The sequence below is a fragment of the Gymnoscopelus microlampas genome (assembly GCF_963454915.1).
Source record: "Gymnoscopelus microlampas genome assembly, chromosome: 10".
Lineage (NCBI taxonomy): Eukaryota > Metazoa > Chordata > Actinopteri > Myctophiformes > Myctophidae > Gymnoscopelus > Gymnoscopelus microlampas.
The window spans coordinates 56563899-56635987 of record NC_139947.1 but is presented as its reverse complement, the minus strand read 5'-3'; the positions used below and the strand labels follow the sequence as shown (position 1 = coordinate 56635987).

The 72089-nt window shown below is 44.3% G+C and overlaps 1 protein-coding gene across 1 annotated transcript; it reads left to right on the top strand.

The window, feature by feature from the left end:
* Positions 1-12011: 12011 nt before the first annotated feature.
* LOC311054319 (protein mono-ADP-ribosyltransferase PARP14-like) lies at positions 12012-47748 on the top strand (the record flags this gene model as incomplete). The annotated part of the gene is made up of 23 exons (XM_084070192.1): positions 12012-12018; positions 12953-13059; positions 14171-14422; positions 14962-14996; positions 16197-16272; positions 18375-18401; positions 20845-20872; positions 21355-21411; positions 21583-21750; positions 21999-22124; positions 22397-22498; positions 22747-24928; positions 25267-25433; positions 29086-29235; positions 29862-29924; positions 30228-30413; positions 31034-31237; positions 42012-42130; positions 42264-42502; positions 43094-43365; positions 43671-43807; positions 45460-45634; positions 47318-47748. The coding sequence occupies 23 exons, from the start codon at positions 12012-12014 to the stop codon at positions 47599-47601; spliced, it is 5163 nt and encodes a 1720-aa protein (XP_083926318.1). The 3' UTR covers positions 47602-47748.
* Between the last annotated feature and the right edge of the window lie 24341 nt (positions 47749-72089).

The following is a 72089-nucleotide window of genomic DNA, read 5'->3' as shown; positions in this document are numbered from 1 at the left end:
ATACCCACCCCACGCACGCCCCAAATACCCACCCCACGCCCCAAATACCCACCCCACGCACGCCCCAAATACCCACCCCACGCACGCCCCAAATACCCACCCCACGCACGCCCCAAATACCCACCCCACGCACGCCCCAAATACCCAACCCACGCCCCAAATACCCACCCCACGCACGCCCCAAATACCCACCCCAAGCACGCCCCAAATACCCACCCCACGCACGCCCCAAATACCCACCCCACGCACGCCCCAAATACCCACCCCACGCCCCAAATACCCACCCCACGCACGCCCCAAATACCCACCCCACGCACGCCCCAAATACCCACCCCACGCACGCCCCAAATACCCACCCCACGCACGCCCCAAATACCCACCCCACGCCCCAAATACCCACCCCACGCACGCCCCAAATACCCACCCCACGCACGCCCCAAATACCCACCCCACGCACGCCCCAAATACCCACCCACGCACGCCCCAAATACCCACCCCACGCACGCCCCAAATACCCACCCCACGCACGCCCCAAATACCCACCCCACGCACGCCCCAAATACCCACCCCACGCCCCAAATACCCACCCCACGCACGCCCCAAATACCCACCCCACGCACGCCCCAAATACCCACCCCACGCCCCAAATACCCACCCCACGCACGCCCCAAATACCCACCCCACGCACGCCCCAAATACCCACCCCACGCACGCCCCAAATACCCACCCCACGCACGCCCCAAATACCCACCCCACGCCCCAAATACCCACCCCACGCACGCCCCAAATACCCACCCCACGCACGCCCCAAATACCCACCCCACGCACGCCCCAAATACCCACCCCACGCCCCAAATACCCACCCCACGCACGCCCCAAATACCCACCCCACGCACGCCCCAAATACCCACCCCACGCACGCCCCAAATACCCACCCCACGCACGCCCCAAATACCCACCCCACGCCCCAAATACCCACCCCACGCACGCCCCAAATACCCACCCCACGCACGCCCCAAATACCCACCCCACGCACGCCCCAAATACCCACCCCACGCACGCCCCAAATACCCACCCCACGCCCCAAATACCCACCCCACGCACGCCCCAAATACCCACCCCACGCACGCCCCAAATACCCACCCCACGCACGCCCCAAATACCCACCCCACGCCCCAAATACCCACACCACGCCCCAAATACCCACCCCACGCACGCCCCAAATACCCACCCCACGCACGCCCCAAATACCCACCCCACGCACGCCCCAAATACCCACCCCACGCACGCCCCAAATACCCACCCCACGCCCCAAATACCCACCCCACGCACGCCCCAAATACCCACCCCACGCACGCCCCAAATACCCACCCCACGCACGCCCCAAATACCCACCCCACGCCCCAAATACCCACCCCACGCACGCCCCAAATACCCACCCCACGCACGCCCCAAATACCCACCCCACGCACGCCCCAAATACCCACCCCACGCACGCCCTAAATACCCACCCCACGCACCAAATACCCACCCCACGCACGCCCCAAATACCCACCCCACGCACGCCCCAAATACCCACCCCACGCACCAAATACCCACCCCACGCACGCCCCAAATACCCACCCCACGCACGCCCCAAATACCCACCCCACGCACGCCCCAAATACCCACCCCACGCACGCCCCAAATACCCACCCCACGCCCCAAATACCCACCCCACGCACGCCCCAAATACCCACCCCACGCACGCCCCAAATACCCACCCCACGCACGCCCCAAATACCCACCCCACGCACGCCCCAAATACCCACCCCACGCACGCCCCAAATACCCACCCCACGCACGCCCCAAATACCCACCCCACGCACGCCCCAAATACCCGACCCACGCACGCCCCAAATACCCACCCCACGCACGCCCCAAATACCCACCCCACGCACGCCCCAAATACCCACCCCACGCCCCAAATACCCACCCCACGCACGCCCCAAATACCCACCCCACGCACGCCCCAAATACCCACCCCACGCACGCCCCAAATACCCACCCCACGCACGCCCCAAATACCCACCCCACGCCCCAAATACCCACCCCACGCACGCCCCAAATACCCACCCCACGCACGCCCCAAATACCCACCCCACGCACGCCCCAAATACCCACCCCACGCCCCAAATACCCACCCCACGCACGCCCCAAATACCCACCCCACGCACGCCCCAAATACCCACCCCACGCACGCCCCAAATACCCACCCCACGCCCCAAATACCCACCCCACGCACGCCCCAAATACCCACCCCACGCACGCCCCAAATACCCACCCCACGCCCCAAATACCCACCCCACGCACGCCCCAAATACCCACCCCACGCACGCCCCAAATACCCACCCCACGCACGCCCCAAATACCCACCCCACGCCCCAAATACCCACCCCACGCACGCCCCAAATACCCACCCCACGCACGCCCCAAATACCCACCCCACGCACGCCCCAAATACCCACCCCACGCCCCAAATACCCACCCCACGCACGCCCCAAATACCCACCCCACGCACGCCCCAAATACCCACCCCACGCACGCCCCAAATACCCACCCCACGCCCCAAATACCCACCCCACGCACGCCCCAAATACCCACCCCACGCACGCCCCAAATACCCACCCCACGCCCCAAATACCCACCCCACGCACGCCCCAAATACCCACCCCACGCACGCCCCAAATACCCACCCCACGCACGCCCCAAATACCCACCCCACGCACGCCCCAAATACCCACCCCACGCCCCAAATACCCACCCCACGCACGCCCCAAATACCCACCAGCATTTTTTCGTCACCAGCATTTTTCGTCACCAGCATTTTTTCGTCACCAGCATTTTTCATCATTTTTCGTCACCAGCATTTTTTCGTCACCAGCATTTTTCATCATTTTTCGTCATCAGCATTTTTTCGTCATTTTTCGTCACCAGCATCTTTCGTCATTTTTCGTCACCAGCATTTTTTCGTCACCAGCATTTTTCATCATTTTTCGTCACCAGCATTTTTTCGTCATTTTTCGTCACCAGCATCTTTCGTCATTTTTCGTCACCAGCATTTTTTCGTCACCAGCATTTTTCGTCACCAGCATTTTTTCGTCACCAGCATTTTTAGTCATTTTTCGTCACCAGCATTTTTTCGTCACCAGCATTTTTCGTCACCAGCATTTTTTCGTCACCAGCATTTTTCATCATTTTTCGTCACCAGCATTTTTTCGTCACCAGCGGTGTGTTCAGTTGAAATCGGTGACCTATTGAATTCTGTGACTGTACTGCGGCTGCGCGGTTGCCGAAAATAGCCGATCTACAAGCTCTCAACATCGGCTCTTTTCGGCGCGCGTCACCGTCGTACGGCTAAAATACAAACCAACCTTTGGTAGGTCACCCACCAGAGGGCGCTATTATCCACTTTTTAACACATTTTGATCACAATGCGACTTGTGGCAGCGGTGGCCTAGTGGTTAGAAGGGCGGCCTTGATACCGAAAGGTCCCTAGTTCGATTCCCCAATTCATCACATCGATCATGAATCACCGCTGAATAGCCCTTGAGCAAGGCTTCCATGCAGGGTCCGGCTGGAAACAAGTTTCGTACTTAGTCCGACACCCTGGGTAAACAACAAACTTTGCTTTGCTTTGAGGCTCAGAGTGTGGAGACAACGATGAACCACAGGAGGGCGACACTGAGCCGCTTTTTGATGAAAATAGCAGATCTACAAGCCCACAACGCGTCGCATCCGCGACGCGTTGTGGGCTTGTAGATCTGCTATTTTGGGTGCTCGACAACGTCATAAGTAAAGTAAACTAGCAGTGGTGGAAAAAGTATGAATTCATTTCATTTAAAGAAATACAAACCATGAATGAAAAAACGTCATTTTATTATATAAACTACAGCAGTGGTTCTCAAACGTTTTCATATCAAGGACCCCCAAATTGACTCTTAATAGCCCGCGGACAGTGTTGGGAAGTAACTAAAGTAATATGTAACTTAAAGTAATATTATTACCTTTTCCCAGTAACTAGTAACGTAACTAATTACTTTCACGTTTTGAGTAATAATATTACCTTTACTTTTTTTCAAAAAGTAACTTATTACTTTTTTTCACGAGCCTCGTGGTACTCTGGGTTTGAGTGTGTTTATTTGATCCTGTGTTGTTTTTGGTCCATTGATATAATGATAGACTGGTTGGGATTGAGTTGCTATGCAGGCTGCTTGCTGATCCGGTCTAGAGCGGATACGGAAACGTTGCGCACTTGTCTGTGTGAATTATTATCAGCTGCGGAAGGGCGGGCCGCCCTTAAACCGGAACAAACAGTGTTGCCATGTCTGCTTATTATAAGCGACTTGTTAACCGATGAAGATGCGCCGTAAGCTTGTAGGTCGGCTATTTTCAATATATATATATACTATAGGTCAGTGATTGTCAACCGCGGTAGATGGTACAGTAAGTGTACCGTGGATACTTGCTAGGTGTACCGTGGGCTTTGAAGAACGTGTGAAACCAGCCCCTCGAGAACAATGGCGCGTCCGTCGATCGATACGGCCGTCACCCGTTTCACACCCAGCCACGGCCGAGTCCTTTCAGTGCAGCGACCATCACCAGGAATGCAAATATGTTGCCACTGCAGCCTGTGTGTGTGACTGTGTGTGTGTGTGTGTGTGTGTGTGTGTGTGTGTGTGTGCACGCTCGTTGTGCGCGCACGCTCTTGACTTGTGCCTCGTTAAAAAAAAAAGAATCCAGCAAACAGCTGGATTCTTATAAAGTAGTCCATTGAAGTAGATAGGGACAATACTTATTGTCGAGGTAAGCACAACATTTTAGATCCATTTTAGAGAGTTTAAAACTATCAATTCCAGTGGAGTTTGATGCTAGCAGTTAGCGCATAGCAATGACATATGGTACTTTTTTGCCTTGAATATTCATGAAAGGCAGAGTGACATGGTTTGTTTTTTGCCTTGAAAACAATGAAAGGCATACAATGTTGCTATATTCAGTGTTTCTAAAAAGGACTCAAGTTTCAAACAAAGACATTTGTACTGACTTAAAAAGTGTTTTTTTCGTTCTAAAACAGTTTCACACTAAGACTATTGTGGCCAATCTTTCCTATATATATTTTTCAAAATCTTTCCTTTTTTTTCATCTTCTCCATTCATTGCACTGACCCAAGTTTATATATTTGTAGGCCAAAGACATTTTGTAATGTTCAAGGTTTCTTTATTACATCTTGTGTACATGAGAGTAAATATTATATATATATATATATATATATATATATATATATATATATATATATATATATATATATATATATATATATATATATATATATATATATATATATATATATACGCACCGTATATCTAGGTGTACCCTGGGATATTTTGGCTAAGCCAGGTGTACCTTGGCACCAAAAAGGTTGACAAACACTGCTATAGGTCACTGACTGTTTGACGTCTGTTTTCTGTCTGACGCAGATTGTGTCTCATGATGAGTCATTATCTGTTTGAGCCCAGGTGTTTGAATTTGAATATTTTATTAGGCAAAAAATACATTAAATACATTTAAAATAATTGAGGTCCTTAGTATTCAATTCATAGTCGTCAAATGGTTTTCATTTAGTCTGTAAGTTATGAATTCATACACTGTAAAAGTCTTAGTGTTAATATAATTCAAATGAGTGTACAATGAGGATTTTACAATGTAGGCTGCAGAAAAGAGAAAAAAAACAACTGCTAATGTTGAAAATGCAAAATCAGACTTTTGGGGAGAAAGGATGCAAATTACTGGGGGCGAGAAAAAAAAAGTAACTAAAGTAATAAGTAACTAGGTACTTTTGGCAGGGAGTAATAAGTAAAGTAACTACATTACTTTTTAAACAAGTAATATGTAATAAGTAACATATTACTATGTTTTAGTAACTATCCCAACACTGCCCGCGGACCCCCATTTCAAAAGATAAGCCAGGGACCCCCATAAGAGAAGATTTTCACGGCTCTCTAGCAGTGATTCTCAACCATTTTAATTTCAAGGACCCCCAGTTTGACATGCATTAGGGCTACGGACCCCCATTTAATGGCATTTCTAGCCCTGGGACCCCAATTTGTATTGTAAAATCAATGTTAATTTAACTCTGAGAGTGTACAAATGGAACCAAATGGACCCGTTAGGGTCCATTTGGTTCCATTTGTACACTGTCAGAGTTACAGACCCATAACGGTCCATTTGGTGCCTATCCATCATTTAGTTGGGGACCCCCTGGAACCCCCGCAAGTACCCCTGGGGGTCCCCGGACCCCACTTTGAGATCCAATGAACTACAGCATCTGGTTTAAAACATTTTAATAACTTTTATTAATCTGCTGTTTATTAAAATGTTGGATTCATGTTAAAATGTATTTTCAGTCATTTAACCACTTAAAGTTTAAGCGGTTAAGTGACTGAAAATAATTATAATATCAGGGGGAAAAGAGCAGACCAAGTACAGACTACCGACCTAACAGAAGTATTGAGGGTTTAAGGCTTAAACCCTTCTGTTAGGTCGGTAGTCTGTACTTGGTCCGCTCTTTTTTTTTTGCCGATTTTATTGTTATTGTAATAATAATTATTATAGTTTTAGGCACAAACAGCAAACAGTGTAAATTTATGAGGAATATTAATGTGATTCTGGTCATATATACATATATATAGAGATGTAGATGTAGATGTTACAGATGCTACAGATTATCATACATGTTTTAAGAGGTTTATCATACATACCATTCCATCTGTACTTTAATTTTATTTCTGTTATCTATAATTTTAAAAAGACATTGGTTGTGTTAGCAGAGTCTCTGTAGAAACAGGTCCCAGCATTTCACTGCTTGTACCTGTATTGAGTAAGTGACAAATAAATCCCTCTTGATTCTTGCTCAGATTAGTTCCAGAGTTCTCTTTGAAAATGTCACACATTTTGAAATGGCTCCACATCCATTACCTGATTGATATTAAGCTGGTACACATGTAATAGACATGCCACTAAAAGTATGTGCTTAAAAAGTTTATTTTCATTCATTATTAATATTCTTTATAATTGTGAATGTTAAAACTTATTGTGGGGTTCTGCTATAGTCACTTACAAAACGTATACACTATTGTAAAGGGATAGTTCACCCAAAAAACGACTTATTTTCTATCAATTACACACCCCATAAAGCCTTGAATTCATGTAGATTTTTTTATTTTTTGTTGCATTCCTAAGCCAATAATTTGATAACCGGCGTAAAGATGCTAATGGTAGGAGACGCCATTAGCTGCCGGCCTGCCGCCGGTCATCATATTATTGGCTTAGGAATGCGACAAAAACTAAATAAATCTCCATGAATTCAAGTCACCATGGGGTGTATAATCAAAAGAAAAAAAGTCATTTTGGGGGTGAACTATCCCTTTAATGTTAAATGACAGCGTTATTTACTGGAGTCAAATTGGGGTTGTGTTAAATATACTGCAGTTCTCGCATTAGTTTATATAGTAATACCTATCACCGTCATTTGACTTTGACTCTGAGTGAGCAAGACTGTTACTTGAGTCAGCGTTTAATAGCCTATACAGCCAGCAATTGTTTCTAATTATGACAAGCACAATAACACAAAATAATAGTGTAGAAGAGAGTTGCAGATTTTCATGGAACTTGGATGATCTCTAGGCTGCCCTATAAAAATGGCTCAAGGTCACAATCATGGTCACAGTCAATGTTACATCAGTCATATCTCAGGAATGGAGAGAGACACAGAACGAGATGTTGGTGTGTGCCTTTATTAATGGTCTTGAAATGTTATACTGATGTCAAACTGGGAAACTGAAGTAGAAGCAAGGCTTGTCCATAGCCATGTCTGTTTTGTGGGAGTATCCACACATATCTATCAATAACTGATCAACGCAACAGTACTGTATACACAGAAGATGCTTTAAAACTTCCTGATGATATTCTGTGGCACTTCCTGGGACTTGCATCCTCTTCCAAAAAGCCAATGAGTAGGTTTGATTTATTATGGAGTCATAAGGAGGTGACATCAATAGAACTTTTTAAAAGGTATTTTATTTAATTTGATACGTGAAGTCACATCAGTAGATTGGCTAATTTCAGCATGCAACCAAGTGTAAAATGTAGCATTACGACGCCATAAGGCCCGCCAAAATACATACAAAATCAACTGTAGATTTAGTCATCAACTGTAGATTTAGTCGACTAAAATCGTATTATATTTAGTCGACTAAAACTACACTAAAACAAACATTTCAGGTGAATAAAATATGACTAAAACTAAATTAAATGTTATTCAAAAGACTATGACTAAAACTAAACAAAGATTTGCTGTCAAAATTAACACTGCGTCACAGTGACATGACAACAACAGGTAACCTCAGTCTGTGATATTAATCTACATTTTTTTGTGTTAAATTGTGACTGTAGCCTGAATGATCAGCGGTCAATTGTAAGCAAGAACAGATTGTTATAATTGTAAGTAAGTAATAGTAAGTGCCACGGCAAATAGCTGTCTCATGTCCAGCATCCAATTTGTGGAGTCTATGCACTGAAAATGGCTGTTTTCTGACCCCTGACCTCACTGGGCGGCCCGCCGCTTTTCCAAATACACCTGTGCCGCTTAGCGGAGAGTGTGGCGTTGTAGAGGGGGTCTCCCTGAACGCGTGAGTATGTCACAAGTGTTGGCACACGTGTCCGTCTCCGGTCCAGTGTCCAATTTCTATAGGCTATGCACTCCTTTGAACAGCATTTATCCATTTAGATACATTTTTTATCTTTTAAAAAACGTTTTTGTTACACAGAAACATAATATGTGTTGTATAGCTTCGTTTAAATGCTTAATTTATAGTTTTAATGTGCAAATGAACCGTTTTTCAATGGTTTTCAATGGTTTCTTTTTACTCTAGAGGATACTCTTATTCTGAAGAGATCTTCAACCGGAAGTGTTATATTTCTGCTCACGGAACACAGCTGAGGAGAGCTCGAGCTGCCGGAGGAAAGTGTTTGTTGTTAAAGTTTAAAACGTGTAAAACAACGAGGTATGTTTATTTGAGGTGTGTTTGTCTTTGTGTTTATGAGTTTTACGTTTGTTGTACAACAACAAACGTTAGTTTGTCGTTGGCTAGTCGTACAAATATACATGTTTGTGTCGGTTTGCGTGTTGTGAGAGCTTGTTTACAGGTGGACGTTGGATGTTAGAATGCCGTTTAATAGAGATGTTAAATAAATGTGAGTAAAGGAAGAACCGGTGAGTTGTTTTGCCAGGAGGCAGTGATGGTGATGTGGAAGTAATGGTGGGATAAAGACATAGCCTTAGATCAAGACTATCGTAGATGTATTCTATCGATTTTGAGAGTTTCAGCGACCACCCTCCCCCCTAGTTTGGCCTGGAATATCACCAGTAAAGCCTGTATTTCTCTGAACATGTACAAATGCAAAATATAAGGTACTTTCCCGCTTGCCCCACATGTTAACTAGGTGTCTGGAGTGTTTGTTTAATGTATTAATCTATATTTTTCTATAAAGAAGTGTTTTAATCCCGTCTGTGGCCGAACGCCATTTCTTCCCCCTCGTTTACTTCCTGTTTATATTGAGTGTAATTCCGACTTTCACCGGATGCGCCCCGTCACTACCGCCCGTTGGGAACTTCCGAAAGAATCTTCCACAGACGGGATTAAAACACTTCTTTATTGATACATATGGACTAATACATTACACAAACACTCCGGACACCTAGTTAACATTCGGGGCAAGTGGGAAAGAACCGTACATTTGTATATAGAAAAGAAATACAGGCTTTACTGGTGACATTCCAGGGCACACTGGAATACTACCGTGAGTAGTATCCTAGCAACCTCACAGACAAGACCGCGACTCAACGGAGGGTTTGTGGGTTACGTGCGGGGTTACTATGGTTACGAGGACCCGTCGGTCTATGAGGGAAATGTTTGTGGGCGCGACCTAACTCACTGGAACTGTGTGTAACTAATGGGAACTCTGTATGACACTGAACTGTACCATATAACCTGAACTATTAATATAACTGAACTGTACCATATGAACTATTAATATAACTGAACTGTACCATATAACCTGAACTATTAATATAACTGAACTGTACCATATGAACTATTAATATAACTGAACTGTACCATATAACCTGAACTATTAATATAACTGAACTGTACCATATAACCTGAACTATTAATATAACTGAACTGTACCATATAACCTGAACTATTAATATAACTGAACTGTACCATATAACCTGAACTATTAATATAACTGAACTGTACCATATAACCTGAACTATTAATATAACTACGTTGAACAACAATCTCTGGTGTCTGAAGTGTATTGTGTGTTACAGTGTGTATTTATAGGGTGTGTAGAGAAGCCTTATGTAGTGGTTAGGCTACTATTATTATTGAGCATTTTGTCAGGTTAGCTACCTGGCTGGCACCCCAGACCATTTTGTATTTGGTCAAACCGTTACATAGAAACATGGCCCCCCAGGTGGGACTATAACACTGTAACATTGTGAGAAAAAGATAAAAGTCAGACTGGATAAAACACATAGGATAGTCTTGCTCTAAGGCTAATAAAGACACATGTAGAGAGTTTGATATTAAAGTAGACCCCATCACCCCATAATCAACGTCTGCTTGAATCCATTTCCTCCTCATTCATTATTTGATCACCTGGTTAGTGCTGATGCTGCTTACATCATGGTTAGATAATACTACTACTGTACTACTAATACAGGATAAATACTCCAGAAACACAATCAGAACAATGCTTATTGCCAAGTGTGTTTGTACATGTCAGGTATTTGTCTCCATGAGGTTGATGCATTGAAAAGAAGTTTACACAGACGGTAGTAGCATACAGTACATATACCATAATATAAATGAAATGATTGCACACATACATTTAATTTCATATTCAGTCCACATACATACACTTGGTGGAGGGGATTTGGGTGAAGGGGACCTTTTAATATTTGGAAAAACATTTAAATTATTTTTATGTAATGGCATGCCCACAGCACTGTAATATTGATGCTGCTATGTAACATGTTGCCATGTATAATATTATGTATTCTTCTATAGATAGCAGCTAATATTACACTACCATGTACTATGTTGCAGTGATGTATATAGTCTGTATACTTTTGTACTATACTATCAATGGTATGTGTGTAGCAGTGATGTGTATATAGTCTGTATTCTTCCATAGATATCACTGTATACCACTATATACATCTTACCACTGTATACATTTATACTATACTATCAATGCAGGTATGTGTGTAGCAGTGGCGTGTACAGTATATAGTCTGTATTCTTCCATAGATATCACTGTAATATTAAAGGTAGGGTAAAAGTGATATTTTTTGGTAAAAACAAAGAGCTTTATGTTAAAAGGTTGAAGCTCTATATTGTGATAGTAATCATTGCTATAGAGTGTTCAGTAACAGGGGTCTTTCCATCTCTTTAAAAAAAAAAAAATGGTATTCCGACCTGAAAATGCATTTTATGAACAAACACTCTGTCTATAGCAATGAGACTATAGACCTATTTAACATTGATTTTAGCCAAATAAAATCACTTACCCTACCTTTTAATACTGGTATGTATGCTGGGGTATTTCATCATGTCTCACACTGTAGGTGTGTGGAGTAAAGTCTCTTTAGCAACACAGAACACACTGGTTATTATAACCATTATTATGGTCAAGCAGTGATGAGAGGCTCTCTGCTGCCTCTTGTGGTCACCTTGTGCATTACAAATACAATTTAGGCATTTAGCAGACCCTCTGATCCAGAGTGACTTCCCAGAGTGTAAGATCAGAGTAAATGACATGAACCCTATAGTCAAACAAATAGCCGGCTAAATGGTCACATAAATAGAGCAAAGAAAACAAGGTAGTGCTTCAAAGAAACTAGGATGGCAGGTAAACGTCAATCCTCCTAGGATCTGTCTAAACAGCACAAAAACTAATCTCTGAATAACATGATGTGAACAAATAACCAGCATATCTCTGCATAGTTAGTATAAGTAGCATTTATTCCACATCTTAGAAGCCAGGAGGGAGAAGAGTCTCTAGGATGTGTGGCTGACATGTTATTTAATGAGATAGTTCACCACCAAAATGTCATTTCTTTTTTCCTATCTATTCTTATGGAGACTTGAGTTGAATGCATGGATATTTTTTTTGTTTTTGTCACATTCCTAAGCCAATAATTTGATGACCCGCTGCCTACCGGTCCGCTGGTCCTCAAATTATTGGCTTAGGAATGCGACAAAAACAAAAAAAATAGCCATGAATTTAAGTCTCCATGGGGTGACTAATCGATAGAAACAAAGTGTCTCTTTGGGTGAGCTGAGCTATCCCTTTAAAGCCACTCAACCTGCTCTAGTGGCCGTAGAAGACTGGCTGTACTGTGAAGCTCCCAGGTACAAAATGTCTGTTAACTGAACACTATGTAGAAGCCAGGATATTACTAACAAGTACTTGATATGCTCAACAAACCTCACCTGATTAAATAAAATGTCAGTATATCAGACGATAACAGTGTCGTTAGAATATAAAGAGGACCCTTTTGGTCAAGAACCTATTTGTTTGCATGTTAATTTAAATGTGGTGAGAGAGTAACTCCAATACTGCATTCGTTCACATCTTACCACATTATTACAACCTCATTTCACTAATGCTCAGCCTGAGTTGAATTAAATCACTGTGATAAACAGGCAATAAAGAGATGAAAACGGGTGAATCATGTTCATACCATAAGGTTCCAACTCTCAGAGTTAAACGAACACTGAGGATTTCACTGTGTAACCACATGTACTAACTGTAACAGTAATGTTGTGTGTTCTCTCTGCAGGCGAGACCCACTCCACCTCACCTCTAGACATGGCTGACAACATCCTGGATGCTGCCTGCCAGAGAGAATCACCACAGGCTGCCAAGGGGATGAAACTGGACACTAAGGTTGGGCGATATGCCAAAATATTCCCATCGGCCATCGCCGGCCCAAAAATCGCCGATTGACGATATATTTGTGCTAGAAAAGCAATAATGTGAGAACAGCTCCCCAGTCCTTTAAGCTCGAATTATACTTTGCCGTACAGCGGGTCGCGTGTCAAAAATAGCAGATCTACAAGCTCACAACGCGTCGCGGACATGACGCATTGTGAGCCTGTAGATCTGCTATTTTCGGCACGCGACCCTGTCGTACGACGGACTATACATTGGGCTGTAACACGTGCTGTGTCGGGTCAATGAAAAAAACGAGATGAGACGGCATGACTCTGTTTCTGCTGCCATGCACCAAGCTCACTCTCTCACTGACCAAACCTTTAGACAACAAAGAATTGTAAATCACTTCCATAGAGGATATTCTTTCAGGACTAAGCTTAGATCACAGGTTAGGAGATGAAGTGAAGTTGAAGCAGAGGAGCCTACCTCAGTTTGCAGCAATGATGTGGCGAAACACACCCATCCAGGTCAACTTTTTTATATTCGGACAAATAATAAATCGTGGTGCTGTGGGATAAATCACCCGTCCAGGCCGCCCTCCCCTGTAACTAAAGGGACTTGCAGTGCGTCGGGTCGCGCGTGAATTCACATTTCAAATGGTATTGATTGACTGCCTGGTGATATAAACATACAGTAAGCTGACACAAGTTTTAATATCCAGAATTGACAGCAGAAGTAAAGAATCAATTGCTTGATCTTGTGAGACCGGGGGACACACCTTAGTGCGTCATCAAGCTTGCAAATGCACAGAGAGGATTTGCAGAAACAGGAGCTTTAGTTTCAATTTCGTTTTTATATAAAAATATATATACAGCTGTCATCAAACGTACAGTAGCTGATAAACAGACAACTAGGAAAGCAAAACTATTCCCTATTTCCTCTGCTCTCCTCCACTTCATTCAGTAGCCCACCTACTGGGGAGGGGACTGGGTTTTGTAGCCTAGACTCGTCAGAAATAAGCGCAATAAACTATTGAAATGTTTTGAAATCTATCTCATACTCATAAGGACTATTTGGAATAAGACACTTGCAACACTGATTTACTTACTGATTTACTTTTTAGCCCAGGGGCGAAGAGTCGTACACCATCGTCCGGGGAGGCACAAAGAGAGGAAAGGAGCGCTTACTGGATAACCGTGGGTTTACCTACACAAAGCACAAAACGGTGACGACGCCAACGGAATACACCACGTGGCGTTGCACCGAACGTGCTTTCAAGTGCAACGTCACAGTGAAGCAGGTCGGGGATTGTTTTGTGCCTGTGGGCAGACTTCACCACAGCTGTCGCAGTGAAACGCCTGCCGTTGCCAATAAGGTAAATTAACTAGTGATTTTGTGTGTGTATAATGTGTAGACAAACCAAACTGACCAACTGATATTGCTAATATAATCGTCCGGTTGAGGGGGGTTGAGGGGGTGTCGCCCCCCGTGACGCCGGGCCTGTTCCTAGCTAGGAGACTTTATCATGATTTCTAATGTTGCGCTTGTCTTCAGAGTCTCTGATTTTTGTTTTTCTCTAAATGTTCACCAATTAGGAGAATATGCCCAGAATAGGGACGCTAGGGTTGATTGTGTGGTTGATAATGCTTAATGTCTCACTAGCATGTACACAGCATGCTGCTGATGTTTGACACCCTGTTGGATGAAAACTAACATTCTCTCTTCTCACCCTGGAAGCACATTGGAAGAGTTCTTGCACGGAAACTCTCACTTTATGATGCAGATTTGATTCTTTTCTCTCTCTCCCATCTTTTGTCCCAGCATTCTGTATCATTCCTTTCTTTCTCCGCTCTATTCTTCCCTCTGTGTTTTCCCTTCCATACACCCCTCTACCACCCTCACCCCCGCCCTCAGGCCGCTGGAGACCCAGCCTCACCACAGAGAAGCTGGTACGTCACTGTGTGTTTAAAACGCTGTAGAAACGGGGTCTGCTGCGAAGCGCTCGCGTGCAAATGTGTCACCCCAACGTGACATGTTCAAAACATCTGCACAGTTTCATATGGGTTCACTTATTGGCCCGGTTTTATTTTAGATGTGATATTTCATCCAAAATAATGATACTTCCTTGGATGTGATCGCTAAGAATGTTGCTGGTATTGAGTATTGATAGTGTTAGATAGTTATAGTAGGGTCATAATACAATGACATCAGTATTATGACGTCACTAGAATGGCATTATGCACTATGACGTCACTAAATGGCATTTCTCCATTGAAATTACCCCAAAAACGGGGGGAATAATAATAACTAGAAAAAGTGCTCCTCGGAGCACAAGTCTCCGCCAGCGGACTTGTGTTGGGAATGTTGGGAATGTTCTAATTCTTATGTTCTAATTCTTACAAAAAATAGAACATGTTACTGTGTCATAGTAACATGACACAAGTGTCCTATCCGTCTGTATAAGTGTCCTATCCGTCCTGTCTGTATAAGTGTCCTATCCGTCCTGTCTGTATAAGTGTCCTATCCGTCCTGTCTGTATAAGTGTCCTATCCGTCCTGTCTGTATAAGTGTCCTATCCGTCCTGTCTATGTAAGTGTCCTATCCGTCCTGTCTATGTAAGTGTCCTATCCGTCCTGTCTGTATAAGTGTCCTATCCGTCCTGTCTGTATAAGTGTCCTATCTGTCCTGTCTGTGTAAGTGTCCTATCCAATTGTTACAGTATCCGCCATTTCTCAACCATTTCGTGATTATTCCTGTCTTACCTCACTTTGAAAGAGGCACAGACTCCCCTCTTTCAAAGTGACACATGTATTTATAGGCCGCTATACGTTGTTATGAGATTGTGGAATGCCTGCAAAGAGAGAAAGGCGGACACCGACTATATCTTAGCTTCAGTTTATTTGCAGACAGAAAAAGGATTCACAGCACAGCCTGGTTTGCAGAGTAGAGTAAGGGCTGATCATGACCAGCCCAAGGAAGCTTAAGGCTCAATGGTTAAAGTTAGAGACTTTATACCAACCTAAAAGGTCAGTCATTAGATCAACTAACAGATTGGAAGACGGACAACAATATCACGAGCCCTTTAGACCGGTTTTGCAATACAGAAACCCTAACGCCACACTGTCTCTTCTCACTCTGTCTAACTACAGCTTGAAGAATGTTCCCCTTTTAGCCGGAGCAGCACTCTGTAACCTGACTCCTATCATGAGTTTGAGCGTGGTGCCTGTGAGGCAACAGGGGAGACAGAGAGAGAGATGGAGAGATAGAGAGAGGCCTTTATAAGGCCTTCATATAAAGTTCACATAAAGTGTTTACATGTTGTTGATCATGCATTAGTTCACAACAACGTCACTAGCCAATCAGATCACACTATTTCACCGTATTGTCACGTGTCAAGTGAGGCTTGACCAATGTTAGCTTGTTTCACGGAAAGTGAAAACAATGTCTCCTGGCGGAGACAATAATAAATAGTGAAGATAACAATAGTGTGATCGCTAAAGCGATCCCACAATTATTATTATATTATTAGAGGATTATTGCCAGACCTGAAAGGTATGGCCTACATGAGCCTTTGTCACCATTTTGTCCATACATGGTATGTACGGTTCAGTTTCTTTTTTAATGTATTCCTCTGCAACGAGCATGTTAATATAACAACACCAACAAGTAAAAAATCAAGTTAGTCATTTCATATCACATCACATTCTAATGTAAAGCAACACACCTGTCTGGTTGATAGGTACAGGCTGCCCTCTAGTGGCACAAAACTAAAACTACAACATAGTGATCAGTGAAAATAAAGGTTTATAAAGGTTTTACTCTATAAATCTATAAATATAGATTGAGGCGTTGTGAGCGTTTTGAAAACGTTTGCCTCTTTCTTATATTATTTGACAATTTGGCCAATTAATATTTGACCAGTTTTTATAGTTTGTTGATTATTTTTTATGCAGTGATGGTGCTTTTCTTTTCTCTATTAAAAAGGTCTTAAAAGTCCTTAAATTGTCACTTCACTGACATCTGGGGACCCCCACCCCCCTCCAAAAAAAATAAAAAATCAAGTGGGGACCCCCCTGGGGGTCCTGACCCACAGATTGAGAACCACTGAGCTAGGAAGCAGGGAGGGGCGGGGCTATTTAAGTACTCTGATTGTCACCCCTTCCCCCCCTCTCTCACAGACACATAGTCTGGTCACACAGTGGCCCTCATTTATCAACGCAGCGTATAAACCGGCGTATATTTTTCCATATATTCGGCCGTACACCAACGTCGAAGTCACATTTATCAACGCATCCTACACAGCTGATCCGAGCTTACACCTGGTCCCAGCGTTGATAAATGTCACGGCTGAAACGAGCGTCATTTAAATAACACGCCCTTAAAATATTCTCAAAACGCACCGATTTTACGACATGAAGACGAACCAGAATACGACCAAAGACATTAAAAGCCAATAAGAAACAGTCGCCCCCCCCCCCCCCCCCCCCCCCGCTGGCCTCGCCGCGCACGCCTCTCTCTCTCGCTCTCTTGCTCTCTCTCTCTCTCTCACACACACACACACACGCAAGCAAGCGCCCGCCCGACTTAGTCTTTCATGTCCGTGTCCGTAGCGTAGCGGTACATGAGACTCGGGCGGAATGCAGTGATTCCGTGCCGCCACGTTAATATTGGAGCGTCGGGTTTATATCCTTAACCCAGCCAGGTTGTGTAGCCTACATAACTCTCTATGACATAACTCCATAACATAGGACAAGCCACTGTAAGTTTGTGGACCTCACTGTCCATGAAAAGGTGGCCGCCGGCGCAAAAGCGCTCGTATATTTTTGAAAATAGCAGATCTACAAGCTCACAACGCGTTGCGATGCAACGCTGGCTTGTGAGCTTATATATCTGCTATTTGCAATACAGACAGATCTACAATCTTATCTGAATGACTGTTAAAGCAGTTTGTTTAAATTACTTTATAAAATAATATATTTTCACAGCGACCAGTCAGACAATGGTGCTCCGCAGCTCTAGGATGGAATAAACGGGTGCAGCCAACGTCAACAACTGGTCTCGACCAGACGTGAGATCTCAGCGTACCGTAGGATAAAGCCCACGTCAGGATATATTGATAAATGCCGAAAATTGCGGTGATTACGCCGTACGCTCATTATTTGGGCTGCACCACGTGGCCAGTGTGTTTCACCAGCCTGGTAAAAACACTGATAACTCAGCCTCCATGTAGAGTAATATTACATTATCAGTTGTTTATTTCACTATAAAGTGTTATTACTTCTAAACAAGCAGTTCTGTGTAACAATCATTTGTGTTTGCTGGTACAGGGAAACATTAGCTCCATCCACACCAAGGTGAGTTCTCTACAGGTGTGTTAGCTACTGAGCTTAGCTTATGAACTGCTCAGCATTAAGGAATTGATGCCATTGTGTTTAATTTCACTTTTATTTGAATTGGTAAAAAGCTAGGGTTGTGTAGTTAACGTGCCATGATGTAACTCCAAAGGTGGACAAGAAATCAAAAATAATCGCTCCAACACAGATACCCTGCAGCATCAGTGAGGGGAAAAGCTTTCTGTTGATGTAGCACTTTTTTTGTGTCAATCTAGGGGGGGACCATTCGGCAGCATGGCGGAATACCGTTCAAAGACAAGCCCTGCATTAGGGCTTATGCTGGCATAAATACTACATCATATACTGTATAAGCTACATTCCTACTACAGCTAATCATTTCTACAACACAGGCTGATTAAGACCAGTGGTTCTCAACCTTTTCAGGCCGTGACCCCCCAAAATGATCATAATTGAACTGGGGACCCCCCACCCCGACAGGCTCTTGGAATTATATATATTTTTTACTCTGTTCCACAGATAAATATTGTGAAAATAGCTGATCTACAAGCTTGTAGATCAGCTATTTGTTTTAAATAGTATAGGTTGTTTATTACTTGTGATGCAGTAATGGTCTTTTTTCTTTTCCTTCTTTTTTTTAAAGGGTTTTAAAAGTCCTTAAACTGTCACTTTACTGTCATCTGGGGACCCCCCAAAAAAGCATGTGGGGAGCCCCCTGGGGACACATGAGCACTTTAAACCTATATGCATCGCCTATTTGAAACTAGCCGATGCATCTTTGAGGTCCATTAGCTCTGGTCCATAGCGTTATAAGGAGTTGGAGAACTCCTTCTAACACTAGTATGGACCAGAGCTAAGGGGTCCATGACATGAAAATATTTGAGAACCACTGTTGGTTTAAATGAGAATTAAAACATGTGGAAGCAAGGCCAAATACGCAACTACACTTTAGAAACAGGCCCAAAAAAGCCCAATATTTACAAGCACTAAACAAAAAAGAAGCCCAAAGTCGCTTATAATAATCCGACATGGCAACGCTAATGATTTGCTGCGGTACAGCGGTGAAAAGTCGACCTACAAGCTCACAGTATGTTGTGAGCTTTTAGATCGGCGATTTCTAGCAACATCCACAGGCAATCAAATACATCAGAATGACTTATGGAATGCACCGCAGTCTGGTCTCACTCACCCTCAGAAAGTTGTGTTAGCCTATTAATGTAAATGAGACGATGGATTTTGAAAAGCTAACGCTAGCTTTTAGGCTAGCTGGCATTACTGTCGGAAGGCTCACCTCCTTACAATTAATAATCAGTCGGATAATTATCCATATTATCCTGTTTCAGAACCAAGGAGTTGGAGATCTCTCTCTCCCTCCATGTAGGTTTGACACAGCTGGACTGCACAGTGCGTGTTTGATGCACTGTTTACATTTAACATGATGATCGACGCACATAATAGTTATCGTGCTCGCTTTTAACTTATCTTATGCAAGCCAATTCTAGCGGTCTCGCCATTGTGGTTGAAACTTTATCTCCCTCTTTTTCGTCTCATACTGCTTTTCACTCTGGTGACTTATTTTTTCTGTATTTGTTTTTACCTGGTGTTTGACCGAATACTGGTGGTTTTAAAAACTTAAAACTGAAATATAGCTGCAAGCAGCAATAATACGGGGCCAGTGAATGCAGAAAGAGAAAAGAAAGAAGCAAAAATAAGTAATATGCACAATAAGCCATAGAAGCGTAGAAGACTGAACTTGAGAGAAAAAAAGACCATTTAATTAACAAATGAGCATTTTAAGTTCCTAATTTCATGATATAAATAAATATTTTGGGTCATAATTGATTTCATGTAAGGTTAAAAATGTAAAACATGATGTGATTAAACTTTCTGAACAAAGGTTCCCTGTCTGTCAGTAGCACTACACCAGACTAGCCTTGAAATATGACTGTCATGGAGCCTTGAGTTCCTGGTTTTTGATTTTTTTACATTGCCAACTCTCACATGTACATAAATGTTCAGGTTTCAAATATAAAGTGCTTACCCAAGTGCCACGGATGTTACAAGGCGATCCGTACCACGATATACCCGTATCTCCCGTATTGTTCAATAAAAAGCATTTTAATGCGATCGCCAGCCATTTTTTCCCTTTTTTTATTTTTTTGTTGTTATCAGTGCAAACACCTCCCAACCATTAGTGTCGCATAGTTGATCGATCGGATTAAAATGCTTTTTATTGAACAATACGGGAGATACGGGTACTTATCGTGGTACGGATCGCCTTGTAACATCCGTGGCACTTGAGTTTTATTTAAATTATTATTATTTATTTGAATGATTTGTTTTATTTAAATTCTAGAATATACAGTAGGGCCTATGTGTATGTCTTTTGAACAAACTAATAAACAGTGATGTCATTGTGTATGACTATGTCCCCCTTTCTCTCCAGACCCCTCCAAAAGTTGACAAAGTCGCAGGTAAGATCATAAAAAAATATTTGTTTTTGTTTCACATCTGAATATTTTAGGAATTTAAGTGATACAGACGGACTTAAACTAAGTACTGCAGTACGGGCACAAATGGGCGAGTGGTTAATGTGCATACCGTATACAGTTCTATCAATATAAATTAAGGCAGTTAAGACCCCAAAATAGTTTTTTGTTTTTTTAAGTTTACATTTCCAGTTTACAAGAAGAAGCAACCAATAGTGAGGAGGACAAGGGTCATCACCGTCTCCAGGCAGTTGCTTGTTCATTGCTTTGCCAAGTACCAGTCAGGAAGCGTGCCATTTCTAAGAACATTTTCACAGAACTAATCATTATTAAATATTAATAAGATTCCCTGTCATCATTCTGTATAATGGGTATGGCCAGATGATTTAACTAGGTAACTAACTTTAAAAAGGTACAAATACAGGATCTGAATTAACTAAACTGAGCTGAATATACGTATCTGTTAGATTTGGTGAACAATCCAGCTGATGCTGATGACGGATCTGGACTCAGAGGCTCTACAGGTGAGGAGAGCAGTACAAAATGAGCAGACTTTATGGCAGTCCTTCATATTGGGAGGGTATCAGGTTTCAGGATTGGATTTCAAACCAGTGGGTGGAGGTTTGCTAGCGTTCAAAGAATCAGCCAAGGGAAATTATTGATCATATTTTTTTCCCCCTTTACCTCTGAGTTAGAGTCTGCACATGGTGTTGCCATGGTTCTGGAGAACATCCCTGAGCACATGAACAGAGACCTGCTGTCCATGGTGGTGGAAACCGTCTCTGGGCTTGATGAGGGGAGCTTTAGTTTGGAGATCATCTGGGAGACAAAGAAAGCTGTGGTGACCCTCAACAATCCCACTGGTAGGAACAAACTTAGTCTACAGTATACCTGTTGCTTACATGAATGATACAAGCCACCTTGTAGCTACTCATTTGTCATGGAAGTACTGGGGTTGAATTAGTTCTCTCTGAAATGTCAGGATATCTAATCGTGTATAGTATAGTATGAGGAAGAAAAGGTAATAGCGTGAATAGATTTAGTGAAAGATTCGGCAGGAAACATGACGGTATGATGTCGGATGATACTGACCCAGTGACGTTTTCTTCAGCTGTGGACAGATTTCTGCAAGCTAGTCTGGGAAATGAGAAGTTCAAGAGGCATGGGCTGGCTGCACGGCAGCTGGAAGGAGTACAGACTGTCCGAGTGGAGAACCTCACACCGGTTGTGATTAAAGGTACACATCTCTATATTTCACATGTTTTATTTACCTGGTCATTATGCCACCTTAGGTCAACTTCTCCATCTTGGCAGCACGCAGTGGTTGAATGATCTATATTCTTAAGAGTTGTATTTATTTATTTGTTAGTTTGTTTGTGTTACTCCTGAATAAATGGATGGATTTACTCAGCCAGCATGTGAAGTGAAAGCAAAGAGTTGTGAGACGTTGAGTAGTTAATGATGTGAATGGTGTAAAATGTCCCTGAATTTGACAAATTCCTTTTGCAGAGATGTTGGAACTGTACTTTGAGAAGAGCTGGACTCTGCCAGTCAGCATCAGCATGATCCCTGAGGAAAAAGCAGCTGTTGCCACCTTCGATGATCCTAAAGGTGAAAAGGGGAAATAGTTACCAAACCATAATACTAAGTATATAACAAGCAACAGTTAAGTACACAATGAAGTGTGCACATTATGTATTTGATTTACATAAAATGATTTAGTAAAGGTTTAATGATTTGGTAATAGTTTTGTAACTATAAACTATTACATTAACAGATTAAATATTCAATACACTACGCCTGCTGTCACTTTCCTATACTAAATTGTCCTGGTACTTTTCCAATTACTTCCTTTCCAGTTGCAGAGACAATCTCCAATATTCAAGACCATATTATATGCAAGGTCCCTGTCAAGGTGTACCCCTTCTATGAGTCCCTGGGCACTGCCCTGTATGGCAAAGACAGACCAACATGGAAGATGCCTGAACCTTTCACAGAGAATGTCCACCCCCCTGTCTGGAAATTCCTCCTCATGAAGAAACAGCTAAACGCCATCAACCAACAAATGTGCCCTTACTTCTGCAATGTGGATTTAGAAAACCCTGAGGCAAAGCTCAGCCCTCTGCCAAGTCTATTGAAGCAAAAGGGTCTGACGGCAAGACAGGTGGATGAGTGGACAAACAATGCTTTGGAGGCCTTCAGAAAGCTCTTGAGCCAATACATTGCTTTTGACTTTACAGTGACTATCCCTGCTTGGAAGATGATGGAGAAAGATATCCGTTCAGTAGTGAAAGAAGACGCAGTGCTGGTGTTGGATGCACCAAAAGGGATGCTGACTGTGGCAGGGCGGGCAGAAGATGTGGATCGGATTCAAGGTCCTGTAGAGGATATCATTCTCAATGCTGTGCGACAGATAGAGAGGCAGCGAGACACTGTATCAGAGGCAATGGACATGTGCCCGGCCTACTACTATATCCTACAGCAGGAGGGGCTGCTAAAGGCGGTGTCAGATATTTCTCAGGAGTTGCACCTGTCCTATCAAGATCCCACCAAGACACTGACCATTTCGGGCCTTGAAGCAGAGGTCTCTAAAGTGAAGTGTTGGATCTTGGAGAGAAAGCTCAGAATGTGTAAGAAACCCCTGGATGATGTGGACCCATGTCTCCTAGACTTCCTCAAGTCAGTTGATGCCATGGAAATGTCGCAGGACTTATTCACATCTCAGGGAATCAGTGCCATTTACAGCACAGATAAAAGCAGGGTTCTTCTCACAGGAAGTTCTGAGAATGCTCTGGTCGATGCGGAGCGGAAGATGAGGAATGCATTTTCAATGCAGTCTCTGCTTGTGCAGGATGAGAAGGTAGTAAGGATGCCTGAGTGGATGAAGTTGAATACACAGCTGATGGAAACCTACAACACCTCAAAGACGAAAACGGTGCTTATAAATCTCAACCCAGAGAGAAGAGGCACAATAACAGTGTCCGGCTTCCTCAACCCGGTCGCCGGCAGCTTGGAGAAATTTATTGTAAATTACTCACAAGTTGAAGAAACCATCCGCGTCAAGTCCAATGCTGTGGTCCAGTTCATTCTGAAGAGGAAAAAAACAGAATGGACCAGTTTTGCTACGACAAATGAAGTGAGAGTCCATTTTGATCCCAGCCGGCCAAGAATCAAGCTTTCTGGTGCGCGTCTCCATGTCCAGAAATCCAAGGCCTCCCTACAAAGTTTGGTGGCAGCTCTCTGCACTGATGCACACACAGTGGACAAGCCTGGGGCTAAGAAGTACTTCCTGTCTCAAGAGAAAAAGTTCCTTACGTATATCGTTGACTGCGTGGTGGTGCTTCAGCAGGACAAGGAAGAGGAGTATGATGAAGATGAAGACGGCTATGAGGAAGAAGGCGGGGTGGGAGGATCGATCTACTGTGAAGTTAAGACGGCCTCGGGAGTCCTGGTCTCGGTCTCGAGGACTGATATCTGTAGCTTCAGGGTGGATGCTGTAGTCAATGCTGCCAACGAGGAATTGAAGCACATCAGAGGTGTAGCTCTGGCGCTGCTCATGGCCGCTGGGCCACAACTCCAGAAACTCTGCGATGACTACATTGCCACGAATGGACGTCTGGGACCTGGGGATGCCATTGTGACAGATTCAGGCAACCTGCCATGCAAGTATGTTGTTCATGCTGTCGGCCCTCGGTTCTCTGATTCAGACAGGAAGACGGCAGTGTCACGGCTAAACCTGGCCATTCAGGAGAGCCTGAGGCAGGCGGCGGTGAACAACTGCTCTACTATTGCCGTGCCGGTAGTGAGTTCTGGGGTATTCGGCTTCCCTCTTGAGCTTTGTGCTGAAACCATTGCTCAGGCTGTACGGGAATACTGCAATACTGAGAAAGCTCCCGGTTTGCTGACTGAGATCCACCTGACGGACAATAATGACCAGGCTGTGAGGGCTCTTGCCAAGGCTGTTAACAAGAAGTTCATAGACCTCCAGCCAAAGATGACTCTACCACGACAGGGAGGCAGCAGACATGCTGGATATTCAAGGTATAAATAAAGTGAATTAATTTACAATCATTTGGATAGTCTTGTGTAGAAGACATGTATACTACCAGGTTGTTTCTTTGCTTTGGTCTTGAACAAAGTTTAGAGGCTGCAAAAAAAAAATTAAAGGCTGAACCATGTATCCTCAAAATAATACTATATTAATGGTGGGGAAAATTAATAAATGTTTATTTATTTTATGTTTAACAGTTCTTTCATTCATATGTTTATTTCTTTTAATCGTAGGTTACAAAAAAAATCCAAGTAAATGCTATGCTACTACAGTTCTGCAGCACATTTAATCTCCAATTTTCTTGTTATTTTTCAATTTCTTCTCCCAGTGCGCATCAGGGACGAGGACAGTGGGGAGCCAGAGGACAATCAGGGTCCAGGAATCTGACAGCCAGCGGACACTGGGGCAGGGGGAGAGGACAAGGAGGATCTGGAGGGAAAGAGGGCCAACAGGGACCCAGAGGAGCTCCTAGCCCCAGAGGACACCTTCGGTCTGGTGGGGAAGACAGAGGGTAAGGGAAAAGGCTTGTCCTATACTTAGTGTTATAATTGCGCTACTGCTATGAGTAATATGCATGGTAATAAATACAGTAGTAGTATTAGATTAACTAGTAAGTACTTGTCTCGTTTCCTGGCAGCATCCCCTCTACACCAAATTTGCTCTGAAATTAGCCAATCTACAAGCTCACAACACGTCACAATAGGTTGTGACTTATAGATTTGCTATTCATGGCGAATCTTACTCTATTTTTGTCAAATGTTCGCCTATTATGACTTTCCCAGAATAGGTTGCCTAGTGTTTAAGTGGTTTACTTCTCCAATGTGTTGACATCATTGTTCAGTTCTTTTGTGATTTGTCACAGGTATAGGAGACTGGACCATGAAAGAGACCTTGAAACCACACACACACAAGAAGGGCTGAAGATTTGTCTCAGAAAGGGAAACATCCAGGAGCAGGATGTAAGGACATACAGTGTGCATATTTCATCCTAGAATATATCCTGTGCACCGGACTCTTTTCTCAACTGACATTTGTGCCTACCTAACCCTAACCCTTGTGTTGTGGAAATTCTATAAGTGTGAGGTGTAGTCAAATAAGTAAATTCCACAGAACGGGTACAAAATGTGATGATTCAAAGTTAGTTTATTGGGAGCTCTTAAGAGAACAGAACACATCATACAATCACTCAGATTGTCAAATCCTGTTCAAATCTGTTTACCTTGTTATATAGTAATTAACATACCGGCGTAATTTACAGCAAATGGGAGTATTATTCGCTTTACCTTCTGGCTATCATTTGGCAAGCATTCTAATAAACCTCCTTGTTAGCTGAATATGGTGCTCAACCTACACAACCTACCACAACTGTGGTTGTCATATGCTGCAAAATATAAAGGTAAATTATACTTAATGAATGTTTTCTATCACACTCGGTTCCCAGACTGATGTCATTGTCAACACCATCTCTGAAAACCTAAACCTGGACTCAGGAGCTGTTTCCAAAGCGATTCTGGAGACAGCCGGCCCGAGACTCCAGTCTGCGGTCAAACAAGAAGCCGGTTACGGTGATATCATTGTAACAGCTGGATTTAACCTGAAGTGTCAAAAGGTCTTCCATATCATCTGCCCCCTCTGGGACAACAGGGCCGGGCAGGCAGAGGAGGTGAATGGTGTAGTTATAGAAAGAAGGTCTGGGGAACAATTCATTGTTTAACCTAATCCCAGATGAAGTCAAACTTTATTTGTCCCTAATGATAAATTGTTGGCGCAATGCCTCAAGCACGAAAAAATACAACATATGGTATTTTTCTGTATAAAAGGAACACAAGAGACATACAGTATAACCTGCGACCTCAAGGGAAATATTTTGTTATAATGACAATATTCTACCCACTCTTTCCTGTACAGTCCAGTAAACTTGAAATACTTTTGAAGAAAAAAGAACTGACCTTGCTTTCCTCAGTTGCTTACATCACCCATTTTCCCACTTTTCTCTTTTGATTAGATTACATATGAATGTTACTGATAACATTCATAATATTATGATAAGTTTCTGATATTTGTTTTCATAAACCTGCGCATGTGCGAATATTGTCATTTTACAACTTCAATCAATAATGTTGATGCTGTCGTTCTGTTCCAGAAATTAAAATCCATCATCAGATATTGCCTGGAAGAGGCAGAGAAGCTCAGAATGGCGTCAGTGTCTTTCCCAGCGATTGGCACTGATAACATGGGTTTCCCTAAATCTCTGGTGGCCAGACCCCTGCTGGAGGAGGTTCACATCTACAGCCAGAGGAGAACACCCCAGTATCTGAGGGAGGTGGCCGTGGTACTGCACCCTAGTGACACCCTAGCGACTGTGGAAGTGAGTTCCTACATTTCATCTCAATTCAGTTAGTTCATCTTTAAGTCTAGTTTATGCTTTGTCAATATTTTCTTAGTCTCGCGTAGCCAGACCCCACAGAAAATGAAAAACAGCGACCTCTGCTGTTTGTGATTTAATCTGTGTGGTCTGGAGGGAGGCAAATGGGAAGCCAGTGCGCAGGGAAACCCCGGTTTCATGTCTGCCTTCAGCGCATCACTTCCGGTTGGTGCGACTACGTTTTCATTCCCACTAACAATATTTCTACACGGAACACTAACACCACTTCTCCCAGAGAACATGGATGGTTTTGGTTATAAGCCCACTTGTTTCTATGATGAAAGAGTAATTTAAAATGTGAATATCTTTCCGTAGTTTTGTCCGCTCCGAGGACGCTATTGTTAAATTAGTTTCGGCTAGTTTCGAGGGGGGAAGGGTGGATGGACACGTGAATCCCGCCCACTACATTTGATTGGGTAAAGCGCGGCCTACTTCCTGATCTGAAGGCACGCCCACTTGTAGCCAATGCGCACACGTTATGACGAACCTCTCCGACAGATTCCACCGCAGGGCAGAATCTGTTCTTGAGAGATTAATATTTTCTTGACACTTAACCCATTAAGACCTGAAGCCAATTCTACAAATGCCTTCTAGATCAGTAGTTCTCACACTTTCAAGATTTTTAAATTCAAAATGGCAGATGTACAAGCTCGCAGCGCGGCACAAAGTGACGCGCTGTGAGCTTGTATATCTGAAATCCTTTGAATAGCCAATGCTAAAATCTAAAATGACACAGATGCTTTCCCGGTTTTAACGGGTTTAGCCTTTAGTTCAACTCGAGTGTTTGTGTATAGCCCTTAATCACTGTTAAAGTCTCAACAGGCTTCACTGGCCCAAATTTAACAAAGGAAACAAAATTACACACTGCCATTCATTCAAACTGATTCAACTCAACGCAGATCAGTTTCATTCATCGATTCATCGTTTAAATCATCGATTTGATAAAAATGGATTCTAATAATTTGACTGTGCATTCATATTGCACAAGTATACACTGGACTAAAAACATGCAGAGCTATGGAGACTCTACAGTACGTACTGTATCATACAATGAGACGGACCCACACTAAGGTCTGTCTGTCTTATTTACAGTATGCTATCTAAAAGTAGAAATAACCATCCTCTTAGCATTGCCACCTTTCCAGAACTTGTCAGTTTTTATTATTGTCCCGTTCTTGTTTGTCAGAGTTATACCAGAGAGTTCAAAGGTCAGAAGCCGGGAAATCATCAGGGAGCACGTGCTTTTGACCCATCATCACCCTCTAAATCTACTGTACAATCCCAGCAGACCACTGGTAAGATTTTCCACCCTGAAAACATTTATTTTCTTTCTTTATTGATGGGGAAAGTTAGGGTTTAGCACATTTTGGACCTACATAGGACAGGTATGTGCCTAGAGGTGGAGGTCTAAACCACTCAGCTAATACTATCTACACATTGCGTTTGACCTCCATTCACTGCATCACTGTAAGGTTTTCTTTGCATGTATGCATTTACTTTACTGGAACAATCGTAGTCTCTTTGACACCAGTTGTTGATGGAAAATAATTGCTACTCAATCAGTTTCTTCTTCTCAGCTGGTCAGGAGAATTGAACCTGGACCCTTATTTACCAAGCCTGACTCTCTTCTCTTGTCCCGTAACACTTTTGTCTGTGTGTGTGTGTGTGTGTGTGTGTGTGTGTGTGTGCGTGTGCGTGTGCGTGTGTGTGCGTGTGCGCCAGCATCCTTCAGCCAGGTGTCATCCCCCTCTCTCGGTGTGTACCAGATGAAGATGGGTCAGCTAAACTTAGAAGTCTCATCTGGAGACATCACTAAGGACAACAGTGATGTTATTATCAACTCCTCCAATAAGGACTTTAACCTCAAAATGGGTGACTATGACCTTTAATCATTAAACTCTTTGGTGAGAGTTAGGGGGGTCACTATACAGACTTCTACTCTAGTCAATATACCGTTGTTGTCTTGATTCATGGCGATTATCAACAAATAAGGAATAGAGGAAAGAGAGCTTGTGTTGCACAATATTAGTTGCTTGTTTCTGTCAGGGTGTGAGACAGAAGTGTAGGTGAAAACGCTGAAACGACGAGGGTATTTAAATTCAAGGGTATTTAATAAGAAATAAACAGGATACACAAGGAAGCAAACTGGAAAACTTAACTATTATGGGAAACACTAAACTAATGACATGTAGATACAGATCTGGAACAGACAAACTCACAGATGACAAAAAGTAATAAACTGGCAATGAACACACTCAAACACAGGGCTTAGATAGACACAGGACTAGACACGGGTGAACTCAAAGACAAATTAATACAGGGGGATTGGCTGGGGTACAACAGGACGCTGGTGGAGAACACTTATCAAAGGGTAGGTGAGACAAGACAGGCAACAGCTACAAGGAGAACAGGAAACACTGGGACGATACCACTAAATAAGGTACAAGGAGACAGATCCTGACAGTTCAAAAGGTCAATATTGTGTCATTTTGATCTAGGTGTTTCCAAGGCCATTTTAGACAGCGCTGGATTTCAAGTGGAGTTGGAATGCTCAACGCTTGGTATGTTTTCATTTGATGATTTTTAATTTTTATAATGTGAACCATAGAAGGGCTGCAGATTATCAGTAAATGAGGGCAAATAATTAAAAAGACACTGCTCTTGATGGACAAACTATAGACGTACATGTTTCAGCCACTGGAAATGCCATTGTAAAATTATACAATATATCTATCTATCTATCTACAGTAAATCCATATAGATGCAGTATATAGATGTGTTTATCTATCAATGATGTAGTATTTCTTCTGAAAATAGCTTCTGTTTATCATTGTGTTTGCCATTCACTTTCTGCCTTTCTGCAGTTAGTTCTCCTAGTCACCAGTCATCATCCATGATACTGACATCAGCCGGATCTCTCCCTAGTCGACACATTCTCCATATCATAGGGCAGAATGATCCTGCCAGGGTCAAAGATGTGGTCTGCCATGTGCTGAAGTACTGTGAAGAACAGAAATTCACCTCCGTCGCCTTCCCTGCCCTTGGAACAGGTCTGTTTACTGCTCTACACTATGCCACGTTGAGGTGACATCATTATCACATTATGCATTCCAATTCCAATTATATAATACAGTATAACATACCCAGCCTTTATTTGACCTTGGTAAGGGGGGTGATAAAAGGAGAGGGTGATTAGCTTGTGCTTATTGGTCAACTGCTGTATAACCCCAAGGGCTGGTAAGGCAGCTGACCAATCAATGCAAGCTAAAGCCATATCTGGCCTAGGGGTTATACAGCACTTTAAGATTAAATTCTATCATAATGTGCAGATTTCATGAATGAGGTTGCATATGTGAGCATTGCTGCTCCATTCATTAACGCTCTCCACATCTTGTTTAGTGGCGGTTTGTGGCCTCATACAGTATGTAGCAGTTGGTGACAGTCATTTTGTGAGTCAAGTTGGCCACAGCCAACCTTGAAAGCAGTGGGGGAATGACGTGCCCATGGCTTTTCAACATGCGTGCCTACTAGATTCACCAATCTTCTAGCAAGGTCCCTGATTGTCTCTCTGTGTGTTCATTGTTCAAAATGTGTTCAGTGTGTCAGATCTGCCTGTTCATCAGTCATCCATATTTGTTAGTCTGTCCATTCACCTGTGTGTCTTTATCAGGTCAGGGAGGTGCCAGTCCCACAGCTGTGGCAGATGCCATGATAGATGCTGTGGTGGAGTTTGTGAGGAAGAAGCACCAGTGTTGTGTCCACACTGTGAAGATCCTGGTTTTCCAGACAGCCATGATGAAGGAATTCCACAACAGCATGAGGAGGAGAGAAGGTCAGGATGTAGCGGAGAAGAACGTCTTGACCAAGATCGTGGGTATGTCACACAAGATGGGTTATTATTGCGAGGCTCTATAGGAGACTAGCTGTCTATTAAGTCACTTTCACAGTTGCACTGTGTAAGCAAACCCCGGCTGATCAAGGATGAATTCTCAAACTGATGATATTGAAAGTTTATTCCATAACACCGTAAGAACTGCATAGGTGGGAAAACAACAGAAAACAAAACATACATTACAATATGGCTGTAATATACTGTAACAAATGCAAATAATATACAACATCAAATTGACAACGAGCCTGTGAGATGCAGAACCTCAGCATAATTGTTTTTAACAAAAAGACAATCTCTTTTAGAGTGCAAACAAGAGAAATAGCAAAAATGAATAAATCTTAATCACAATAAAATGTATTATCCTTTTAAACCATCAATAAAGAAAAGTTACTGTACTGTACTTGTATTCTGTATTTTAGCAAACATGAAATGTGCGTTTTACTCCATGAATTCTGCATTGTAGTTGTGGATTACTGAACTAAATCCACGGTAATTATTTAATTATTTATTCACGCCACTGAGGCCTCCCAAACAGTCCAAGAACAGATCGGCAAAACGACACTCACAGTCACTAATAACTTGGTGAAAATATGCAAAGAATACAACGTAACATCAAAAGTAAACAACACAATGCAGCCTGTAACAAACATACCTTATGCCCTCAGCCAGGTGCTTAAAACAAATAAAACGTTTCGGTTTGAACGCTGAAGAGTTCTTTGTTATTGTTTTCATTCATTCATTGACGTGCCTTCTGCAAAGACGCGCGATCTCAAAACAGTACTACTTCCCACTTCCTTCCCGTTTAGGGCATTTTCAAAATAAAGGCTTTACAAAGACACTAATAAAAAACGAACTCAAAAAGAATTCTTTCAAGCAAACAAAGTAAAGTGTCAGCAAAGGCAAGAATAATAAAACATTACAAGACCAAAATAAGCAGTTAGAGGACCCAAAATAAGTGCATAATATTAAACTTAGGCAAATGTCCACAGCAATGTAAAGTTAATGTCCATAGGCTTGTGTTGTTTAGGTGACCATAGCGCCATCTCCTGGCCAGGAGGTGCATCTGGTGGGCTTTTCTTATGGAAAATAATGCTTAATTCTAGTAACAATTTGTTATACAAGGCAGTGCTTAAATGGTTAGTTACACTCCCACCAAATCAAGAGTGAATTGCAGGACTCTTAAGTAATGCAGAAAACGAAGGATTTCTCACTGGAAATAACATTTAAGCAAGAAATGGGCCATAAATCACACATATGCTCATGCATGAAACAAACAAAGAATGAAAGGATACACTTTGCAGCAACCAGGCATTCAATCGGTCTCTAGCAGCAGGACTAGCTTTTGGACTGGTCGCTCAACTTTGGAAAACTTGTGAAGACGTTCCCCTTTCTTGCCAAGATTCTTGTCTCCAAGACAGATTTTAACTTTCCTCACAAGTCCATCTTGGTCAGTAGTGGCTTCTGAAACTCTACCCAGTCTCCACTCGTTCCTGTGCACATCTTCTCCTTTCATCATTACAATATCTCCAACTTGCAGATTTCTTCTTGGCGTGTGCCAACGTTGTCTGAGAGAGATGTTGGCAAGGTATTCCTTTCGCCATCGGCTCCAGAACTGTTCTACCAGGTGTTGTACATGTCGCCACCTTTTCTTTCCATATATGTCTTCTCTGACAAATTCACCTGGGGGAGGCAAGGCATTGACAGACTTCATGGTCAAGAGATGATTAGGGGTGAGAGGCTCGAGACTATGAGGATCACTGAGGTTGTTAACAGTCAGTGGACGACTGTTGACAATTGCCATAGCTTCATAGAAGAAAGTCCGCAGTGAAGCATCGTTTAGCCTTGCAGAGGAGAGGTTGAGTGTGGACCTTAAAATGCTTCTCACTGTCCTAATCTGTCTCTCCCACACTCCTCCAACATGACTAGAATAAGGTGCGTTCATGCTGAAGTCGCATTGCTTGTCGGCAAGGAATGTAGCTAGCCTGTCAGCATCAACTTCCTTAAGAGCTGCTTTGAGCTCGTTTTTGGCTCCGACAAAGTTGCTTCCTTGGTCACATTTGATCTGACGTACGGCACCACGTATGGCAATGAAACATCGAAGGCCATTTATTAGGGCATCTGTAGACATGTCGTCCAGCATTTCAACGTGAACGGCACGGGAGCTGAAGCAAGTGAAGAGAAGACCGTATCTCTTGTGCTCCTTTCTTCCTTGAGTTGTGAAAAATGGGCCAAAGCAGTCCATACCACAGAAAGTAAAGGGAGGTGAGGGTTCCACACGTTCAGGGGGAAGATCAGCCATCTTTTGCTCTTCCAGTGGCCTCCGGTGCCGTCTGCAGGTGATGCATTGATGAATGAAGGATGCTACTGCCCGGTTGATTCCTGGAATCCAGTAGCCGTTGGACCTGATTTCATTGATGGTAAGACCTTTTCCTTGATGTTTAATTTTTTCGTGGTAATGAGCAATCAACAGATTTGTAATGTGGTGATCTTTGGGGATGATTGCCGGGTGCTTGATGAAGTTGGGAAGAGAGGAGTGACACAGTCTCCTTCCCACCCTGAGGACACCCTCTCTGTCAAGGCAAGCGTCAAGAGAGTACAAAGGGTCATGAGATGGTAGGGGACTGTCTTTATTTAGCAGTTTCAACTCTTCTGGGTAGACGTTTTTCTGCAGGTCTTTGATTATATAGTGTTCTGCTTCTTCTCGTTCCGTTACAGTGGAGAGATAGTTCGATTTGTTCCCTTTGATGCGTCGCAGAATGCGTGCGACAGCTCTAGTAGCCCGTGACCAGGAAGAGAATTTTGACAATCGATCAACAAGACTAAATTGTTCTGTGGCTTTTGTGCTGAGTATCAGAACACTTCTGACTTCTGGATCTCCTATCGTCAAGTCTGGAGTTTCATCTGTTGGCAGCTTCATTTCTTTGTCCCATAAGAACTTAGGTCCAGTAAACCAGATAGATGACAGAAGCTCATTTGGGGTCAAGCCTCTGGAAGCATGGTCAGCAGGATTCTCACTTGTTGGGACGTACCTCCATTGTTGAGATGCTGAGCTGAGCTGAATCTTCTGAACACGATTTGCCACAAAGGTGTGGAATCGTCTAACTTCATTCTTTATGTATCCTAAGACCACTTTGGAATCAGTCCAGAAGAACTCCTCAGTGACATTAGATCCAAACTCCTCCTTGAGCATGTTGCTCATTTTTGCAGAAACAACGGCAGCCGTTAATTCCAATCTTGGAATAGATGTTAACTTGATTGGTGAGACTCTGGATTTTCCTACAACAAGAGAACAGTGAACATCTCCTCTTTCATTTAGGAGTCTCACATATGAGCACTGACCATAGCCTTTCGTGCTTGCGTCCGAGAAATGATGCAGCTCCGTCCTTGAGACCTTTCCAAATCCAACAGGTGAGTAGGTGCGGGCTATGGTAACATTCTGCAAGTTAGCTAGATCACTTCTCCACAGTTCCCATTTTTGACGAAGCTCATCTGTGAGAGGTTCGTCCCAGCCTGTGCCACGTCTACATATCTCCTGAAGAATGATCTTGGCCTTGAGCAGCACTGGCGCTACAAACCCGAGAGGGTCATAAAGAGATGCCACTGTAGACAGAATGCCACGGCGAGTTACAGGCTGCTCCTTAAAGCTGACGTTAAACCTGAAGTGGTCGGACTCAAGATCCCATTGAATCCCGAGAGCTCTCTCCAGTGGTAGATCATCGAACGCGAGGTCCATATCCTTCACATTGATTGCACATTCAGACAGTGGTATACTCTTTAGAACATCTATGTCATTTGACACAAACTTGTGTAGCCGCAGACCACCCATAGCGCAGAGTTCACGTGCTTCTCTTGCCAGATGTACAGCATCTTCAGTGGTTTCGACACTTGTGACCCCGTCGTCTACATAGAAGTCCCTCATAATAAACCGTGAGCCTAGAGGGTAGATGTCACCATTCTCCTTAGCTAGATGCTTCAGCCCATAGTTCGCACACCCAGGAGAAGAGGCTGCACCGAACAGATGTACTCTCATGCGGAACTCGCAAGGTTGTGAGTTAAGGTCTCCTTGCTTCCACCAGAGGAAGCGCAGGTAGTTGCGATCGGCTTTAGACACATGAAATTGGTGAAACATTTTTTCAATGTCGCACATCAAGGCAACGGGGTTTTTTCGAAAGCGGATGAGAACTCCACTCAAGTTGTTCAGCATGTCAGGGCCAGAGAGGAGGTGATCATTCAAGCTGGTTCCCTTGTAACTGGCCGAACAATCAAACACTACACGGAGTTTATCTGGCTTCTTGGTGTGATACACTCCGTGATGAGGTATATACCATTTTTCTCCTTCCCTACCTTCATCGTGCACTTCCTCTGCATCCCCTTTCTCGATCACCTCTTCCATAAACCTCACATAGCGTTCCTTATACGTTTCATCTTTTAGCAGCTTCCTTTTAAGATGACTGAGCCTTACGATAGCAAGATGCTTATTGTCAGGCAGGTGAGGTCTCTCTTTGAAGGGAAGAGGCATCTCATAATGCCCATGGTTGTTCTTCCTTATGCCTCCTTGTAGTTTGTTCAAGAAGACGATGTCCTCCTGGGACACCGTTTTTCTATCTTCGCCAGAGTCTTTGAAATCAGACTCCAATACCTGAATGACATCAGCTGGAGTTACAGGGGGGAGCTCCTTAATGTTTACCCGGTGACAAATGGTGTTGACACTTGGTGATTCATGGCTCGGTGCTAAGCAACCCACAATGCTCCATCCTAGGTCTGTGTGAACAGCATAGGGTTCATCTTCTCCCCCGAGAATCACTTGTTTTGGTGCTAGTGCCCTTGGACAGCTGTAGCCTATCAGGAGGCCAACCTCACAATCCTGCAGAGGTGGAATTTCATCCACGATTGTAGACAGATGCTTCCAGTGTCTAGCCGTCTGACGGTTAGGAATGTGAGTGCGGTTTACTGGGATGCAGTCCTTAGTATAGGCAGGGGGAAGATTGATGACAACGTTGGAGTTGTAGCCTCTTACTCTGAGACCTGAGACTCTTTCACTCATTATGACAACGTCCTTACCAAGCATGGTAGTCAGCTTCAGTCTGACAGGACATGAGTCGGCTTGAAGATCGTTGCTCACATCCTGGTCGATAAAGACCGTATCACTCTGAGTGTCAAGTAATGCATAAACAAGTTTTTCAGTGCCTGGATTGCTCTGTGATGATACCCAGACTGGCACGATCATGGACGTATTTGCTGACGACTTTTCGTGCTCGACATTGAGGGACATAGCAGTAGCCTTTTTCTCGTTGGTGTTACCTTGGCTTGAGATTGGTGCAAGGTTAGTTTTCTTATAGTTGTCATCGTGCAGGTATGTAGGATGTTTTCCTTTGCAGGTGTTACAGGAGTGTCGGTGACGGCAGTCCTTTGAAATGTGGCCAGGTTTCATGCACCCATAACAGAGCTTATTTTCCTTCACGTACTGTCGTCTCTCATCCAATGGCCTGGTGACAAATTCAGTGCAGTCGTGAATCATGTGATTAGTGTCTTGACAAAACAGGCATGGTTTAGCACTTACTTTAGTCGACTCTCGCTCATTGTTCTCTGCAGATGCTTGTGTTTGAAGAACGTTGGCTTTTCCTGTTCTATTGTCTTTAGGATTCCGTTTCTCCCATGTGGGCTCTGAAGCACGAAGAGCACTGAAGGAAGTGATCGGGTTGCAGGCGATCTCTGCTTCCATCGACATGAAGCCTGCAAAGTGTTGAAAAGTTGGGAATTTTTGAGTTTCGTTCAAGGCCTGTGTTACTTGACGGTTCCACCGAGCTGCTGCCCAGTCAGGTAACTTATGCACAAGTTTCTGGTTTTCCTCACAGTCGTTCAATATGTCAAGGCCTTCCACATGAGGCATAGCTTCCTGACATGCATTCAAGAAATCAGTGAAGCCTCTTAAACTTTCAGCATCCTTTGGTTGTATCTTCGGCCATTGTGCAAGCCTTTCTCTGAATGCCCTCTGTATGATAAATGGTTGACCATAACGTTTGTTCAGCTTGTTCCATGCATCCTTATAAGCTTCATCATCGCTTCTAAAGAAGATGCCGTCTAGAGTCTTTCGAGCTGGACCGCCAACATACCTTTTCAAATAGTGCAACTTATCAGCTGAAGAGATAGTCTTTCTGTCAATGAGTGATACAAATGAGGCCTTCCACTCAATGAAATTAATTGGATCACCATTGAATACAGATGGTTCAGGTATTGGGAGCCTGTTCAGGGCAATGCTATCTTGGAAAGCTTGAGCAAGGAAGGATATATCTGTATTTGAAGGTGGAGAGGCTGACATGACATCAGTAGGCTGTCGAATGGAGGAGGATGGATACACAGGTTGCTGTGTTGCTGCCATGAGGTTAGCAGGCTGTTGAATGGGAGATGAAGTTACATGCGATGCTGTCATGACACGTTGAATGGGGGCTGGAGACACAAGTGACGCTGTCATGACATGTTGAATAGGGAAATGAGACACATGTGGTGCTGTCGTAACATGTTGAATGGGGGATGGAGACACATGTGACGCTGTCATGACATGTTGAATGGGGGATGGAGACACATGTGATGCTGTAGTAACATGCTGAATAGGGGATGGAGACACATGTGATGCTGTAGTAGTAACATGCTGAATGGGGGATGCAGACACATGTGATGCTGTAGTAACATGCTGAATGGGGGATGGAGACACATGTGATGCTGTAGTAACATGTTGAATGGGGGATGGAGACACATGTGACGCTGTCATGACATGTTGAATGGGGGATGGAGACACATGTGACGCTGTCATGGCATGTTGAATGGGGAATGGAGACACATGTGACGCAGTAATGCTTGTCTGCTGCTGTTCTTGGGCGTTGGTAGGGCGAATAGTGGCCTCTTGTTCCATTTCTTGAGTGTAGGCCTGTAGTCTTGCTCTTGCTACTCTTATGTCCTTTTGTTCCTCTAGTCTTTTCAGCTCCCGCTTCTGTTGTGCTATACTTTCTGACATTTCATACTCTGCTTCCTTGCCTGCTAATTCAGCTAATGCGTCTGCCCGCTTAGCTGCAATAGTGCTTGAAGAAGACCTACTTGTATTTGTGCTGGACCTTGAAGACCGTCTGCTTGATGCTCGGCTGGACTTGTGTGTCGCAGATGAGGCTGTGGATCCATAGACAGAATGAGCATAGTCTGGCTCAAGTAGCTTACGAAGGCATTGTTTCACATTTTGACTGTCAAAGTCTTCATTGATGCATTTTATCCTCTCATTTATGATCTTCACAATGTCCTTTGTAGCTGCATCACAGACATCAATCTGGCCTCTTGTCTCATTTGATGGAATGATGTGATCTCGTATTTCTAGGTAGATACTTGTGACATCATCCCTTGCCTTAATAAGTATATCAACAAGTGCTGTAAGTTCACTCGCAGGAATGTCTGTTTTTAGCTGTTTTCTTGCTTTGCAAATCTGCACCTTCCATTGTTCGAATAACTGGATGATTCTTTTTTCCTTTTTCTGGGCCTCATCTTTGATAAATGCAGACATCTTCTCTGTGGGAATTCGTCGGCGGTCAGAGCGGCGAAGCCTTTCCTCTTCCGCTTCATCCTCATGAAGGGTCTCCTCTTCAATGAACGCTGGATTCCCTTGAAGACCAGTGTGTTGAAGCTCCTCCTCTTCCGTTACCTCACTATGAGGGGGCTCCATCCGTTGGTCTGGGTTTTCAGATGTTTCCATTTTATTTATAGGAGAACCGCAGTCTTCAGAGACGTTGTGGGATCGATGAGGTGAAACTCTACCGTCATCAGACATCGTGGGATGACGCTCTTGTTGCTGTCATTAGACAGGAAGGGTCAAGTTCTTACTGTAAGCAAACCCCGGCTGATCAAGGATGAATTCTCAAACTGATGATATTGAAAGTTTATTCCATAACACCGTAAGAACTGCATAGGTGGGAAAACAACAGAAAACAAAACATACATTACAATATGGCTGTAATATACTGTAACAAATGCAAATAATATACAACATCAAATTGACAACGAGCCTGTGAGATGCAGAACCTCAGCATAATTGTTTTTAACAAAAAGACAATCTCTTTTAGAGTGCAAACAAGAGAAATAGCAAAAATGAATAAATCTTAATCACAATAAAATGTATTATCCTTTTAAACCATCAATAAAGAAAAGTTACTGTACTGTACTTGTATTCTGTATTTTAGCAAACATGAAATGTGCGTTTTACTCCATGAATTCTGCATTGTAGTTGTGGATTACTGAACTAAATCCACGGTAATTATTTAATTATTTATTCACGCCACTGAGGCCTCCCAAACAGTCCAAGAACAGATCGGCAAAACGACACTCACAGTCACTAATAACTTGGTGAAAATATGCAAAGAATACAACGTAACATCAAAAGTAAACAACACAATGCAGCCTGTAACAAACATACCTTATGCCCTCAGCCAGGTGCTTAAAACAAATAAAACGTTTCGGTTTGAACGCTGAAGAGTTCTTTGTTATTGTTTTCATTCATTCATTGACGTGCCTTCTGCAAAGACGCGCGATCTCAAAACAGTACTACTTCCCACTTCCTTCCCGTTTAGGGCATTTTCAAAATAAAGGCTTTACAAAGACACTAATAAAAAACGAACTCAAAAAGAATTCTTTCAAGCAAACAAAGTAAAGTGTCAGCAAAGGCAAGAATAATAAAACATTACAAGACCAAAATAAGCAGTTAGAGGACCCAAAATAAGTGCATAATATTAAACTTAGGCAAATGTCCACAGCAATGTAAAGTTAATGTCCATAGGCTTGTGTTGTTTAGGTGACCATAGCGCCATCTCCTGGCCAGGAGGTGCATCTGGTGGGCTTTTCTTATGGAAAATAATGCTTAATTCTAGTAACAATTTGTTATACAAGGCAGTGCTTAAATGGTTAGTTACACACTGTATTATGTAACGCAACATTCCGGCTCAGTAGGATGGGACATGCAACAGACTTTATGCTGGCAGAACCCTTGACTTAAGTCCTCTGTATGTGTGAATGGACATGGTGATTGAATGTCCGGTGAATTTACATTTAGCGAGTGGACTTGTTGATGACGCTTCTATTTTCAAGGAGAGCAGAGCCTCCCCTCCTCCCGAGTGCATTTCGCCTTTCCGACGTTGACGAACCCTATACCTAACCCTAACCGCACGCGGAAGCCACTAGTCGGAGTGGTGAGATGTCGGAATGGAGAGTGAACACCCCTCCTCCCGAGGTGTTTGGAGAGAGAGGCAGTTAATTGAAAAACAGTTCATTCTGCTTTTTATTAGCGTTTGAGTTGGAAATATTCACCAATCCAACTTGCATGATCAACGGCTCATAATCGAAACAAAACACAAAAAACAACTCTTAATTAATAAGAAAGAAAAAAAAGCTACATCTGCACTTTGCATTTGATCCTTGCATCTCCCTCAGGCTGTGCCTTTGTTATATTTAAGTGGAAGTAGCTAATGTGTGTGTCTACTACCCAGACTCCGGCCCTCACCTTATCAAACAGGCTATTTACCTTCATGTGTGAACGCATCTGAAACGGACATTCTCCTGTTGCTTCATGTGTGAAAGGCCAACACCGGACAACCTGATTCCCTGGACATTTTCCAGTGTTCATACTGTATGAGAAAGGGGCTTTAGAGAAGTCTGTGTGCCTGTGTTTATTGAGCTAATCTTGCAAACCACTGGACTGATTGCCAACACAACAGTGCGGTTACATGGACAATATTTATTCATTCAGAATTAACTCATTTCAAACAGAGATTCATACCCAACTGTTTACATGGAACCTGAATAAAAGTATCCCTCGTGACCTAAAGCATTCATTTGGAATTTAACTTTTGACATGCGCAAAGTGGTTTCCGCCTACGCCCGGGCATGGACCAGGGGCCGCCCGGCTCCACTACCCGGGGCGGAGCTTCCCCTGGTGGGCATGGGGTGGAAGCAATAGCCCCCTTGTGCGTCCGTGGCGGAGGTTTGTCTGCCTTAGGCAGGCCGGGAAACAACGCACCGACTCCTGCCAGGCAGCATTGTATGCGGTGCGAGCCCGCGTTCGCTTGTTATCGCCGTTTTAATGCGAAAGTAGCAGATCTACAAATTCAGACCAGTTTATTTTTTTGTATTGGTACCAGACACGGTAAAACTTAGGCTAGCCTACTACTTGTCACATTTCTCATGTAGGCTACCTTAATTTTATTTAAACAAAAAACGTTTCATCTGACTGAATAGATTCTTTTGATTATAAGTTCCCGTTTCATGTCAAGGACAGGTAAAGATTGTTCCTCCATCACAGGATCAGATCCTCGGAGCGTCCGGGGCAAGCCTGGGCTTAACCATTACAATAAGCTTATTAAATGATGCTATAGAATATGAATCATTAATTGTATCCCGCAGGAGCGAGGGCTTCTCAGCACCAACCGTGACTTATGCAGTCTTTGAATTAAAGTTCTACTGCATACAATATTTTATATTAAACATAATACAAATTCGAGATTTGATAGGTAATTTTTGGCCAATTCTGACAGCACTACTAAGCGCGGACATGTGCAAAAGCACATCCAAACCCGAATGAAAATGAATTCGGGTCAGACTGGAATGGAATATTCTATTCCAATTGAGGTGTTTACATGAGCATTTCTATTCTGAATGAATTCATTAATTCCGAATAAAACCGTCCATGTAACCGCAGCCACTGTGTTCTGCTTAAATGTCTCTTCAGATAAGTTTACTTCATTCTTTATGGGATCCAATGAGGCACGTCCCACCAGCAACAACGTGACGTTGGAACGAGAGGAGTTTGAGCCTGCAGTATTTCACCTGTGTGCTGAAAGCTCCCAGGTAAAAACATAAAAATGCAGACCATTTAGCAACAGATTGTGGTGGTACTGGGCAGCTCCTGCTTGTGAGTGTGAAGCAGGACCTCAGTTGACCTCCCGTGATTTCATATGTATATCCTAACCCCCACCTGTAGGCTCTGAGTCTGGCTAAGAAGAAGATTGAGGAGCTGATAGTGGCTGAGCAGAACAAGAGAACCATCACTGACCCCTTTATAAGTCATCTCTCAAAGGGGGATATGGACCAGCTCCGTGCCCTGCAGAGGAAGTTGACCGTCAGTATCCATCTGAAGAGGGTGCAGGGCAAGGAAGAGGAGGCCTGCATTCACCTGGAGGGGCTTACCAGAGACGTCTTTTCAGCAGAGTCAGCTATAAAGTCAGACCAACGCTTACCTATTTAACCCCTTTAGCCCTATTTATTACTTTGCCTATTCAAAAATAGCTTATCTACAAGATCTGCTTTTGAAAACTCATGACAAATCATGAAAAAGCTTTTTAAAGTTTTTCAAAGAATGTGAACGCAAAAGTGACGCCAGGGTTAATGTGGTCGACTGACACTTGTCCACAGTCAGGGCCATAGACAGGGCCATTTGAGACATTCTTGACAGTTAGGTCCCAGTGTGCCCCCATCCTCACCCAACCCTGAGAAAGTCCTTCCTTTTCTCCCCTAATCAACGTGTCATCACTAAGAATGGACCATTTGGCTTAAACATCCAAAGCAATAGAGGACACTTTCAAAGTAATTCATTCTCAGGTCCTATGAACTGGTGTAAACACTGCTTACTGTTGTATGATCTGTGTAATATTATGCACATACTAAATTGTACTCCTATAAAATCGTCAAATCACACTGGGATTCCGCTTTTTTCAGAATGTATCTAGAATTTTAAGTTTTGTAAAAGAAAATAAGTATTTTCTTGTGAAATCTTTAAAAATGTTAAATTGAGTTTGTTGCCCATTTTGTCAGGGACCTGATCCTGAATGTAGAGAGGACAGAACATCGCAGACAGAAGGCTATCCTGACAAGTGAACTGGTTAAGTGGCAATACCAAGACCAGCAGACTGGGCCAACACCCTTCGACATATTTACCAACTACGACCTTGAGGAGGCACTAGGGAGCAACCAAAGCTTAAAAATAAAAATCAACAATCAAGACTATACTGCTGATGTGCAGCGCAGGAAAGCAACTGAAACCCAAGGACAGGGATGCATTGAATTAATCAGAAAAGAGAAGAAAGGTAAGCAAATATAATATTTAAATACATAATTTAAATTATGTAATGTTTAACCAGAGGACACACTTGTTTTCACACCCTGGGCTTAGAAGAGTGGTTACATTTGGGGGAAAAAAAAGAATAAACTACAACACACTGACCAATTATTAATTAATTAATTTGTAGGACACTTTTTTGTATCTAATTGTACATTCCTAACCCTAACCCTCAGAACGAGCTGTCCAGGACTTGAATAATATTCCAATTCTTGTTTAAGTTGTGAAACTAATTCCAAATACTTCTATAAACTATTGAACACATTTTTGCAGGTGAGATCGCTCTGCCTGCAAATTGGGAAAACTTGACAGGCTCACTACTTACTGTTCCTGTAAGACAGGGGTCCAAGGAATACAACGATGTGGAGAGAGAATGCACAAAGACTGGACTCAACCTGACAATCATCAGCGTATGTTCACACCTGACTAACGATCAGATCATATAAATTGTGTTATTATAATACCACACAAATGCAACACATTAAATGTTGTTATGCTGTGTTCACACTGGCAGCTACAAAAGATACTAAGCGACGGAGCATATCTGTAGCCGAGTCACTGTTGAAGTATTGATTTAACCTATTAAGACCTGAGTCCGATTCTACAAATGTCTTCTAAAAACAGTTTTCTTAAAAAAACGTATGTTGCTATATCAGTGGTTCCCAAACTTTTTCCTGTCAAGGACCCCCAACATTATATGTATTTGGCCGCTGTTCCAGGGACCCCCAGAAGCAAAGATTTGAGTAAAACAATTTTGCTTTAAAAAGATATTTATTCAAATATTTTTCTAAAACAGCAGATCTACAAGCTCACAGCGTGGCACGAAGTGACACACCATGAGCTGGTATATCTGCTATTTTTGAATAGCCAAAGTATAAAATAATAGTTAAAGTGGTTAAAATCTAAAATGACACAGATGCTTTGCTGGTCTTAACACATTTAGACTCATGTTTAGACTCAAAGATTCATGTTGCTATGTACTGTATATGTCACAGGGAAATTGGCCTTCCAGGGAAATTGAAAGAGGAGCGCTCGCTTTTAGGCGCGGGGCTTCGGCGCGAGGTGGGGCTTTTCGAGACAGGGTTTTTTACGCGAGGCTCGCGAGGAGGCGGAGGAGGCGCGAGCCGGGCTTTGATACAAGGCGGCGCGAGGAGGCGCGAGGCGGGGCGACCTGGCTTTTGTTGTTCCCCCCCACATAGCAACCAGGAAGCTACGCTAGGGGAACGCTGAACAAGCGTTCACACGCACACGTGATAATAGTTATTGTCCATGACGGAGGCGCGCCGACTCAGCAGAGCTTGGGTGCATTTCTCCTTTCCGACATGTCGCCTTTCCGACGTTGACGAACCCTATACCTAACCCTAACCGCACGCGGAAGCAACTAGTCGGAGTGGTGAGATGTCGGAATGGAGAGTGAACACCGCAGAGCTTGAGGCCGAGGGGGCCCGCACTCGCGCCTCCAGTGCCCGCGCAGACTGGCCGAAGGTCTGCTAGTCGAATCAGCGCCGTCCGAGTTGTGAACCGATAGGGGGAGAATAGATCTTTTCATGGGTTACAGTCTATGGTTACTATCCAGTGTCCACGACGACACACATGTGTGCGTGTGTGCGTGTGCATGTGTGCGCATGCACACACACACACACACACACAAGCGTGCGCACACATGCACACGCACACACGCATGTGCATGCATTGGCTTGCATTCATTGCCCTCTAGTGTTGGTTATACAGAATTGCCTGGGTGGGTGGTAAAAACAAGCGCTCCTTTTTCAATTTCCCTGGAATGCCAATTTCCCTGTAACATATACAATACAACAACAACTACACCAAAAGGGGTTCCCGGATTGAAAGGTATAGTTATGTATTGGTGTTCCAGGTCAAATGGGTATGGGTTAAAGCATGTGTCTGACGAGCGAAAAGAAAATAATGACACATTATGCTACAGTGATTATGAGCTCTTGGTCTATAAGATAGCCTGGGAATTGTATTTTCGTGATAGGTGCTTAATCCTGACCATATCATGTTATTTGTGTGTATGTAAACAAAACCATTGTGTTAACAGATTGAACGTGTCCAAAACGAGACACTGTGGCAGATCTACCAACTGATGAAGAAGAGGCTGGAGGAGAAGAACCAACATAAGAACAATGAGATGCTGCTCTTCCATGGAACCACCGCCAAATCCATTGATCTCATCAACTCTCAGGGCTTCAACCATAGCTACGCAGGGGCACATGGTAAACTTTGCTTTTGTCTTCACAGCAGGGCTGTTGCTTGTCCACTTCCCTTTTTGCCTTCAGCCACTAAACAGCAATATTGCCATTTGCCTATCAGGTTTATCCTACCCACATTGAATAGCGATTATTCTAGTAGGGAAACCAAACATCTACCACTAACCCAAAAGGGAATCCTTCCTCGCCAATGGAGATAACAGGCTTCTGGGCTACAGGCAGGGCCACTCTGCAACATTAGTGGGAGTGATAAATAGACCTAAATACATAGACACTAGACCTTAGGGTTGTATGTCACAGTTGCCACCATATTGTCAGGGGACACTTGACTATGAATTGGGCTTATGAACTGGGTTTTAACTGCATTGAAAATACTAGACCGGAGCCCGTTGGGAACAATGCAAGTTAGAAATGCATCCCCGCCCGGTTATGCAATACCTGTTGTACTAGTCAGTCTGTCTGTCTGTGTCCCTTTTATGCCCACATATGGAGTTCTGTGTCAGGCATGCCCAAATATGGAGTCTAGGCCAGTCTATTGATGACATCAGCGGTTCCGGACAACTGGATCTCCATATACAGTATGACTAAATGTGGGCATATCGTCTGTCGCCTATCTGAACGACTCGACGAAAAGGGTTAGGGTTTGAAAAGTGAACTAAATCACCGCCCATCCATTAACAAAACACTTAGATGAGGTGCTGGAGGCGAATAATACCAGGGTGAACAAAAAAAAGAAAGCTGCAGCTGACAGATTTGGACAGCGACGTCACGGGCCCTTAGAAGGTGGGGGCTTTCGGTGGATGCATGCACGCGCGCATTTTCGTTTTTTGGGCGGATTTTGTTATTTATTTTCCGTTTTTTGGTTACTTTATTTGGGTTTTAGGGTTAGGTTAGGGTTATGTTATTTAATTCTTATTATTATTATTTTTTTTGCAAAAAGTGGGGGGTATGAAATCACGGATCTGTGAGAGTGAGGGTGTTGTGTCGTACGCACAGTGAATGGCCGTGACGCCCCTGGATTTGGATGTGATGGCAGTGCCATCATAGCCTGGTAAACCCTCCCTCCGGAAATCTCATTTCCATTTGATTTCAGGAGTGAGTCTGGCCTGATCGCCCATTCTGCAATATTGGCTGTGGGCTGGAGTTGGGCGGGAGTAATACCGTTGACTGACAACCCCTTCAGCCAATGATCGTTTTCCCCCTTCAGCCAATCAGCAGACCTCCAGACTAATGTGACGCAACGGGACTTTTGAGACGGCCATGCCCAAAATAGGTTGCCTTATTCGGATACATGTGTGTCATGTGTGTCAATCACAGAACGATGTGCGACGACGCTGATAGGCTCGTCTGTTTGGCGTACACAGCCAATATTGCAGAATGGGCGATCATGCCAGACTCACTCCTGAAATCAAATGGAAATGAGATTTCCGGAGGGAGGGTTTACCAGGCTAGTGCCATCATGGCACATTAAAATATAATTGAATATATCATAATATAATTGATATAATTATATATAATTGATTTCTCATAATTGCTAGTTAATGGCTTTATATTTTTACTATACATAATTATTTATCCAGGTGCATTATAGAACAACGTGTAAATACACTTACTGTATGTTTTTATATTGATAATGATACAAAAAAGTCTACCATTGATTTATGCTAGGATACTCTGTTATTTCTTCAGGTGCATTGATTGGCAATGGCTCTTACTTCGCCGTGGACCCCGTGTACTCTGCACGTTACTATGCCAAGGCTGACACCAGTGGGATGCGTCGCATGTACCTAGCCAGGGTTCTGGTTGGAGACTTCACACAAGGAGCAAGTGGCATGATTGTACCTCCTCAAAAAGGCACTGGGAACACTGCAGACCTTTATGACAGTGTCACCAACAATCTAGCCAGTCCAACAATGTTTGTTGTTTTCGCTGATACACAAGCATACCCAGAGTATCTTATCACATTTAAATGAATCCCAGTGGTTGTTAGCGTACTTAGCAGTAGTGTTGGGTGGGGTAAGCAATTGATTGGTGGTGGAGAGGTAAGGTGCAAGTGTTTGATGTTCTAGGTCTGGCTCCTGTTTCAGACCTTACATTTGTATTATTATTTGAAGGAGAGTACACAGTCTAATCTATCTTGTATTTGTAAGATTTATACCGGGAGGACGTAGTGCCTCCGTCCTACTCCTCCTGTTCAACACCCCCCCTGTGACAGGTGTCCCCCCCCCCCCCTCCCCCCAGCCCATTGGAGTCGCTAACACAGCTTCCCTCTCCTGAACACGGACAGTGTGTTGGTATAGAACGTGATGGATTCAAACCCCCTAGACTTCACAGAGGTGGACTTTACCCCTAGACTTCACAGAGGTGGACTTTACCCCTGCCACAACCAAGTGCCTCTGAAGTTGCTTTTGTTTTTGTTGGCTGGGACGCAGTGATGTAACTGCAGTTAAGATTTATAAATAAAAATAATGTTAAGTGTTTTCTGTCATACATCAATCTATGATCTAACGTTACAGGCAGAATGGTGACCAGGCATACCTATATGTCCAAATAACTAATTTAGTAACTAAAGCACTCATTTAATTTGAGTGGAATAGAAACTACAGTATTTACCTCTGATGTTTAAATACTCAAGTTTATTAAAATACCTCAAACTAGTATTGAAGTAGTAGTTGAGATAATTTCCACCACAGGTGAACCTCAGGAACTCATAAATAGTCCAGATTAGCTCTAATCTTCCATCCTCCTATTGACATACAGGACTATATTTAAAGAGTTTGTTAAACCTTTGTATTTACACTTGATTTTGTATTTATGTCAACAACAAAGACAAACACTAATGTGACTACACTTTTCTACATAAAACCCACAAACTAGTTTTGTTGTGACCAACACATTGTAACTCCCAGTTACAGATGTCTGTCAACTGAACAGTGTGTAGTAGCCAGGATATTACTCAAAAAAATACTAATACAAAAAACTAGCATTTATTCCACAGCATGGAAGCCAGGAGGGAGAAACTTCTCTAGGATGTGTAGCTGACATGTTATTTAATGAGAGAGTTCACCCCCAAAATGACTTATTTTTCCTATCGATTAGTCACCTTATGGAGACTTGAGTTGAATTCATAGATATCGTTTTTGTTTTTGTCACATCCCTAAGCCACAAAGAGTCTCCTTTGTGTTTTCTACCGAAACCGCAGCCTACCGGTCCGCTGGTCTGGTATTGGTCCTGTATTGGTATAATTATTGCTCCTCTAGCAGAGAAAGCACTATTAACCATTCCAGAACCACGACTGGAGCGGTGTACAACACAGATAGGAGGTCCCCTTCACTCAGGGACCTTTTAAAACAAGCAACACACAGAAGTGTAGAAAACTGTATATTTACTTGTGGCGACGCGAGAACTACCTTTTCTGCGCCATGGTGAACTCAGAGCAAACTCGACCGTGTTAGCAGGCCCTTGGCCTCCGGGGAAATGGCGGCTAAATTTTGATCTAAGTCTGGTCACCATCCGTAAGCTCTTTAATAACCAGATCCACTATCACAATACCCAGTCCCCGACTTAAGACAAAACTGTGTATATGAGGATAACTGTGTTATAAGAAAGACAGGGGGCAGAGGGGCCCCCTACACTTACTGGCCAGCTTCTACAGAAAATGAACTTGACCTTCACTCAGTCAAAAGACACCATTGAAACAACCTATCCTACTCCTCTGACTAGAGAAATGCACTGAAACTCATGCGTTACACCAGTGGTTCTCAACCTTTTTACAACAAGTACCACCTCAGATTTTATCTGTCATTCCAAGTACCATTACCGCCAAACGTGCACGCGCGCGCAGCGCGCGTGCATGTTTGGCATCGAGCGCGCGCGAAGCGCGCGTGCGATATTTTGCGCGCGCGCAGCGCGCGCGATTTTTTGGGCGGTTATTAGCGGTTATTGATGCTTTTTGGGCGGGTTTAGGATGGATTTAGGGCAGTGGTTTTCAACCTTTATCATGCCAAGGACCCCTAAATTGATAAACATTCGGCCGTGGACCCCCATTTGAAAATGTTTTGTGCCAGGGACCCCCAGAAGCAAAGATATCAGTTAATTTTAGCTTTAAAAAAAAAAATATATTCAAAGATATGCAACACTTTTTCAAGGTTTTTCCAAAAATAGCAGATCTACAAGCTCATAGCGCGGTGCCTGCTATTTTTGAATAGCCAAAGCTAAGTGGTTAAAAATGATTGTGACGCTAACTCATGTCCAACTTGACCATACTGTACAATACCAAGTACATTTTCAAAAAGCCAAAGTTTAAATGGGGCTGAAGCGGTTTATGTATGTTTTGTCATAATAATTAAAATCCACAAAGTTACTAGTAGTAACTAAAGTTTTCAAATAATTGAGGTGGAGTAAAAGTATAATATTTGCCTCTGAGATGTATTGGAATAGAAATAAAAATATTGCAAATTGGAAATACTCCAGTCAAGTAAAATTACCTTAAAGTTATACTCAAGTACAGTATTTGAGTACATGTACTTAGTTACTTTCCACCACTGTCAGCATTAGATAAGATGAATTACTCACCTTCTGAAAAGATGAAAGAAAACACACTTTTGTTCCATAGCCCCACATTGTCTTGGTTTCAGAGATCATGGTTGTAAATATGAACTTTTGCCACAAAGTCTTTATATTCCATAATGTCCCATGACCCACGTCCGTGTTATTGACATTTTGACGATGCACGTTAGTCAAGTGGAGCTGTGTTCCGTGAGCAGAAAGCTGTCAAGTGGCCTCCAGAAAATAAATCTGGTTTCCTTTCAAAACGATGTGCATTTCAGAATAAGAGGTTTTTAAAACTCTATCCTTGTAATGTTACAATTCAACACACGTTTTATTTTGAAATCATACTACTGGAAGTAGAAGTACCCAGGTAGCCTAGTTGAAACTACTTAACTTCACGCGAAAGCAGCTGTTTATGCGGAACGGGGGAGAAAAAAAAAAGTCAGACAAACAGTGGGGGGAAATCACGGATCTGTGAGAGTGTCCCGTCGTCCCGTTTGACTTTTTCTTAACGGAACGGCGTTCCGCCACCGAATCTTTTACCGGAACGCCGTTCCGGACCGTGCCGGCCCACTTTCACCCCTGCCCTTCACCGTGTTTGTTTTGATCGTGGCTACCAGTACCGGCGCATTCAAAGTAACAGCCAGGAAATGCGCTGTTCCCACGCTGACAAAGTGTTCAACAAAACCTTTTTTAAATTAAATTTGAGTGATATTATGGTAATGTTATTTCCATTCAAAGTAGTATTTCGATAGTTTTATTATGTTTTCATATATATAATTTTTTTTTTTTTTTTTTTTTCATTTTCCCCACACTTTTTTCGTTTTTGGGAAGATTCTTCCGCGTACCACCAGGGGGGGGCTCAAGTACCACCGGTGGTACGCGTACCACAGGTTGAGAACCACTGCGTTACACCAACCCACCATCCCCATGGCCTGCTACCCAGACCTTCACTCACTCTTACGTACAGTCACACACAGGGATAATGAGTCAACACATGCAAACCATCTCACTCTTTAAGCCACCTTGCCAACTCTCAGCACATTGTCATAGCACACAGTCATTGCAATACACCTAAATGCTTACAATTCATTGCATACAAAACATTGCACTCCTAAAACATTTGCTCAATACATCACTCCGCCCAGCTTTGCATCAAACGTTGGCGTCAACTTTAGCATCAGTTACAAATCTCTACCTGTATGGGGTGTGTATAGAATGTGTAGGTATGTTGCCGTGGTGCAGGTTCAGTCAACTTACCAACAGGGGCTTCACGGTCTGTCTTGAAGAAAACCTAACCTAGGTCCGTTTGTTTTGCTAACTAAGAGAAAAGAAGGAGAGGCGGACTGGAAGGGACTTTTACACGCTTTTTATTTATTTACCAAATATAAGGCTTAATAAGGTTCCAGTAACAAAAAGGTTTAACTTAAAGTAGTAACTTCACAATAAGATCAACTCATGTCATGTTTGGATCAAAGTAAGCAAAGGAAATTTACAGAAGGCACATAATCAGAAAAATATCTGTTATACTTCTATCATTTCCACAAAATTGAAGTACATAAACTCAAAACCTGTAAAAATTTTGAAATATGCAAAGCTATTCTAAAATAAGATAAAGTGAAGGATCTATGTTAAAAGAATACTTTTAAATTTTAATTCATAACCCTTACTACAAAATTTGGATACCCAAATATTTAATACTACCTGCACAGCCAAGGACTGGCTATGTTGAAAAGCAGGATGTCCCCCCTTTAAGCACTAAAGTAATTCATCTCCCCTCCGTTCAGATTCTAAGTTTTTTATCTGTCCATAAGAGTACCGCATAAAGTTGTCCAGCAAGAGTCCAGCCCGCAAAGGTCCAGCAAGAGTGGGGTCCTCTGAACGGGCTACACCTTTATACCCAAAAACCCAGACATGTGCCAGACATTACTTCATGTGGAACCCTGTGATCCTCCTCTTCACCTGTCATACACTAATGTTTATTACCCATATAGGGTCACTCAAGAAACTTTTTAGCCAACGCATCAGAAATTGGATTATATGCCCACCCCTCCTCTCAGGGCTTTTTTTTAGCAAACACAGCAAAATTTGTGATTATCAATCAACTTCCTCGTCCTGCCTTGGAGACCCACAGATTAACTTGTCATGACTCACAAAGGGAAATGGTCAACCTTATCTCCTTTTAGAGGGTTGCATTGCATGCAACACCATAAAGCATGCCTGCATTGGAACCTATAGGTAGCTGAGACAATACCAACCTAACAGGAAACAGGGGCCTCTTGGCTCGCAGACAAATGTTCCAGTACATCTAACACATTACATGTGGTTAGTATCTTGTGCATACAGAAAAGAGAAAGTCAGCAAAAGCATATATGGTTGCCTGCAAACAATGTATGAACCTGTCAACCTATGCAGAAGTCATATAATTCTGCCTACTCAGGGGTAATAGCACAAATGCCCACAAATGCCCATTATATACGATTCCCCATACCCTGGACTTTTAATACCCTCTTGGGAGCCCAGGTGCTATTTTACTAAAACATTGCAGATCGACAAAGTTAAACCCAATGGTTCCACGATTATAAAGACTATAGACTTCAGCCCGGTGGAAACAATAGATTCACCAGCCTAAACTCCACAGTCCCCACAACCGCCAAAACACCCGATCTACAAGCCTATAAACCAAAAATAGTTATTACAGCAAAAACAGCCGATCTACAAGGTCAGAAACACAAAAGATATACTTTGGCGAAAAACAGCCGATCTACAAGGTCAAAAACACAAAAGATTTACCTCGCTCATCCAAATGAGTGAAAGAAGAAGACTGATTGTCAATGATTTACTTATCAATAAAAGATTAAACCATCTTTCCAAGAACAGTATACTTAACTCAGACAACTACATTGTCGGCAATTGCTTTAAGGATCTCTCCTATTTTTTCTTTTATCGATTTTTAGCATTTTATCTCGTTTGTTACTTTTTTATTCAGAGGTCAGTAAAACTTTCCCTCCTACCAGGGCCTCTTGCTTTTCCTATCTCTGTACAGTGTACAGCTCTTCCTACCACTCCACTATCAAACCTCCTCGAGTCCCCACCCCTGAATTTCACAGGAATTTATTTGGCTTAACGCCATCTTTACTGTTAATTGGCAGCAACGCCGACCTTTGACATGGATTGTCTAATTTTTTAAGACGTAGTCAACACCCTCTCTGGCAATTCATGTCAAATCCACCGTACATCAGTGATAGGTGCTCCCCCCGACGCTGGTATATCTCGAGGAGATTGCACCTGCCACTAATGCACAACACACCTACAGAGTTGCAGCGGTTTCAAGGCTCAAATGCATGATATTTGTGACCATTCGAAGTGTCATAGGCTCCCAATCAGAGGAGATAAACTCCTCGTGTGAATAACCCCGAAGGAATGTCCATCACCGTCCTCCTCGAATGAAAAGGAGAAGACGTCGATGGTCAAACCCCCGGAGCCCTCATGGCCGCAAATCCCCAAGAACGCAGGGATAACATGTACCACCTTTCGTCAAGGGCTCAGGTCCCAGTAAAGACCTTCGGAGAAACAGGAAGCACACCTTTTGGGAAAACAAGGTTGTAGCCTCAGGTTCTATGAAGGCACATCACTTTTACAGCCAGGAATAATTCCGTGACCCTTCTAGAACTGAAGCATTGATCACACCGCACCCCTGCGGATGCAGATTATAGTCATGCCCAAGACTGGTTGCATTTTAACGTCATACCCAGGACGGAAACACAACCTCATATAAACCCATATCAAAAAGAGGCTAAAGCCCCAGAAGCGATCCCCTCATGAATTTCTGAAGGGACTCAGAAGTTTCCCTGCAATACCCGTGTTAACATAACGGGACAATTACCTGGAAACTTTCAACCACCATCATAAAAATAGAACTCATACCCATGTCACGAACCAGTACTCCATATGCGGAGCCAAAATCACAAAACAAATAATAAAAATTCACCACCCTGTGAAAGAAAAAGGTTAGTATACCCGATGCACCCTCACCTGCAAAAGAAAAGTTATTAATACACACAAAATCATTACACTACAGAGGTTTTTTTTTTTTTTTTTTTTACAATAAAATTGTCTCTGTACTCCGAGTTCTTCAGGATTTTCCCCAAAAAGCGACGGAGAGTTCAACGCGCGCAAGTCATAGTCCTGTCCAGGCAAGCGAAAACCCCCAACCCCAAGTCATAGCCTCCATGTCTCTACGGGGTCTTTCCCCACACCATGTATTCAGCAACCACAGTGGGGTTTTCCGGGTGCCAGCATGAGACCCACGCCCATTTACCCTGGAGGTGCTTCATCACGAAATAGTCACACTGTGTCACCCCTCCCCACCTGGGGAGAAACTTTCTGGGTGTCCATTTTATCAATTTGCTCGTGGCCAGCAGACCTGGGGCCGCCTTTCTGCCCTCGCAGTCTCCGACCGTGCACTCTAGGGTCCCATATTCAGCTCTGCCGGCGTAAGGTGATCGCTCCAACGACCCCAGTCGCACAAACGCTAATGTCTCATTGTCACACGCATCCCATAACTTCTCCACAGGAACATAGTACTTGTTTTCATCGTAGAACTCCAACCAGGGCCCTATTTCCATCTGGGACCCTGATCGGACCCTGATCACCAGCAGATTGCGGTGTCCAGGGATCGACCCGTCTTGGACTCACCGGGCCCAAGGTAAAGGGCCTATACATGCTCCTATGGGGAGGAGACAGATTCATCCGAGAGCCGGATGCCGCTCGAGACTCAGCATCAAACCCTGGGGACACATAAGTCAAATTGGACCTGTCCACAGGAACACAGTCCCAATCATTGTCCTCAGGAGTCACTCTCTCAACATCAATGTAACTGCCATCGTCTTCCTCCCGAGTCACCTCCATTTCCCCATCTTCACTCCCGTTCCTACAACCCATATCCACATCCGCTGGACACTCCCCTTCACCCGTAACAGTAGTTTCCTCCAGATGAGGCCGCTTCCGCTCCGGTTCATCGCTGGCTTCCCTCCAGGTTGCACCCTCTCGTGTCCTGTCCTCGTTATTCGGGCAGTAAAACGGGGGCATTATCAGTCTGGCAAACGGAGCATAGCCGCTCAATGCTCTGTCATTCAGCTCGCCGCCTCTCCGTTTACTCGCCCTTTCCCAAGTTTGTCCATTACTTATCCCCCCTCCCAGATGTATAGGACGGTCATCAAACGTCACACAACCCCTACAATCACAGTCCCATGGTTTCGGGGAGTCAGGCCTAGGCCGGGAAATGTCAGTGGACTCAACAACGGGCAACGAGGAGGTAGGAGAAACAGTAGCGGGGGAGAGAAAGGGAGAACCGGGGAAGGAAGATCTTGTCTCTTTTGTCAGTTGGATTGTCTCTTTGAGTACAGCTTTGCTGCGAGCCTCCAGCTCGAGTAGCAACTCATACTCACTATAGGTGTGTCTGGGTGAGTAATTTGGAGAATAAGGATCGTAGCTCGGAGATGTAGGAGAGTACGATGGGGATTCGGCTGCCCCAGCCGAGGCACCCAGGGACACAAGCGAATAGGCTGCCGTCTCTGCGTCTTTGTCCACGCCCGGGGATAAAGTTCTGGAAGGAGTACAGACCCCCTCCCTCTCTATGTCCTCAACCCGAGAACCAGGATCGTAGGGTGATCTGGGAGAGTTCGACGATGTGGGAGTGAATGACGATCTAGGAGAACAGGATGCTGTAGCAGGAGGCGAAGCAGTTGGAGAACAGGATACAGGAGCAGGAGGTGAAGCAGTTGGAGAACAGGATACAGGAGCAGGAGGTGAAGCAGTTGGAGAACAGGACCGGCGTACTGTGCCTCTCTCTGCCGCTGGGATGATAGGATAGCTAGGAGCATACGACAGCACTCCTAACCTTGCAACGCCATCGGCAGTCGTTGGCCCTGGAGACGGGGTAGCCTCCTCCATCTGCTGCACAGGCTCCGGAAGATCACATATCCGCCCATGTTTTCTGACACACGGGGTGCACTCGAGCAGATGGCGCAGATCTGGAACCAAGGGACACACCGGGATCATGCTGCTTGGCTCCGCTCCGATCTGAGCCCCCAGGGGACTCGCCACTGGTTCCAGTCTCCGGAACGGTTCACCACTCCTTATCTGCATCACCTGTAAATTAGGGACAAACAGACTATTCTCCCCCATTAGTTCTCTTCCCTGCCGTGCAGAGACAGTGTGGAAGGTAGCCGAGCCAATCCGAACCAAGGTACTCATGAGACCAGGTCCCATCGCCCGGGAGTCCAGGAGTGCGGCGACCTCAGGTCCGGTAAGAACACGTTGGCCCGGTCCCACCTCAGGAAATGGTGAGAGGACAACCTCGAGTCCCCCTGTGACCCCGACCCCCTCTCTCGAAGGTCCCTGTTCATCTGGTCCCGGGCATCGAAGACGCCTTTCACCAATGATCAGAGGATTCCCGGCTAGGCGCCACATCTTCAACGTGATGACGCTCTTTTTCGGTGATGTTGACGGTCCCGAAGGTGTTCTAATCCATAGCAAAAACAAACAAAAGAATGGTGACGGGCAACAACAATCGAAGTATATACATTTTTAATATTGGGTGGTGAGAGATCCGTCAACAATCTAAACAGAAAATCTTTCACCCCCATCAAAGTATCAAAGAAGCAAAATTCTGGTCCGTGACATACGGGTTTCCCAAAATATATATATACATACACCTTTTTTTTTTTTTTTTTTTATCCCCAACCCCCATGTTTTCCCTACAACCTTCAGGTCAGCCCACTGACTCTGGTTGCCTACAATTAAGGCATGGTTGCATGAACATATGAGGGCGAGTTCCCCCCTCCCTAGGTTTGCGTCTAAAGTGCTGTCTGCCCTCGGTAAGCCAAATGTAGGCGCAGATCAGGTATAGACTAGGTCTGAGATAAGGGAACACGGCTTCAAATAACCTCAAAATTACTATACCAATAGTAAACCCTGTTAGGGACCTAACAAATTTCTTCATCGTACGCTGGGCCGCCCCATCCACTTCATTTACCACTATGGCCCACATTATGACCATAGCAAATGCCATAATCAGGCAATCGGACAGGGCCACTGCGATAACGTAGGATGAAGAGACGTAATGAAGTTTAAGTATTGAGCAAATCATACCCAGAAAACTACCCCCAGTTGTTAGTATCACAAAGGTGTAACTCCCTATATCCATACAGGCTAGGTAAATTGGCAATACCCAGCCTGATAGAGTTAACACCCCATGATACCCCTGGTACATATTTAAAAGAATATAAAAGGATCCCAGAATTAAGCCCCGGATCAAGGGATAACCCCGTTTCTGGGTCACCCATAGCAGCATTATAATGGAAGAGATGGATTGGCTAGCCACCATTTCCACCCATGGGTTGCAGGTGGTGAAATTCCCAACCGGTGCTTCCCCATAACTACTGATATTGGTTGCAGGTGTCTCCATCATATTCAATCAATTAATGTGATTAAAATGTTTATGAGATTCCTTCATCCACAATCAAACAACAGTAGTCCTATTTTTCACGACACTATCAATCCATATATTGGCTGGTCCATCGTACAAATAATATATTTTTGTACGATAAACTAGCTTTCATATGCTCACAGGCAACTCCTGCATATATACAAAAAGACGAAAAGTAAAATTAATAATTTTAAAAATGAGACGTTCATTTGGATCAGTCACCCCTCGGAGGGTGACTTTGACCCAAATCACGGTAACCGGAGTGTTATACACCCCCAATATCATGCAAAGTAGCGTTCCCCGGAATGACAAATCTCATTTCGATAGGGAAGGCCTGAGAAAAATTAAATAAGAATCAAACTACCTGTTCCGCGATTCCCTTCCTCTGAAAGGCCCAATGAAATTCCGAACTAGGACCCAACTGAGTATTTGGAGGCCGTCCACACTTTTATCTCCACTTCTTCATGGGTTGCGAGCCATAAAAGGCTAAGATGCGCCACTTCGTCAGGATAATGGCGCGACAGCACTACAAAAGCCGTCTCCTCTCGAGTAATCAAAAATTCCGAAAAATATTCGAAAAGGACCTCGTCCTCTATTATTTCCCGAGAGTAGTGGAGCCGTCTTTGTTTAGCCTCGGCTCGGGTATATGGACCCTGAAATCGCCAGATCGCCAAATCTGCAAGATGAGAAAACGCAGTTTCTTTATCCTGCATCCGACAGGCCTCGAGGTATAACTCGACAATTAACAAAATTGGGAACCACCCAAGCGATGAGCAAATAAGGCTGAACCAAATGTAAAAATAATTTGGGGCGATTCCGAGTATCACCAGATAGCTGCACAAGCAAACACTAAGAATTAACAGATCCTTAGACATTAGACTGCGAGCTGATATAGGAGAAGGTTCCTACGTGTAAGAGAGATCCGATATTGCTCGACTTCAACATGCAGAGTGAGCGCTGAAAGTACATACTGTACCCTATACCGGGTCTACTCGGAGGCACCACCTCCCCTTCTCCACAATGCATGCAGTTCGTCACGCCTTGTAGCAGCTCCACTTCTATTTCCTCTCCCAGCTCTCTGCGGGTTAGGTCTAGGTTTCAAACAAAACATACAAAGCTTCATCAAGGTAATGAGGAAATATTTTATGAGCTTAAAGCATAATATTAAACACACCTTTACAAAAATACAAATTCCTTTCAGAATCTTTCCTACCACATACCTTGCTAGAGGTAACAGGCCCAATCTATGTAGAACTCCTACTGCAGTGGCTACAAATACAATTATAATTACTGGGATCACATACTTTAGCCACCAGAAATATCCAGTGACCCTATTACTTACGTCAGCCACTGCATCCTCGCCCCAGGTTTTGACAGTGTTCCATATTCCACCCACGGCCCCTCCCAAAATTGAGTTTACCGGGGGCTTATATGGACGGTCATTGTTCTTGTCCAGCCCGTCTCCTTCTCCATCCGCCCCGTTTTCTGGTGGACCTCCCAGGAACCCCCTTTTACAGTTCTGAGTTTGAGAGTAATCTATCACACTCCTCAAGCTATATGGCCAGAACAATTTCATATGGTACCCTTCAAAATCAAATATCGGCTCGGGCAGTCCCCATGGGAGTCTTACGTCAAGACCGTGGATCCGAGGGTCTTTTTCTGTTAAGAATTTACCTAACTTGTGAGGTTTAACATGACACACTATCTCATGGATAAAACTTGTCCGTGAGATCCTAAATTCGGAAGGGGAGACCACCTGAAACTCCGTTCGAGCCTCGGGATATGCCGAGGAACATGTCTCTCCACTAACCTCTGTACAAAGTCTCCCCGATTTCGTTATCCAAGCATCATGTCTTTTGTGAAACTGGCTTTCAAATCTGGCATCAGGGTGTGAATTTACATTTTCCATATACTTGGGCACCCGGCCAAAATATGTGTGGGCCATTATCCACAAATGGTTACTATCATTTCTCGGGGGTGATCTATCAAATACCTCTTTTATCACTTGGTCAAAATTATAGCCAATAAAGATTTTATTTGACAGGTCGAATTTCCTAAGCCAGTTCATTTCTCTATTCGCCCTCCTGGCCCTCATTAGAGTGCCCCAGGAGTATGAATCTTTATCATAGCAGTATTGGAAATCATCAGCCTCCGAACAATATCTTCTATCATAGTAACCATACTTCACTCCTTCAGCTTTTCCTTTGGGGTGAGTCATGGTTGCTCTCAGTCCTAGAGCATAATAAATAAATCTTTTATAATTTTTTAAGAAAGTTTTGGCTAACACCGGTGGCGGTGCTAAACAACCCACGCACCCTCTAAGTTCCAAAGAGGGAGCCTGGTTTGAGTCATAAGTTCGGCTCAGTTTAACAAGATCATATACATGGCCCGTATGTAGAGAAGCCCACTGCTGTTTCAGGAATCGCTCTAGGACATATCCCGCACCATCGTTAAATGTATATGTAGCGAAGCACGGTTGTAATAGCAAGGTCTCGTTAGGCAGTAGCCCCATTGCATATAATCTGTCCAATTTAGTAGGGTGGCTTGGTGTTACTTCCCTCCACAGCAGGTTAATATGATTAGAACCACAATCAGTTACGTCATGTTTGTCCAAATTTTCATTTTTATACTCATTTTTCACAAAACAATAGGGTCTCAATTCTTGCCAGGGCCTCCAGGTATCCCCGTATCGCTCAGCAAATTGTGCCCGTAATCTCTCGTATTGATGGCTCAATTTTAATTTATGTTCAATCTCTTTTGCTCTTTTAAGATGGGCCTCCAATAGTGTTTTATTAACACACTTCAAGAAATTATTCATCGCTAAATTACCTTCTACCAATAGCCATTCTTTATTAGCCATATTACCATAATTGGGGACCAACATGTAATATACTTTTACCTTACCAATTGTCACATTTTGCAACCAATCTAATCCATAGGGATAACTGATTAATTTGTAACTACCTCAAGAGCCTGTAGGCCCCAGGGAAAAAATCTCAAACTGCTCGCATTTCGGGTAGTTATTCTCCCGAATAAGCGGTACAACATATCTGATAAAGTTCTGGATTGGCGGTCTGAGGTAGGTGAAAACGACCTTTTTCGCCTCTTGGTTTTATTAAAGAGTTTTACTTTGGACATATTGCCATGGGTACTAATTCCCGGCGAAATGGGCTCTATACTGTCCCAGACGGTGGTGTCTACAACCATGGGATTTGTATTCTCAATCCTCGGAAAGATCTTATCCCACAGGGAGGACGCATGCACCCCGCCTGAAGGTGGCATGGCCAAAGTTGAGTATCGTTGGGAGACGCCAGTTGCATTTTTCAACTTATTAATTTCAACTGCATCCAATATACGCACTGATCTTAACGGGTCCAATTTTATCATCAATGTCACATTTTGGAAGGTGAGGAATGTACAATTTCTAAAACGCTTGATGGGCCGTGTGACTACTGTAGAGTCCGCGGACCGATAAGCGGTCCAATTAGCTATAATTTCAGCACACACATAAGTATCGGGCTTCGGCGGGTACCATTTGTATGCAGAAAAGAGATGTGTCTGATTTAGATAGGTCCTGGGCGAGGACAACACCACGGCGGGCTCTGTGGTCACTAAACCAGGCATTATTCTAGCAAGGGCAACAGTATACCAAGACGTGTTACAATGGGTACTGTTTAGCAAGTGGTCCAGGTGGGAGCTGATTTCTGCCATCATCCTCTCCTCTGGTCCCATAGATACATTAGGCCAGACTCCCTGGTCTAAAAAGGCGGAAGTATTGAAAGGATCAACTTCCAGCCCTCTCTCGGACATTTCTTCTATCATTTGTCTCCTATACTCGGGTTCATTTTTATCTAGGCAGTTGGTAACAGGGTTGCACTCTTTAAAAGTACTAGTGCAAGGTAAAGGGAGAATAGTTCTGTATTCGTTAAGTGGGAAAGCCAATTTTGTTTCTACCATAGTTTGCCACACTTCCCATTCTCTCACCGAAAATTGAGTGTTCTGTGCATACAGCATGATCACTGAAAATATGATTAAAGCACAGGTTAGCAAATATACCATACAAAGGATGAATGATTTGGTTAGTTTATACTTTTGTTTCTTTCTTGTTTCCACAGCCTTTTGTTCTAGGGCGGATTCATTAAATCTGACAGGTAGAGTCCCCGCAGACAAGGTTGGGTCCGACATCCTGATCCTCCCCTTCTTTAAGCCCCTGTGGAGGGAAAGAAGAGGAGGGTGAGGAGTGCCTTGGACCCCCTTTCCAGCCCACCCATCTGTTACTCATTACTTATGCTCGTCCCCTTTCTCCCCAGAAGCCTCCACCTGTTTTTGGAGGCAGTCTTCACGGTCCCAGACTTTTCTGGTTCAGTTGGGATAATCTTATTATACACCGACACTGACGCCGTTACCACTCGGGAACAGGCATCTCTCAAGAGGGTGAGCCTAACGGTAAGGTGGAACACAGCCTGTGGGCTGGCCTGGGGGCCAGAAAGTGAGGCGGGTAGAGTTATCTCTTTAACTTGACAATCTTGTACCACCGCCCTCCGGGTCGAAAATGGGGTCACCCAATCTATCTCCTTACCCTGCGGTCGCCTACCCAGCAGCTTTAACGTCTGCGTCTCGAAGGGGCCACCCAGCAATTGTAGCAGAATATCCTGGAATTCAATTTCCTGTGAGGACTTTGGGTCCATTTGGGGGAACAATTTGTTCCGTGCTGGGTCGGGGTGTAGCACTATGGTAGTTTCGCCTTCGACCCCCACTACACAACTAGCCCGATTGGGACCCGGCGGACAAATAGGGAACTGTTTCATAATCATTTTCTGCAATGGGGAATGAGTGTGACTTAAGTCAGGTGTGGACGTCGCCATTCCCAAAGTGGTTGGTTCCCCGCGGAACCTGAACCACTTTGTAGCTCTAGATTTCCTTCGGTAACCTAATTTCACTGTGTCAGGAGGATGCATGTCCCCTTCACCACTCAGCAGCGACAAGCCAGTCGCTATACCAAGCTTGGTGGTGTCTGCGCATGGGAGAATCCCATCCACCGAGGCTGCACATTCACATTTGCCTTTGAAACCCACAGGGTGGTCATACCTGGCAAGTAACATTCTTAGACTATAATTGAGCACACAATGACTGCAGAACATTAGCCTGCAATAGGGAGCCCCTTCCCGAGCGAACACCCCAGGAGCCCCTGCGGAGGATGAGCAAAACCCTTCCGTTAGATTCGGACGCTTGTCCGCCATCCCCCGCCATATGCACCCATCCACCCGAACGTCGCAGGCAGCGCACGCTCCCGGTTCATACCTACGCCATCGTAATTTATTTATTTTCTCCCAGGACTCCAAAAGGGAGCCCTGCCGAGCACATTTGATGTTCTTCAGGCCTTCGCCTACCCATATTTTGTCCCCTGCGCAGTTGAGAACCCACACGGCTTTTGAGGTATGTATGTAGATATCACAGGGGTCAACAGGTGCGATAGGTGTCTCAGGGTAAGGGGAGTCCATATTCAGATTATTTTCCTAATTTGTCTAGGGTGAGTCGGACCAAATTCTGATAGGTGGACCACGTTACCTTCCTGAAATAGAACTTCGTCTAGTCCTTCAAGCCTGGTCTTCAAATTCCCTTTATCGGGATGGACCTTTCTCCTGGTCACCCACACTCGATCTCCTGGGGAGAAAGTGGGGGGTTCGTCAGTGAGGTCCCTTTTGCGTTTCGTCTTGCCTTTTAGTTTTGGCTCTTTTAAAAATGAATTTAAACGTGTCAGCTGCAAGGGCTCGTCCCAGGTATTGGGAGCGTTCTTAATGATCCATTCCTTGGCCGCTCTGACCGCCCTCTCTGCTACACCATTTGTGTGAGACGCATAGGGGGTAGACCAAACCTGCTGCACTGAACAATCTGTTAAGACTTCATTTACCCATTTATTCTTGAAATGAGTGGCATTATCCATTCTCATAGATTTGGTCTTTGGCCATCGGCACAAGTGTTCCCCAATATGTGCAGCCACTATTCTGCCATTGGCCGCCCGTAATGGATATACATTTTTATAACTAGAGCCATTGCCAGCTATAATGAGGAAATACCTGTTCCCTAAGCCCGTCCTTCGTGGAAAAGGACCGGCAACATCCGTGCTAAAATGAACCTCAGGGATGTCACACACAATGCGTAACTGCTCGGGCGTGGCCTTTTTGAACCCGTCCACCATCGCACACTGCTGGCACCTAGATCTCACTTGTGTTGTATGCGTCCTAAGTGTAGGTATCTGAACCTGATTTTCCGCTAAAAACCTGCGGATCTTATCATGTCCAACATGACCTAAACCTTCGTGCACCTTGGTTACCACTAGATAGGCTTGATCTATCGGTACCTTGGTGAGTGCATCAGCCCCCGTCCACTCTGGGGGAAACACCAAAGAGAGTTTGCCCAGACAGGGCCTAGCTTGAGCTAACCTGTCCACCTCTCTATTACCATCATGGTCAAAATCTCTAGTCTCAGTGTGACTTCTAACGTGGACCCACTCTATATACATGGATCCACATTTCTCCGCGATTAGCCCCCACAAGTGCGCGTGGGCTATTGGTTCACCTTTCACATTGGTGAATTCTCGCTGCTTCCAGTACTCTAATTCCTGTATGCCAGCCTTATAACAATAATCACTATCCGTCACTATTCTGAGACTTGAGAGATTCCTCTTCTTTGCAACAATCAGGCCTTCCAATATGGCCGTAACCTCCGCTTGTTGTGCGGTTCCCGGGCAATGTCCTCTCCTTTTTACAATAACATTGCCCTTGTCATCTTTCATTATACAAGCCCACACGGCTTATCACCACCTTGCAGACTGCCATCGGTGAATAAAGTTATCCCAGGTTTAGGCGGCTTCTTATCTACAGTGCCATGGCCTTTCTTAGGTTTTTTATTTACATGTCCCTCTACTTGGAACTCAACCAAGGGGTCGCAAATCATGGACTGCCATTTTCCCCATCGGGACATCATGGCTTTTGCCCCCTCTGTCGTCTGCTTTGTAGCCTCTTTTATAGAGTGAAAAGTAAAATATTAACTTCTGTTCGCCCGCTACCTCTCTCATTGCAGGCCAAAACTTAAATGCTAGACAAAGGTACTTTTCCTCATCTGCATACTTTATCTCGGTAGATGACCAAGTTTTTGAAAGGAAAAGACAAGGCTCTCCTGAGTTCAAATTTCGTGCCTCTACACCACCCCCTCTCTCCCCCATCTCTAGATGGGCTTCTAGGGGCAATTCCATCATTCGTTTCTCCAAATACCGAGATTTGGTTATTACATGATTTTTCATTTCTTGATAAAGATGCTTATCCTCTTCCGTTAAGCGGAAATTTGAGGGGGCATCTTTCCTTCTGAGTTTACCTTTTAATTTATGTAAGGGTGCAGCTACCTCGCTCATTCTCGGGATATGATTGCTCACATATTCACAAGTTCCCAGAAAACGTTCTAAGTCTCTAGCGGTTGTGGGTTCGGGAAAATCTTCAATTTTCTTTTTATATGCATCAGTAACTTCTTTGCCTCTAGGGGATATTTTAAACCCAAGATAAGTCAATTCTTCTCTGCCTATTTCACACTTCTTCAGGCCTATTTTAAAGCCTGCCTTAGCCAATCTAGACAGCACCTCTTTCAAACACTCTAAATGGTCATCAGGATCGTCGTGAGTGAAATAAACGTCATCTATATAGACCTCCACGGGGAGGTCAACTAAAGTGTTTACAACAGCTGTTTGGAAAACATTCGGGCTCGATTTTAAACCTTGTGGAAGTCTTTTCCAGCAGTAAGATTGAGTACCCCACGTAAAGCATGTTTTTAATTGGGATTGCTCATCTATCGGAATTGACCAAAATCCATTACTGAGATCCAGGCTGGTTTTATACCGTTTCTGAGGGATAGTTCTCATGGTTCTAGAGGGATTTATTAGACTCCGTGCATCTGTACATGTTCTTTTGTTTAATTCAATTAAATTATGTACTAATCTATGCGTCCCATCTGGTTTAGGAACCAATAAAATCGGCAAATTCGATGGCGGGTCATTTACCTTCCTAATGATGTCCAATTCTTCCAATTAATCTATTGTTATGTCCATTTCTTTCTTAACATGCGGCTTAATAGCATATTGGCTTTGTCTGGGTGGCATACCACCTCTGATGGAATGAGTGAATGCAGGAGCATATCCCACATCATTCTTGAATCGGGCATATGACATATTACTTCTTAAAATGGCTTCCAATTTTTGTGTATCAGGAAGGTCGGTTTTTTGAAGTTGATCTTCAATTTGGTCATCAACATTAACCTCTTTGAGGTAGGCTATTTTTTGGCATAGATGCAAGTCTTTTATGGCAATTAATTTATCGGGTCCACAAATCCCTGTTAGACCCGCATTTTCAATTTCCTGCAATATCCTAGTACTTCCATCTGCTAATTCTACTAGGATTTTCTTTCCTGTCTCCGTTCCCTGTGAATGTACAGTTTTATCAGCTCCGGTGTCTAGTCTATACATTTCTCCATTAAAATTTGCGTACAAGTTTCCTTCACTTTCCCAAGTAAATTCTTTAAGCAACTCTATGATTGGGCGGCTTGGTCTGTTTGAGGGGGGGGTGGTGGCCTGTACTTCTGTTCCCACTCCCTCTGTTTTACCCAGAGTGCTTGTCTCTCTGCCATAGTCATATTGTTGTAGGTCTCCGGCTCTACCCAAGGCCTCTTGGGCGCGTTGGGGTCCGGCTGGGACCGGGGTTCACTGTGATTCTGCCCCCCAGTCGAGTAAGGCCTCCTGGGGCCTCGTCTCTGATTCTGGGGGCGATCTTGAGACGAGTCTGGGTCCTGCCTGGGCCCCGGCGTACTCGTCCGCGGGCCACCCCTGTTGTCCTGACTTTGTGGCTCTTGCGACGACCGCTTGTTCTGGTCTCGCGTCTGAGAGCCGGATGAGTTCGCTGGCCCAGGGGGCCGCTCCTCGTTTTTTGGAGGTGGACTTTGGGGCTCCTTAGCTTGATTACGCCTTTTGAGAGCTCGGTAGGCATCATAATGTCCTACCTCATAATCTTTTTCTGTCCGAGTGAAAGATCTCCACCTGAGAGCTAGGTTTAGTCCCTGGGGAAGATCTTTGATAAGTCGTTCCATGTACATGGGGTCCTCTGTCAACCTTTCAAGTTCCATCCTAGCTAAGGCTAAGGAAGTCTGTCCCTCTGAGACGGCCTCAGCTAACTTCTCGACCTTTTGATCTAACGTGCTCTGACCAGGGTCTAGCCTGGTGGACGAGAGGATGGCCCATGGAGTGGTACCGGTGGGTATGTTGCATCCACGTTGTAGGTTGAAAAACCCAATGCAAGCTGGGCTTGACAAGATTTCAGTGGAGACACCTTTGTCTCTACACCTTGTAAAGTATTCAATATCAGTTTCAGATCCCTCACGGTTTGGAACCAAATATTTCAACTCCCGTGAGGCGGCCGCTCCTATTAGGGGGTTTGGAGCAGGAACCGGGGTGCTTGGCAACAGAATTGAACTGGTCTCACCCCAGATACCGGATGGTAGTTGATGCCTACCCCCCTGTACTGGAAAAGCCAGCGTAGGGTATTCACTGGGGTTTTCCACAGCCCGGGCAGTACCCCGTATGGGATGAGCCAGGGAAGGATATTCCCCCGTAGGAATTTCGATTGGCCGAGCAGTACCATGTTCCTGCGTTGGGTTTGAAATGTTCAAGTTCCGGAAAGTATGACTGGACTCGATCGGGACCTCCCTACTCGCGGGCACAGCTGACCTATCTTCCGGAACATAATCGATGAAGGATCGATCGTTCCTGGGCTCTCGTTGAACCACGGGCCCTCCCATGTTTTGAGGCGCCCGGTTCTGAGGCACCCACCTTGTGTGGTAGGCTTCCACATCCCTGTCCCGTGCGATGTTTCCTTCTCTGAAGGCATCATAGCCAGATGCTAGATAGGATTGCTTCCAAGAAGAAGGGAGCCGAGGTTGGCCAAGAACTTGAGTTGCTGTTGGAGCAGCCGCGGTAACGCGAGCTGTCTCGTGAGTCACACCGTACCAGGGAGTTAAGGATTCTTGGGGATCGGCCCCTTGATAATCCTGATTTATTTCTCTGCCAAAATCAACTAGTGGGTTGAAAGGATAGCCTTCGGCGCTAAACCAAGTGGGATCTCTCGCAGGGGGGCGGCGGGGGTCATACTGTCGTCTAAGAATTGGCTGAGCCCGCGCATTTCTCCCCCGTACGATAGGAGCCAAGTTGGGAGCAAAGGTAACTGAAGGCCCATGCCCCCCTGGAACGTACTCAGGGCTGTGTTCTCGGCGCCGGGGGGTGGAGGTTTCAGTACCTGGCGAGACCGCCTGAGACCGTGGACCGGAGGGTCCAGGGGTTCGTGGTCTTTCTCGGAGGCCATGAGTCTCTGGTGTGCGTGACCTCTCCCGATCGTTATGGAACCCGGGTGAGGGGGGTCCCATTCTGAGGTCCTGAGGCTCACGAAGGTGAGTTCTCTCTGCACCTCCCGGGGACTCCTGCGTAGGTTGACGTGATCTTATTATGGGAGAGTTTTGGGAGTGTGACCCTTCTATGGCGTCGAAAGGTCCAGGGGTGTCTGTTCCGACAGATCGCTCTCTGGGGACAAGATCCCTAATAGGACTAGGATGTGGGGTTTGGTTCCCAACATGGCGTCCCAAACCTCTCCCTCTCTGGGAAAGCTCCACATATGTCCCTTCACTTTCTGAATCCTCATTGAGAGATCTCAGCCAATCTGCATGGCCCTCAACGATCCTCTCTTTAAGATAGGCCTTTAACGCAGGAGTATCCACTAGGATTCTCATCAAAGGCTGGCAATTTTCAAATGGTAGAGCCAGCCCCAAGCCATCCATCAACCTTCGGGCACTCATGCCTTGGTAGTTTTTCCCTTGTGTTCGGCACCTTATGGTCATTACTGGGGTCATCTCTTCCTCGGCCCATCCCAGTACAACCTCAATTAATTCTCTCCAGGTGTCGGCCAAGACCTCGGGGTGAGGGGGGTTGTTTCGGCCATATCTCGTGTCTGACAGGACCCCATGTCCAACGGAGGTATATAGCTGGCCAGCTAACTCTCCGGGGTAAAGGTCTGCGACCTCTCCTGTCCTAAGAAATCGATCTTGACTTGGGCCAAGACTGTCATTCCGTGAGGCCATGGCTTGGGCCCTGACCCGTCTAGCATGGGCTCTCCCTAACAGTCTCCTCACTTCTGCCTCGTGGTCCTCATTCTCAACCAGGTTTGGAAGATGTAAGGTCAAGAGGGGACCCTGACCGTACAGTGGATTAACCTGGTCAGGGGCTTTTACTTCAACCAATAATCTGGTTCCCCCAAGAGTTAAGACATCTTCACCCACACGGGTTGGAGCAAGGTCGCCCCTTATGGTCAAAGCAGATAAGCCTAAGCTTCCCTGTCCGTGGGCCTGAGAATGCTGATCGATTGGATCAGGGCTCGAAGCAGGCTGCCTAATGATTGCCAACTGAGGACTGGCCTGTTGTGTGGCTCTTCTAGCAGGAACAGGCATTCCACCTGGGGCCCGCACCCATAAGTCATAAAAATGAGGCTCACGTACGGCCAACAATATGTTCAGGTGGCGCCCGTGTTCGGCCCAGGAATTCAGGAAGGCCTTCATAGAATCAGTCTGGGGATAGTTAAATATCCCACAGCCAAAAGGAGTCATCACTAGATTCTTGACATTGAGTCGCTGGCTTAGCTCAAAGGCCGTGATCATTGCTTTGTCATAAGCTTGCTCCAGGACCAATGTGGCATCCTCACCCTCAGTGTCTACTCGTGGGTGCAAGACGACGTGTATAATTGCGGTGATGTTTGGGTTGCGGCTCCGGGTGGTTACTACCACTTGGTTCCTCGCAAAAGGTTGCTGATTTTCATTTCGTAGTCGAGCTGATTCCGCCTGCATCTCGGTCCCAGCCATCAGGCTAAGAGCATATGCCACTCCGCCTCCATGGGCCAAATCATCATTGGCGGGATTCACGAACATGCATGGGCGTCCGGCCAGATTCGATATTTCGGCTTGGATAATGGCAAGCCTCCCTTCCCCTTGAGCATCAGCTGCTCTGATCTCCTTCTGGGGGAACGGGAGTAAAGGCTCAAAATCAGCCTGAAAACGATTAGGCTGTGACATATTTTGTTCTCTAAACGGAGACTCGGCCACTCCTGGATACGGAGGGGGTTGCCTACCGTCTATTCTATTTTCGTCAAAAGCAGGCACCTCCCTATAACGGGAGAAAGCCTGCTCCCACTCTCCCGAGCTCCTTGCTCCCTGTGGAGCAGTGGGAGAGGGCCGTAATAACTCTTCTTCTTGTATAGAGCCAAATTCGGTTTCTACCTCCTCGGACCCATCATAGGTTACCCCGTCAGCCATGTGCACGGCTCTTCCTATTCTATATATATATATATATAGGGTTTTCTATACACACATATAAATCTGTCTTAATACACGTACATTGTATATTTACGCACACATATACTCCATGCATTGATTTTCCTTATAAATACATGCCTTAGGTTTCCCCATCAACCATGTGCACGGTTCTTCCTAAATATATATGTGTATATATAGACAGAGGCGGTCTGCCCACATACACACATATATCTGCAAAAATAAAAAATCTTTTTGTCAGGATTTATGCCTTTCATGCAAACAGTATGCAATCGCCCTGTGGTCCCTAGATCTAATCTCGTTGAGTGATCAGTTCAACTCGATCGTCACCTTGTTCCAGATCACGGAGCGGATACAGTGGTGCAGGACGGGGGAGCTAGCCACAATTAAACTCTTAGGGCTATACTCACCAAGCTTTTATTTCAACAACCTAGGTATCTGACACACCTATGGGCAATAACACATTTATTTTCACTATTTCTACTCAAACGCAAAACCTCGTTTTGAGTATGATTTTCGGTCCAATTGGTCCAGTTTTAAACGCTACCAACTATGTTTTCCTCCCGTTTTAAACAGGCAATTTCCTCTCCAATAAGAGGAGTGGCTGGATTTTTATGGGAGTTCTACTAGCCTTAGTTGTTTGTAGGTACTGTTCCTGAAAATTGAACTGAGCAAAAGTTGCAGCATTTCTCAATTTAAGCCACTGTCATCTCCGCGGATGATTGTAAAATCACATAACAGTGTGCTACTCCTTTTGGCAAATTTCAATGTGTTACCTCAGCTTGAATTTCGCTGGTTACTCTTGACACTTCTTTCACTACTTCTTCCCATCTCAACGGGGGTTCGAAGTTTAACAGGATAAGCAGCCTATCTAATACAACACTATAGAACAATAAAATGTTTAGTGGTTAGACTCGGCAGTACTCTTTCCTGCCACCACGCTGGGCGCCATATTAACCATTCCAGAACCACGACTGGAGCGGTGTACAACACAGATAGGAGGTCCCCTTCACTCAGGGACCTTTTAAAACAAGCAACACACAGAAGTGTAGAAAACTGTATATTTACTTGTGGCGACGCGAGAACTACCTTTTCTGCACCACGGCAACATACCTACACATTCTATACACACCCCATACAGGTAGAGATTTGTAACTGATGCTAAAGTTGATGCCAACGTTTGATGCAAAGCTGGGCGGAGTGATGTATTGAGCAAATGTTTTAGGAGTGCAATGTTTTGTATGCAATGAATTGTAAGCATTTAGGTGTATTGCAATGACTGTGTGCTATGACAATGTGCTGAGAGTTGGCAAGGTGGCTTAAAGAGTGAGATGGTTTGCATGTGTTGACTCATTATCCCTGTGTGTGACTGTACGTAAGAGTGAGTGAAGGTCTGGGTAGCAGGCCATGGGGATGGTGGGTTGGTGTAACGCATGAGTTTCAGTGCATTTCTCTAGTCAGAGGAGTAGGATAGGTTGTTTCAATGGTGTCTTTTGACTGAGTGAAGGTCAAGTTCATTTTCTGTAGAAGCTGGCCAGTAAGTGTAGGGGGCCCCTCTGCCCCCTGTCTTTCTTATAACACAGTTATCCTCATATACACAGTTTTGTCTTAAGTCGGGGACTGGGTATTGTGATAGTGGATCTGGTTATTAAAGAGCTTACGGATGGTGACCAGACTTAGATCAAAATTTAGCCGCCATTTCCCCGGAGGCCAAGGGCCTGCTAACACGGTCGAGTTTGCTCTGAGTTCACCATGGCGCAGAAAAGGTAGTTCTCGCGTCGCCACAAGTAAATATACAGTTTTCTACACTTCTGTGTGTTGCTTGTTTTAAAAGGTCCCTGAGTGAAGGGGACCTCCTATCTGTGTTGTACACCGCTCCAGTCGTGGTTCTGGAATGGTTAATAGCACCTAGTGGAAGAAATGAAAACACAGAACCCCAGTGCAAGTGGCATTGCAGTAATGATGGACCAGACCTTTGCACTGTGGAGACGGGAGCTTGTGGTGGACGAA